Genomic DNA, 72,089 nt, shown 5'->3' with positions numbered 1-72,089 from the left:
GTGGTGTCCTGCTTGCAAAGAAACCGGTTGGCTTGTCGGATTAACGATACTAACGATGCCTCTACCATTTTGTATTGATGTCAGGGTGCGTGCGATGCCTAGGGACACCGCATGGGGATACTGAGGCTCTAAAATACCCACATATGAATCTGTAAAGGGGTTCACAACAGCATTGTCTCTAATAAAAACTGAGATTGCCATTTCTGACATAGGTGGCACCATTACCTGTGCGATAGTGATCGCGGCGCTCTGTACTGGAATGAATGACCGTGGTGGTGAGAGAAATACAGCAGTGTCATACAATCGTAGTTGTGCATGTGGTATGTCGACCGTAACTGCGTGTTCAACCATAAAATGTCAGCAATACCTCCTTGGCTTTTCCCTATGCCACTAGTGGACATACAGTTGTATGAAGATAAGCATAACAAGGAAAGAAATGTGTTGGAAGGTTTAACAGTACAACAATATATTGATCGAAAATATTATAACGCAGTGCAAATTTATACAGATGGATCAAAGGATCCACATTCTGGATTTACAGCAGCAGCTTACATACCTCTTTTTAATGTTACAATTTCAAAGAGAATCTCTGATCATATATGTATTTACTTCAGAATTAATAGGAATATTCCTAGCACTTCAATGGCTAGAAGAAATATAACCTACAAGGTCAGTGATATGCACAGATTCACTTTCAGCTATCAATAGCTTGTCAAGTGGAATATCGGTAGCAAGACAAGATTTGATATATGAAGTCATGTAGAGTCTATTTATAATAAGACAATCTGGACTTATTGTAAACTTTTTGTGGGTACCATCACATGTGGGTGTAAAAGGAAATGAGGAGGCAGACCATCTGGCTAAACAGGCTTTGAAACATTCACAAATTGACATAAAATTGTCAGTAAAACAGAAGTTAAAGGATTTATAGCGAGTGAAATCAGAAAGAGTGGGTCAGTGGAATTAAAGGTAGACACTTGCATCACATTCAAGAAATAGTTGGTCTAGAAAGAATAAAATTTGGAAACAGGAAAGAGGATGTTTTATTTTCTAGAATGCGTATTGGACATTGTGCGTTAAATAAGTGTTTGTACAGAATAGGGAAACATGAGAATGGTAAATGTGATAAATGTGGTCTAGAAGAATCAGTAGAACATGTAATTATAAAATGTGATGCATATGAAAGAGCAAAAACTCGAGCTTTAAGATCTCTGGGAGTAAATGATGTGTCACTTCAGGTTTTGTTAGGAAATGGCCCAAACCAATCAAGAATTTATCAAGAATTATTTAATTTCTTAAAAGATACAAGATTGATCAATAGAATATAAGATAGCTTTTTTTCTCTCTCCAACTTTCCAACCATTTAGCACTCCACACTCCAATCCAATAGGTGGCGGGAATGCACCATTTAAGTTGGATTGCCAACCGCAATAAAACAACAGAAGAAGAAGAACGACTCGGTTACTAACGTAACCTCGGTTCCCTGAGAGGAGGGAACGAGTATTGCGTAAGTAGCTTACGCTATGGGAAAACTCAGTTTCTCGAGAAATATTGAAGTCTTTATATAAAACGCATTGCAGCTGCACAGCAGACAGCAATGAGCGAGGCAGCTCGGTCATTGGCTGTGCTGCAGCAACTTGCTCGAACCAATGACGGGGCGACTCTGAATGCACGACCAATGGGCGTGTGCTTCGCGCTTGCGCGCTCAGAGCCCGCCAAGATGGGCGTGGCTTAGGGCTATATATTAGGCGCCCCGTCATGAGAGTTCTTTAGGTTCAATCGACTGAAGCGAACTGACCAAGCACTAGCACGGCAGCTTACGCAATACTCTTTCCCTCCTCTCAGGGAACCGAGGTTACGTTAGTAACCGTTAGTAACCGTATCTTACGCTATGGGAACACCATGCAAAACGCCGTGCGTGCTGACTTCGCTCTATAAAGCCAGAGGCAGATGCCTGAGCCTTAAAGCAAAGTGATTATTCCACGAGCCGGCCAACGGCGAGCTACATAATGGGATAGTATAGAGCGCCTTCCAAGGTGGTCCATGGTGGGGTGCTCATAGTACAAACACAAGCACATATCTTATGTACTGATTTTTTTATGTACTGATATGCATAAAAAATCCTTTAAGTCAGTCAGAGACGGACCTATAAGGGAGGAGATAATGCTCAGCATATACATACTCCAGTCCATTCTATAGTCAGGCTGATAGAATGTTGGAATGCAGTGAGGGGACCTGTAGGTTATAAAACCTGATAAATGTCGAAGGTGAGGCCCAGCCTGCCGCCACACAAAAATCTTCAATGGGTATCCCACTCGACCACGCCCACGAGGAGGCCATGCTCCTCGTAGAGTGAGCTCTGACGCCTAAGGGGCATTGAAGGCCCTTGGCTTCATAAGCCAGCGCTATAGCATCCACTATCCAGCGCGATATTCTTTGCTTTGAAACTGCGAGACCTTTAGTGCGGCCGCCAAAGCATACGAATAATTGTTCCGTCTGTCTGAACAGGGCAGAACGTTCCAAATATACTCTGAGCGCCCTGACCGGGCAGAGTAAATTAGCGTCGCTTCGTCTGCTGGGGACGATAGCGCTGCCAGAGATATCACCTGTACTCTGAAGGGTGTGGAGAGCACTTTAGGAATATACCCGTGCTTTGGCCTAAGGACAACTCTGCAGTCGTTAGGTCCAAATTCCAGGCAAGCAGCTTGATGACAGCGCGTGCAGGTCGCCCACTCTCTTGACTGAGGCGAGTGCCAGCAAGAGCGCATTTTTGAGCGAGAGCTGTTTAAGGTGCACGGTTCGGAGAGGTTCGAACGGGCACTCTTGAGTGCGTCCAGGACCGTGGCCAGGTCCCAGATCGGCACCAAGGGGGCGAGGAGGGTTCATCCTCCTAGCCTCTTAGGAAACGAATGATTAGGTCGTTTTCCCTAATGAACGTCCCTTATCAGGATTGTGTGACACCGCTATGGCAGCCACATAGACTTTGAGCGTGGAGGGTGTGCGGCCCGCCTCCAGCTGCTCTTGCAAAAAAGGCGAGTACACTTGGTATCTCGCGACGATTTGGGGTTCAAGCTCTTGGTATCACACCAGTCACTGAACACTTTCCACTTTTGGGCATATAAGCGCTCATAGAGGGCGCCAGCCTCAGTGATGGTTCTCAAAACTCCACTGGGGAGGTTCTCGGAACCCATTGAGGGGCCATGCATGGAGGGCCCACAGATCGGGCGGGATGAAGAATCATCCCGCTGGCCTGCCTGAGGAGGTCTAGCCTCAACGGAATCGGCCATGGGGCAGATTGCATCATCTGCATCAGTTCTGGAAACCACGTCTGGTTTTTCCAGAGTGGGGCTACCAGGAGCACTGCACATTTCACTTCCCTGATCCGACTGATGACCTGAGGTAGCATCGCGATCGGGGGAAAAACATACAAGGGGCGGCTCGGCCAGACTAGGGCGAGCGCGTCCGTGCTCTTTGAGAAGAAAAGGGGGCAGTGCGCATTTTCCCTGGAGGCGAAAGGCCAAGGAAACGCCAAAGGTTTGCCATAACCACTGAACCGTCAGGGGGTGGAGAGACCATTCTCCTGGGAGAACCTTGTCTCTGGACAGCATGTCCGCTCCCTGGTTCAGGGCATCTGGCACATGCGCTGCTCTCAGCGAGCGCAGGTGGTGCTGTGACCATAAGATGAGCTCCCTGGCCATAGAGTGCAGGGAGCTCGACCTGAGTCCACCCTGGCGATTTATATACGAAACTACCGTCATGTTGTCCGCTCGGACCAGGACGTGTTCGCTTTTCAGGTACGGAAGCAGGGCTCTGTGAGCCAAGGCGACCGCTTCATTTCCAGACAGTTTATATGTAGGCTTTTCCGGTTTGACCAAAAGCCGGAGACAGGCCTGCCCTCGTAAAGGGCCCCCATCCTATTTTGGAGGCATCTGTCGTGATCATTTTTCTCCGCAGATTCACGCCCAGACTCACGCCGGTTTGATACCAGTTGACGGCTTTCCAGGGCGCCAGGGCTTTTATACAGCCGTGATTCACTCTGATCAAAAAGTGGCCCGAGCGCCACGCTGCGAGTGGGGACACGGCTGTTGAGCCAGCGCTGGAGAGGACGCATGTGCAACAATCCTAGCTGGAGTACAGCTGATGCCGAGGCCATGAGACCGAAAGCATTCTTTGAAATCGTTTGACGGGCGCTACGCCATTCTGAATGATGTTGCAAGGCGTCGAATAGAGAGCGCCGCTCTGATGAGAGGCGCTGTCATCTGCACTGAGTCTAGCACTATTCCCAGAAAAGAGATATTCTGGCTGGGGGATAGCACGGTCTTTGCAAAATTGATTCTCAGACCCAGGCATTCTAGATGGCTGATAATCCAAGATCTGTGCGTCGTTAACTGACCCTCTGATTAGCCAATCGTCGAGGTAATTCAGTATTCGCACTCCCCGCTGTCTCAGGGGGGAAAGTGCCGCGTCCATACATTTCATGAATGTACGGGGGCCAATGATAGGCTGAATGGTAGTACTGTGTACTGGTATGACTGTCCCTCAAAGCTTAATCTCAGAAAGGCCTGTGATGAGGCGCTATCGAATGTGAATGTAAGCGCCTTTCAAATCCACTGATAGAAACCAATCCCCGGGCTGAACTTGCGCGAGGATATGTTTGGTTGTTAACATTCTGAACGAGCGTAATCATTAAAGCTTTGTTCAGATGTCTGAGATGTAGGATGGGGCGGAGGCCACCGCCCTTTTCGACGAGAAAATAGCGGCTGTAAAAACCTGCCTAGCTCATAGAGGGAGGAACAGTTTCTATAGCGCCCTTCTCTATCAGTTTGAGCACCTCGGTGCGTAGAACATGTGACACATCTTTCCTCACTTTCGTCTCGACCACCGCTGAAAAGCGGGGTGGTCTGCGAGCGAATTGAAGTGAGTAACCGTGTTTTATTATGTTCAAAACCCATTTCGGCATGTCAGGGATTTTTTCCCAGGCTTTTGCTCGAACAGATATGGGCTGAATGCTGGCTGGGGGCGTGTCGCAGTGACGTATGGGCCCCACTGGCAAATTGCCTTGTGCTAACACTGAGTTTACAGCTCTCAGAGGCGCAGGTGCGCACTGAGCAGCCGTGTTGAGTGCCGAGTTCAGGGGTGCGTGTGAGAGTACAGGCACGCGCTATCTCCGAAATGCTTGCAGCATGAGTCGGAGAAATGCTTGAAACTGTATGGACAGAGTTTTCGGGTGGGGGTGCATACATCGTAATAGGCACGCGCGCCACATTCATAAAGTTTCCCGCTCTTAGCGGGGAGTCTCTTGGCTCGCGCATCACATCTGTGATGTTTGCGGCATGAGACAGAGAACTGTTTGAAACTGTATGGGCAGCCTTATGGGTGGGGGTGCATATACTGTAGTAGGCACGCTCGCCACTTTCATAAAGTCTTCCGCTCGCGGCGGGGGTTTTTTGGCTATGCATACAGTGTTTGTGTGTAGGGGTACATGCATGGCAGCAGGCACGTGCACTACTTTTATAATATTTCCCGCTTTTACTGGGGAATTGTTTATAACTGTGGGAACAGTGCTTGTGTGTAGTGGTGCATACATGACAATAGGCACACGATCCACATTTATGGAGCGTCCAGCTGAGCTGGGGAAGTATTCGGCACTGTTTGGACAGTATTGATATGTGGGAATGCGCACTTTAGTGTGGACACGTGACCACTTAGTGACACAGGCAGAAAATGTGATTTCTGTGTGTTGCCGTTAAAACGGCGTTTGATTGCAGGTGAGCGAGTTCTGTGACTGGCCCATTGACTGCTGTACAGACATTTCCAGCCGCCTGTAAGGGGACTGGGTAATGTTTTACACGTTTTGGAGACGGGAGGCGCCGCCCTGGCTCGCTGCTGCTGCTGAGGCGGTCTCTGGCGTCTCTGTGATGAGCTGGAGCGCTTGGGCAGGAAGTGACGCATAGCCTGCGAATCCTTCCGAGCTTCAGTGAAGCATTCAGTGAACTGTCTTACCGTTTTAGACAGGAGGCGGACGATCTCTGAGTCCATGCTGGTGCCCGTGCTCGTGTCCGCTAATGTCGACGGCGCGGGGTCGAAGGCCGAGCCCGGCCAGTCGTCGGATGCAGCGTCAATTTGGAAAGGCTGTCATCCTTTTCACCATCGTCCCCTGACGCGCCGAACGAGACAAGACCCACCGCTCTGTTGGAGGGGTGCTGGTCCGCCTGCGTTGAAATGGACTGGCGGCGGGGAGTTCTCGGGTAGTGGTGAAGCACGCGGGGACTGGCCCGGCATGACGTCACTGAAGTCCGCGTGCTCTGGCGGCCTCCGTGAGCGGCGCTTTTTCTTGCGCAGCTCGAACAGAGGGGACGGCAGCACGGTGGTAGCAGGCTCGTTCGCGGCGAAGGCGGAAAAGCGAGCGCGCAGCTCGGTGAGGTCCAGGGAGTCACATTCGGGGCGTCCGCCTCGAGTGAGAGCAGCTTCAGCGTGGTCAGGTCCCAGGCAGCGAGTGCAAATGATGTGACGATCCCCGTCAGGAAGAGGGCCTCTGCACGAGGCGCAGGCTGAAGGCATTTGCAACAACGCCTTGAAAAATTACTCTTTTACTCAATCAAAAAGCGTCGCAGAGGCGAGCACTTGCAGTAAAAGGATATAGCGATGCGCGCCGGATGGCGTAGCAGAAGGCTTCAAAGGCGGCTGAAGGCGCCGGCGTCCTCTTAGCGGTCCTGCTGTAGGCTTTTCGACGGCGGGCGAAAGACTCCAACAATCCGGAGGATCCAGCGAAGAGAAGGTCTTTACTGAAGGAGATTAAATCTAAAGAACTCTCATGACGGGCACCTAATATATAGCCCTAAGCCACGCCCATCTTGGCGGGCTCTGAGCGCGCGAGCGCGAAGCACGCACCCATTGGTCGCACGTTCAGAGTCGCCCCGTCATTGGTTCGAGCAAGTTGCTGCAGCACAGCCAATGACCGAGCTGCCTTGCTCATTGCTGGCTGCTGTGCAGCTGCAATGCGTTTTACATAAAGACTTCAATATTTCTCGAGAAACAGAGTTTTCCCATAGCGTAAGCTAATTACGCAATAGGAGAGACCTCTCGATAGGGAACTCAGTTTGGTTGGAAGAGGGAAGCATGGTATTATTCTAGCACCTCCAGCAAAACTCATTGGATTCCTGATTCAGTTCAATCATGTAAGTTTTGTTTTTCTTATGTAGTGTATTTGTTTTCACTTGATGTATATAGTTTATCTATGAACTCTCCAGCTGATGCTAGATTATTTTTTTTTTTTTAATGGACTTAAATGTTGCTTTATATTTTGTCATCTTGAAACTGTATATGTGTTGCAAAGGCTCTACTTATATGGATATCAAGCGGTTTCTCCCAAATGGATTGTTCTCATTGCCTTGTGGATTATCAAATATCTGAGTACAAGGATTTGACTCCTTTTTTTGGATTATTTGAAGAGCACTTGAAGGGTTATTTTCTATTTTTGTGGATTTTCTTCATCAAAGGGACATTATCCTAAACATTGTCTATTTCAACTTTCATTGTAGTGATTCCATACCCAAGGAATCACTCATCTACAACTTGAACTGATCAGATAAGCCTTTTTTATTTTTATTGTCATTGCCATTATTTTTCTTTTGGTTCATATTACTTTACAGACCATCTTTGGGTATATTGTTTTGATTGACTGTACTGGTTTCATTTCAATTCATTCTCTTTTCATGTACATGCATTGTTCTGTTTATTTCTTCTGGTTTACCCAAAACATTCAATTCATACAACGATATACAAGTTCTTTCTTGTCTTTATTGTTTGTGACAACACACTGGGAATATGTAAAATTTAAGTAAGATATGTTTTAGCAGCGTTAAGTTAATAGTTGGAGGGCCCCTCCTGTTATTAAGATATATATATATATATCTATATATATATATATATATATATATATGAGCTTCATGCCGCTATTGTGGCCGGTGGTTATAGCGTAACCCTGGTTCCCTGAGTGGCAACGAGACACGCCCTGAGTGTCATGTGGGCTTAAGACCTTATATAATCATGCCAATTTATTGGCTGATGGCACTTAAGTGATGCCACTAGGGAGCTACGTCATGGGCTCCATAAAGGTGCTCACTTCGTACCGTCGAGTCAGATTTTCTGCATGAAAGCTTGAGCCTATGCAACTGCTAGAGAGTAGTAACCCTTATTGGGGTTACCTATTGCTGTAAGTGTTCCCTAGGTGTTCAGTCTTGGGTGGCACAGTCGGATTCAGATTTCTAGATACGCAGTTGATACCTTCGGATCCTCTTTGCCCATTCGCCACAGTAGAATGACCAACTCCGATAGCTGAATATCAAGGTTCTATGTCATTACACCTTTCTGAACAAAAAAGATGGTTTCCCAACAAATTATCTGATTTGGGGAAAAAAAAAATAATGATGTACTGGTAATATAAGTATTGGTACTATATATTGATTAAAATGCATTAAATATATAAATACCACAGACATGAAATGCACCCGCAATTACAGAATTACCAACTTACAGCACTTTTTAAATCTTATCAATGCACTCAAAGTTTTTCTCCATGAAACAAGTGGTGACAAATCCCTACTTATGTTGTATGCTGTGCCCATAAATCAGGAACCACTACTGTTGGTTTTTCATTTTACACTTTTGTGAGAGCACAGGTGTAGAGAGACAAACTAGCATCTGAAGCTTCGGTTTCTTTCTCTCTGTTGAATGGATAATCGAGTAGGTTTTCTCTCTTCATTCCTCTTCGCCTCCCACCATACCCAGGTGTGTATTCTCTTGGCACTCTTTGTGTGCTGTTAGTGGGCTACCTCCCCTGACTGTTGCTTTATTTAGCTAAAGTTAGAGCTCCTTACCGCTGTCAGACCCCTGTTCTCCTCCTTGGCCCTTGAAGCCTGCTAGAGCTCTTTTGTGCTCTCAAGTGTCTCTCATTTTGTCAACTGTAGCCTTGATATTCAAATGGGATACAATGCCTTGAAGAGGGTCAGAAAGAAAAAGGGCATTAATGATAAATACTCATTCAATGGAAGGCACACATGCTCTACTATAGTACACTAATCACAAAGGTGGGAGAGAAGAGGAACATGAGAGCAAGATGAAAGAGAAATAGAGATGGAGATAGAACATCACAGCACCAGTTACAGTGACACGAAGGCCATTAGTAGGGAATCATTATTGGCAGTACGATCACCATTCATGAGCACTTCACCATAATGAGAGGATATATAGTGTGAATATATACAGTATATCAATGGGTCTCCCTTGTGACAAAGTACACAATGCCTATTATTTTCAAACTGTTTTAAATATAATAGTTAAACGCAATATATATGCATATTAATTATTTCATAAATTGATGATGATAACAGACTCCCGCAGGGCTCTCCATGCACCGAGTGGACAAAGTGAAAGACCTGTTTTTTGATCAGCAAATCCTGGTGTTATCAGAGGAACGTACATTCTATCAGGTCTTACTGCTCTCCTGATCAGGACTTTCTCATGCTTCTGTGTCATACATTATTGCTACCGAGGGAATACAGAGCAGTCATTATCACAGCTTTCTCTCCCCACATACACACACACACACAAACCGACACAGATCGGGCAGTAGAGGAACTGTACAGGAGCATAAGTGAGCAGGAAACCCTGCAACCTGAAGTCGCGATCATTGTGACCGGGGACTTTAACAAAGCCGACTTCATGTCAATAGCACTGAAATACTGGGGGGTATTCTTATTGCATACAGTCTCCTTATTTTGTGTATATTGTATATTATTAGGTGTATATTGTATTGTGTAACAAGATGAGTAAACTATGTTGTGTTAATCAGATTTTTATTGTAATTGTCATACTGCTATGTTGCTTGGAATGCATTATTTTATGCTGCAGCTATATACTATAATGCTTTAAATTATTTTACTTTTAACATAAATCTACACTCCATACCCCATATTGAAAAAGCAAAAACCAGATTTTTGATAACTTTGCAAATTTATTAAAATAAAAACTGAAATATCACATTAACATAAGTTTAAGACCCTTAAGCAGTACTTAGTTGAAGCACATTTAGCAGTGATTACAGCCTCAAGTCTTTCTGGGAATGATGCGACCAAGTTTGCACAATTGTTGAATCATAGATTGTGGAAAAAAAATTATAATTTAAAGCATTTTAGCATAAGGCTGCAACATAACAGGTGACAAAAATCAAGTGGTCTGAATGCGTCAGGAATGCACTGTATATACTGTGTATATATATATATATATGATCTCAAAGAGCTGTTCAGACATAAACGGCTGAAGCGGCTTCACTTCATATCACTTAAATGGCTCATATTACACATAAAAATGATATACCATAGATATTAACAGATCTGCACTGCTCTTACACTTTAGTTTAGAATGGCACGAACACAAGCAGAGTGATACACACATGAGGGGAATCTACACAATATTAGGAAGGTGGTTTTAATGTTGTGTGTGTGTGTGTGTGTGTGTGTGTGTGTGTGTGTGTGGTGTGTGTATACACACACACTGGTGGCCAAAGGTTTGGAATACTGTACAGACTTTGCTCTCTTGGAAAGAAATTGGTACTTTTATTCACCAAAGTGGCATTCAACTGATCACAATATATTGTCAGGACATTAATAATGTGAAAAATTACTATTACAATTTGAAGAAAATATTCAGAATTTCTGAAATTACTTCAAAGAGTTCTCATCACAAAATCCTCCAAGTGCAGCAATGACAGCTTTGCAGATCCTTGGCATTGTAGCTGTCAGTTTGTCCAGAGAATCAGGTGACATTTCACCCCAATGGGGTTAAGATCCATAACACTCTTTTTCAATTATCTATTGTCCAATGGCTGTGTTTCTTTGCTCACTCTAACCTTATTGTTTTTCTGTTTCAAAAGTGGCTTTTTCTTTGCAATTCTTCGCATAAGGCCTGCACCACTGAGTCTTCTCTTTACTGTTGTAAATGAAAATGATGTTGAGCAGGTAGAATTTAATAAAGCTGTCAGCTGATGACATGCAAGCATCGTAGTGTACACCTTTTATATGAAATCTTGAAGGTTTTTTTTTTTTTTTTTTGTGGCAATTTCAAGCATTGTATAGCCCTCATTTCTCAAAACAATGATTGACCGACGAGTTTCAATAGAAAGCTGTTTCTTTTCTTTTTCTGACCTAATATTGACCTTAAGACACGTGAGTCTAAAGCATATTGTGGCAACTCAAAAACAAACACAATGACATTACATTTGTATTAATGAAACATATAGCTTTCATATGTGTTTGATTTAATGGCAAGTGATTTTCTAGTAACACATTGGCAATTTAGCATGATTACTCAAGGATAAAATGTTGGAGTGATGGCATGCTGGAAATGAGGCCTGTCTAGATTTGATCTTTTTTCAAATAGTGATGGTGTTGTTTTTTACATTAATAATGTCCTGACTATAACTTGTGATCAGTTGAATGCCACTTTGGTGAATTAAAGTACCAATTACCTTCTGAAACAGCAAAATATGTTCATTATTCCAAACTTTTGGCTGTGTGTGTGTGTGTGTGTGTGTGTGTGTGTGTGTGTGTGTGTGTGTGTGTGTGTGTGTGTGTGTGTGTGTGTGTGAGCGTGTATTTATCACTTTGTGGGGACCAAATATCCCCATAAGGATAGTAAAACCCGAAATTTTTGACCTTGTGGGGACATTTTGTCGGTCCCCATGAGGAAAACAGCTTATAAATCATACTAAATTATGTTTTTTGAAAATCTAAAAATGCAGAAAGTTTTCTGTGAGGGTTAGGTTTAGGGATAGGGTTAGGGTCATGGGATAGAATATATAGTTTGTACAGTATAAAAACCATTATGTCTATGGAAAGTCCCCATAAAACATGGAAACACAACATGTGTGTGTGTGTGTGTGTGTGTGTGTGTGTGTGTGTGTGTGTGTGTGTATGTTTTTTTTAAATAGTGATCCAAAATTATATAGATTGATAAGTGGTAATTAAGTGAAAAATTTGTTTAGCAGTAATTAACTTAATGGCACAAATGCTGTCATTTGAGCTTACTATTGAACCTGGAAGTTTCCTTTAATTATTATGTACAAATATTTAAAACATGGCAAACAGATTATTGCTTCAATCAATGTCTAGTGTTGTTTAGTGTCTACTAAACTAGTCATCTTGTCAAAGTTAACTGCAGCCCCTAAACTGTGTCTTTCTGTTAGTCTGAACATGACAGAGATGCTTGACAATCTTTCTCAAAAGACATAGCAAAATATCTTGGCCTGAAGAATTTTTTATTGAGTCCACTGCTTTATCATGATGTTTATTTTTGGAAAACTATGCATAGAGCCATGCTGATAAGGTTTTGACATGTAAAAAGGCTCCCTTCACTGTATTGACTTTTCATTTTTCCTAAAAATGCTCCCTCATCCCTCTTTCCCCAAAGAATGGAACAAAAAATGTATTATTAATGGCAAAGCATTTGATTTTGTATTAGCTCTGGTTTGTCAGACCAGGAAAACAGAACAGTCTTTCTTGTGTGCAGTGAAGCAGACAGTAACCTTCGTAATGGAATAAGTGCATATTGAGTACCTCTGCATTTCCTTGGGGCAAGTCAACCTTAATGCAAGCACCAAGGAAACATTGGGAAGACAACAAAGGAAGAGCGAAACAAATATAAGAGAGGAAAAGTAGTACAGATACCATCTTTAATGTCTTAAAGCAAGGAGTTATGCCCTCATTTTTTAGATGTGTCTCTGTGTTTTTATATTACAGCACATACTTATTTCAAACTGATTGATTTCACTGATTTTGCATCATGTTCACTTTGTACATTGTTATAACAAGTTCTGCCTAACAGTACTCTTCAGATTATTCCTCCCAAGGCAGGCGTCTGGGGCCAGTTTGTGCAATGTTATGGCCTACTTGAGTTAGTTTGAACTTGGACAAAATTTTCATCCGTTGTGGTTTGGTGGTCTCATCTCGTACTCTTCCCGCAATCTCTTCTCTCTTATTCTCATAGAAGGTGCTACTGCCTGCCCAGGTCTGATCTCTGTATGTGAGCTGGACCTACTTTACATGGAGCCCGTGTGGTCCCTGCCTCAGATTTCTCCAGAGCTAGTTTGTTTGTGCAACCTTTGTCCTGCCAAACTGCAAGCTGTGAAAAGTTGCTTATCGGTTGATGTGTTTGCATGCTCCTCCTTTTCCTCTCCTGGGTTTGAATGTGCAGCTTGCTCATATACTCTGCTGAAACTGTTTCTGGCAATCCCAGCAATGGTAAACCCAATGGTAACTATTTTAAGATTTTTTAGTGAGCTCAAAACAAGAACATCAAAACATTCTGGAATATCTTTTGATTTTCCTTCCCCATTTTGATATCTGTCTATCATTATAAATTGTAGTCTTGTAACAAGCTGGCTGAAATGGATTCTGTTCAAATGTTCTACACAGACAATCACTTTGGAAGTTGCAAACTTTCATTTTCTACAGCGGACGCCTTTTAAATGCCTTGTTACTTTCACCACGGGACTCCATAGTGGTGGTACAAAGCTCCAGCATCACTTCATACATGGCCTGAGGGTGAAAATGCTGGTCCACGATTCCCTGCTGTTCACTCCATCGGCCAGCTAAAGGCAGGGTACTGAGTTTAAGAAGATAGCCTTCCCTCTTTGACATTTTCGTGTGGAGACATTAAAGGTCTTGTTTCTCCTTGTTCCTCTCTTGCCTCCTCTCTTGATTAGACATCTCTGTTTGCCAGAGGGACAGTGGGATGTTGGCCATGTTTTCATTTTTGTTTCCTTGGAGGTGGAACAGAGAGGGCTGGAAAGCCTTCCCCTCTTTCTTTCTTTCTTTCTTTCTCTAGTTTCTTTCTTTTGCAACCCGCCTGGTAGTAGGGTACTGATCCATAAGGAGATGTCTAATGAGAGACACAGGAGCGTGGGAGAATAGCAAGCGCACTGGAGGGGTCTACACCAAAGGCTGAGACTACAGAGGAGCTGAGAGCGAGACACATCTGTGGTGGAAGCAGGATTAAAAAAGTCTTGGAGACCTGATCAGATGGACAGAGACCAAACCTTCTTTAGGGAGAAGAAAATGAAGAGACAAGAGCAAGAGGAAGATGGCAAATCTATAATAATCTATTCTGATTGAGATGAGTGTTGAGCTCTAAAACCCTGTAAGTGCAACCCAATTGAAAAATGTATTTTCTTAAACAATTTCCAAACATTACCTTGTGTTTTTCTTGTTGTAAATATAATGCTATTTAAAGGTGCAGTATGTAAGTTTCAGAAACCCTTGTTATTAATTAGGGGTCAAGCCCCGAAGGCGTGAAAGACCCCTATTATTTTTGTTGGTCATGGTCTTCTGCTGCTTCTTCTTCTTCTGCTTCGACTCGAGTCTATGGCAGCCCATAGAACTGCTTGCGGGAAAGTTATGAAATTTGGCACACAGATAGAGGACAGTCTGATGTGTCACCACAGCAAATTTGGCATCTCTACCTCAAACTCTCTAGCGCAACCAACTGCCCAAACTTTCACTCACGTTTATGTTAATAACTTTTGAACCGTGAGTCCTAGAAACTAAATTTCCCTTTCCTCTGATTCCATGACGAGACGATTCGTCCTAGGCCGTTTGTCCGATGTGCATGAAATTTGGCCTGCATCATCCAGAGGCAACTGATTCACAGAATTTTGATAAACCATACCGTTTTCGAATGGCGCTTCAACAAATTCGACAAAGCACGTGCAAAATTTAACTTGAGGCTGTATCTCCACAACACTTTGAGGGATTTGGACAAAACTTGATACTTGTTGTCATCATCATTAGGCCCTGAGGTTATCTGCTGCTTTTTGGTGCACTGCCCCCTACTGGTCAGGAGATGGCAAAATTGCTATTTTGGCTAAATAACTCTTGAACAGTCTTGCCCAAAATAAAGAAAATTGTCTCTTTAGATCAAGTGATGCATATTGAGTTGAACGATACCACATTTTCCTGTCGGCCATTTTGGATGTCGGCCAAAATGCTGTATTTTATGAACGACTTGACATATCGTTACGAAACTCGGTACGTGCCTTTGGCACTACGCTCTGAAGTGACTCAAAAGGTTTCGGGACAGTGCCACCTTGTGGTCAAATATTATAATGCTATTTCTTAAAATGCTAATAGCTATTGACTCTTTTTACCTACTTTCATGAGACTGGCCTTGATACATTCCGAGGTCATGCCGAGAACAAGGATACCAATTATGTCATGATCGAGCAAACGTCCTGTCTGCTATTTTCAAAAGTTTTGAAAACCTACTTTTTCGAACTCCTCCTAGACTGTTTGTCTGATTTGCACTACAATTGGCCTGCATGATCTAGAAGCATTCATGACAAAAATCTATTTGCAGAATTTTGAGTAACCATACCATTTTCGAATGGCGCTTAAACGAATTTGATGAGGAATGTGCAAAACTGAACTCTGAAAAAAGTAAATTTTTGCTTATAACTTCTGAACAGTTTGTCATAAAATCATCATTTAGTCTCATTAGATTCAGTGGGGTATATTGAGTACAACTATATTAAAAATTCCTATATTGGCAATTTTTATTTTCTGAAAACATACTTTTTCGAACATGTCCTAGGCCGTGTGTCCGATTTGCACGAAAATTGGCCTGCAAAATCTAGAGGCACTCAAAACAAAAATTTACCGTTTTCATATTGTGCTTCAATGAATTTTACAAGAATGCGTAAAATTTAACTTGAGGCAATATCTCTGCAAAGCTTTGAGTGATTGGGACTTAACTTGGTATGTGTCATCACCATTAGGCCCTGAAGTTACCTGCTGCGTTTTGGTGCACTGCCCCATGCTGGTCATGAATGCTTTCCTGCATGATAACCATAATGCCAGATACTACCTGAGAAGTTTCAGAACAGCGCCACATTCTGGACAAAACTTCTAAGAACAAACTATTTTTAGTTATTTTTAAAATAAATTGTTTTTTTATGATTTTAAACTGTAAATTTTCGAACATGATCAACCAGCATCATGCTGACAGATGAGGTAGCATAATTAAAATTACACAGTACAAACTTTGAGAATAAACTAAAACTACTTATCAGCTAACACAGCATACAGATACACGCATATAGCTACATACTACTGAAATATACCAAACAGTTTACTGCTGCACTGCACTTATGTTGAACTTTTGTAAGTTTTTTTTTATATGTCATATGTTGTACTACGAATAAGAAACCAGTGTATTTGCTTAAATGTGTCCTGTATACCTGCCTTTATTACAAAGAGAATATCGTTGAAATTATTTTAAAGTTACGAAGCAAGATAGCTTGCAATTTGTCAGTGTTAGCAGGCAAGATCAAGTTAGCTAAAATTACAAAGATCAATCCTTATGGCACTATATTTCACATGATTTGCGGTTATGCAAGCTTACCTGTCCAATAAGAAGAATGCCAATTCAGGGTCGGTTTTGATCCCCAAAACGAATGTCCCTCCAGGAATCAAATGCTCTGTTGATGTTCACTCTAGTTTTCGCTCGTCCACGATCACGTTCCTGCTTAGCCAGACGGGATTCAGTAGATATATATCTATTTTATTTTTTTGGCTTACTCTGAGTTTATGTTGGAGTCTGTGTTTGACGTTTGCTGGATTCCATCTCTAAGATAACGTTACCTAGTGTTGCAGTTTGTTGTCACTGTTAAATAGCAGAAGAGAAGCTTTTACTGTCTGAGGCAATGCTCTCGGAAAGCGCATAAACGTCACATACTTTGGATTTTCTCGGCAAAAGCAACCCGCTCCCTTTGCATAAAAATCAGTCTACAGGCTTTAATAGGAAACCTAGGAAGTCAAGGAAGGACACATTTTTTAAGTTGCGTTACAAGCCTTTCACACATTGGCAAAAACACAGGCGAATATTACACGGAAATTGTAGCATATTGCACATTTAAGTTAGCACAACATTTAAATGATCAAATATTAGCCAGCCAATCACCTGAAAATATTATTTACATTTACATATATGCATTTGGCAGACGCTTTTATCCAAAGCGACTTACAGTGCACTTATTACAGGAACAATCCCCCCGGAGCAACCTGGAGTTAAGTGCCTTGCTCAAGGACACAATGGTGGTGGCTGTGGGGCTCGAACCAGCGAACTTCTGATTACCAGTTTACCAGTTATGTGCATTAGACCACTACACCACCACCACTCCATTATGTGGTTCTTTGCATGAAATGGCAGTTACATATTACACTTGCGGCACTTCAGAGGTGAAATGGCGTCTGTGTGGCTCTGAAATGGAGTAAAGTTTTCACAACATCTAGTGGAGGGGTGCCCACACTTTTTTGTGTGATGATCTACTTTACTCATTAAGATCTACCAACTAAAAAAACACAGTTTCATTTAAAATAAGAAAATGCTTGTTGGGACTACTGTATGTATCCCTACATGGAATTCATCTAATTAATAAAAAATATATATAACAATGTTCAATGTTGATATCATTCAGTTTTAACACTAAACCCAAAACACCTACAGCACAAAAGATTACAATAGCCAGGGCATTTACCTTATTCTGATGACGAGTATGTCTGAATCCATTCAGTTTTGTCTAATTCGGGCAGTAGCATCGCAATTCCGTGCTCTGTTCTCAGAAGCCCTTGGAAGGCGCGTATGCGCAAACCTAGTTGTCATGGCAACTGAATAAACAAAACCTCGCCTGGTCAGTATTTACTCGTCAAGTGGAAGTCAGACAGAAACTAAAAGAAGGAAAGACATTATATTTATTTTTATAAAAATTTAACGATAGTACATTTAAATTTTGTGTGATCTACAAGCATTGCCTTTGCGATCGACTGGTAGATCACGATCGACGTATTGGGCACCCCTGATCTAGTGCATGCGTCAAGCACTAGGAAATGTGATCAAGCTTGAAATCACGATTGTCCCTACAGAGTGCTTTGGCAAAATGTACAATGAAAAAGCAGTTATATATTGGTTTGTTCTAACCCAAAACCAATTGGACCGTTCCAGGAGACATTAATTACAAATTGGGGTTGTATGGATTACTTTTATGCTGCCTATATGTGCTTTTTTGGAGCTTCAAATTTTGGTCACCATTCACATGCATTATATGGACCCTCAGAGCTGAGATATTCCTATAAAAAACATTTTTGCTATGCAGAAGAAAAAAGTGATACACATCTCGGATGGCATGAGGGGTGAGTAACTAATTACATAATTTTCATTTTGGGGTGAACTCTTCCTTTCAAAAAGGGAATAGAAGTAATTTTTGTCATTCTTTCAATGAAAGTAATTTAGCAAACATGAAGGTATAGTAACATGATTCTATTAATTTTTTAACTCTGATTTATTATTTTAGTTTTTAAATAAATGTTGTTTAAAGGACATATGAACAATGTTTTCTTCCAACAATGTGAAACCTTTTATTGAATACTAAAAATGGCATGGATGTTCCATTAATGATTAATGTAAACCTTGGTGTGTTCTTTTGGACTGCATGACAACAGATTTTCAACCTCAATGTACATTGTTGAGAGGATGCTACAGTATGAACCTTGTCATTCTTTTAGTTTACCTCTAGTTTTAAGTTATGCACTAAACTGCCTTGCGTGCATTTTTGTTGTTTCTATTGATTGTTCTCTCTTCCAATCCCAGAGCTGAGAGATTAAGCCACTGATCTGGGAGAAATGATCAATTAAGCTCTCACAGATTTACTATCTATAAACAGAATAGCTACTGGAAAAAATGTATTTTACTATTGTCAAAACGCCCTCCAAATCGTCTAGACCCTGTGGCAGTAGTAGAAAATCTAGTCCTGTGCTATTCTCAACCTCGTCTGCAATCGACTCCCAACATGGTCCAAGCCTTAGGAGTCGAGGAGAAGAATTTCTCCCAATCAATGGCAGGTTTATGGGATGAATATCAATGATTTCTCCCCTGCCAAATGTTTTGCAGGCCTGATATGTATTAGCGTACAGCTGTCTGAGCAACCGAGACAGACATTAAGCAGAGTCGGCAGCAGGACTGGTCGCTGAAGCATTGATTCAGGTGTCTAGGTGTGAGCTGATGGATGACCTTGATTTTGAACAGCAGAAAGATATTGAAAAAGTAGAGAGAACATGAGCTAAAGATGCATCTTAGACAGTATAACAACCGTAAAGCTGTTATATATTTGAATGCTTATATACAGTAATTATATTTACAGTATTTAGATTGAATGAGAAATGCTACTATCAGATTGTTTAAGATTGTTAGTTAAAAAATGTACCAACATGTACAAACTTTCACTGTATCTGCGTTTTCCATTAATGTAGTTTGTATTGATCATTAAGTTTTGTTCTTTACCTGCAGTAATTAAAGTTAAAGTTGAATTGTTACTCTGAACATTGATCACTGCCTACACTGCTGCAAATAACACAATAAATAAACTTTTATTCAACAACCTGGACTGAACTGGACCATAAAACATTATTAGAAACAAGACAGAATCAATCTGCCTCCATTTATTTCCTATAACTGGGGAGAAAAGTTTGAGGTTTGCTTGGTAAAGTCATTATGACTCACTTGCGATTGTATGAACTGTGTTTACAGTTTGCCATTCTATCTCAGATGTTGAAAACTGGCTGCCACTCTGTATTCTGTGCATGATCTGTGTGCCTGCACTACTATTGATAAAAGATATTCACTGATGGAACCCCGTCCATTTCTGCTGCGAGCACGAGAACAAAGATGATGTGCTCTCAGACAAACCGGCTGTCAGCATCCTCTCTCATCGGTTCATGCTGCAGGTTAATTGAGTGGTGTTGCAACGTTCTCACACCAGCGAACTTTTTCTAGATGCAGTTTTGTCCCCTCATCCGTTTCCCTCCGTTAGGTCATCCTGGGTGAGCCTCAGCTCCCCCACCTAGACAGGCAGAGGGAGAGAGATAGAGCAGAGGAGGACTATATCCATTTTGCTGTGGCAATTTGAAATGAGGGTAGGCCTGAGAGTGTGACAGAGGCCCTGGAATTCTCGGCATCATCACGCTGCGCGCGTATTAGAGTAAGTACCCTGATCGGCCATGTGAAAAGCCACTGGGGACAGCCCTCTGATACGCCACTTCCAGCTCCAGCCTCACATGGAACTCTATTTCACGGCCGGCTGGCCTGATTGAAAGTAATAGGGGAACTGAGGCTGTGATGAACTGACATGCCCAATAACTTTCATTACATGGCTGTAACCTTGTCCAACTCGCTAATTAATTTTTCTGCCAGCAATCATATGCCCGTGTGCTGTAGACTGGAGCACAACCCCTTTCTGATCTCCATGCATCTGCTGGGAACTGCAGTTATATATTCAGTGGCGTGTACTTTCATTAATATTGCTGTATCATCATTAGGAGGGTGTGGTCCAGTGGCGATTGCTTTAAGACTACACAGGAAGTACAGTTTCCCTGGAATTTCATAAGAAATATGGCAATGGTGTGTTTAAAATATGTACAAATAATCGATATAAATTAGCACTTGTTGTGAACTTCAATATTTTATCAAATAAAAGGGTCAAATAACACACATCACTACCATCTTGTTCATTCATAAATAAATCTGCTTCTTTCCACACAAGTTTCCATAAATATCTGTGGACGAATAACCCATAAACCCTTCAATGGGAGTCTATGGAAGACACCGGTACCATTCATATCAAGGTGCAAAAGATCAATGTTTATTGGACGAGAGGCTCTGAATGCATCATGTTGGGTTCCACCCAGATGCCGTGCTTATCTGGGAGTCTATAAAATGTAAAAGCACCGTTGTTACGTACACGCAGTTATTTCCAACCTCACGTAACACATTTATTTCAACTTTCATAATTGGATTTTTGGCCTAATCTGTAGAAAAAAATTATTTTTGTTAGGAAATTTCACCGTTTATGTAGCAGTTTGGGCAGCTTTTGGGAGCAACATTGAAAATTTGAGAAGTGACTATTGTTTCCTGTATCTGCAAAGGCATCAGTCACCACTGAATTGAATAGTGACTGAAACTGAACATTCAACTACTCCTTTTGTGTTCCATAGAAGAAAGAAATTAATATATGGTTTGGCTTGAGAGTAAATGACAGAATTTTAATTTATGGGTGAACTGTCCCTTTAAATAGACCATATGCACCACTTTCTTGCATCTCTTCAAATTATGCAAATAGGAGTATTGAAACAAGAGACAATCTGTTACCTTAAGATGCTCTAGTGGTCATTGGTGCACCAGGTCTAGTGTGACCACACATTAATCTGGGTCCTTTTATGATAGTGATATTGTGATAGTTATTACTTTGAATGGAGTTATTTATTAGAAGTTACATTTGAAACCTTCTGCATGCTCCTTGGCGAGATTTTAAGATCTGGGTACATCTGATAAATAGAGGCATGAACAGAATGCAGTGTTTACGATCACGGTGCGATGGCCATCTATAAGTATGAGAGAGTGGGAGGAAAGATGACAGAGTTGTCTGTTTCAGTGCATTTTATTTATTTTATTGTATCTGCAAGGCTTATGTGTAATACATCACTGTTCCTTTTGTTATTGTAATAGGATTTCTGAAACCAAATTTACATTCCTGACCATTAGTCTCTCTGCTGTTCCCATCTGTTCACCTTTGCACAGCAAATAGCTGGTGATCGTCCATCCAGTATTAGAGCTCCATCTGGTGGACACTAGCGTTCACATTTTAGTGGCTTTCCGCTGCAATTATTAATTTAATAGATCCTAATATAAACATTCTTGTTTTTATTTTATCTTTTTTGTGTTGTTGTATTTTTTTCCCCATTTTCGGCATGTTTTGCAGAACATTACTTTTTGTTGTACAGTTATATGATTTCATGTTGTTGTTTTTCTATTTCGATTGATCACATCTTTTGACTGACGTAAATTTTTTACTTGTTTCCAAGACAGATATGCAGCTTGGTGTAACTTTTGCACAGACAAAGGCCAGTGACTGACATTTCACACCTGCTATGATGAACTACATACATTCATTTTGTCCAGACAGGCTGTCACACAAAAAGCAAATCATATCTAAGGCTTCATCCTCTGGCTTTGTTCCTTTTTAATAATAATTTTAACTACTCATTGAATCGCTCATTAAGATGCATTCGTTCACTTGGATGTTTACAATTTTCATTGTGCTTCAACACAAATTAAATCACATCCCTCCCTTACATTTTTTCCAGCAATATCATAACGCTTCCTGTCACACTCCCCTTTCATGCCTGGAGAATTCCCTCCTTTGTAATATGGAGATATCTGTACCTTTGAGTATTCATTTAATGACACAGCCGCATTTGTATTACTGCTGTGTGCCTCTGTTTGTTGTTTGCTGATGCCCTATCTGATTGTTGTGTGTGGCTTTACCTACCAACAGTCCATTGGGTAATTTCTCTTTGTTGCCCCACAAATTCAGAATGAACACCCTCAAAACATGTTCAGTCATTGCCAGAAACCCAAACTGTTACATACATGTTGGGATTCACGCATGTGCGTCAGTGCATGTTCAAATTTGAATGTATTACACACTTGAAAAAGTGTCTATAGAGGGGACACTCTGATACACAATAAAGGCTTCTAGAGCTTTGCCTAGTTTCTTGGCTCAGAGACTCCTGAGAACTGAGATGAAAATAAAACAAAAAGTGTCCTAGATTTGAGCAGAATGGATAAAGGAGAGAGGATGAAAAGGGAGAGAGAAAGAGAGAGATTATAGATCATGCCGTGATTTGGCTGTAGTCATGCTGTTTTATTTTTCTGTATATTTTTCTCTTTTTCTTTATCTTGGTGGAAGCGTGACATTCATTGTAACATGGTCAGGATTAGAGACCCGCAGATTAGAAATGCAGTCCCACTGTGCATCCAATACATCCAAACTTGCAAAAAATAAACAAATAAATAAATATGAGAGAGAAAAACAACAATGAAAAGTTTTTTTTGTATTTCTTTTGTATTACCTTTTTATATCTACAGTATTTGACTAATCTGCTTGTCAATAAAGCAGCAGTAAAGACATTTTTAAATAGTTCTGCTCAAGGACAGCTCATAGTGACCAGATCTATCAAACCTAAAAAAAAAAAAAAACACTATACAGTTGCAGTCAGAAGTTTACATACCCTTGGGTTTAAAAAAAAAATTAAAACTCTCTTTTTTTTTTTTTTGCCACTCCACAGATTTAATAGTAGCAAACTATATTTTTGACATCTAGGTATAAAGTTTAGGACATCTGCTTTGTGCATAACAAGTATATTTTTTTCCAAAAAGTGTTTACAGGCTGATTTTTTCACTTTTAATTGACTATCACAATTCAAGTGGGTCAGAAGTTTACATGCACTAAGTTAACTGTGCATTTAAGCAGCTTGGAAATTTTCTGAAAATTATGTCAAGCCTTTAGAAAATTAGCTTCTAATAGGAGGTGTACTAAATTGGATTAGTACCTGTGGATGAATTTTAAGGCCTACCTTCAAACTCAGTGCCTCTTTGCTTGACATTATGGGAAAATCAAAAGAAATCAGCAAAGATCTCAGAAAAATATTGTGAACCTCCACAAGTCTGGTTCATCCTTAGGAGTATGCCAAATGCCCTAAGGTAGCATGTTCATCTGTACAAACAATAGTACACAAGTATAAACACCATGGGACCACGCAGCCATCATACCACTCAGAAAGGAGATGCATTCTGTCTCCTAGAGATGAACGTAGTTTGGTGCAAAAAATGCAAATCAATCCCAGAACAACAACAAAGGACCTTGTGTAGATGCTGGAGGAAACGGGTAGTGAAGTATCTATATCCACACTAAAACGAGTCCTATATCAACATAACCTGAAAGGCTGTTCAGCAAGGAAGAAGACACTGCTCCAAAACCTCCATAAGAAAGCCAGAATACAGTTTGCAAATGCATATGGGGACAAAGATCTTACTTTTTGAAAAATATCTTCTGGTCTAACGAAACTAAAATTTAACTGTTTGACCATAATGACCATTGTTATGTTTGGAGGAAAAATGGTGAGGCTTGCAAGCCGAAGAACACCATCCCAACCATGAAGCATGTGGTGGCAGCATCATGTTGTGGGGGTGCTTTGCTGCAGGAGGGACTGGAGTGCTTCACAAAATAGATGGCATCATGAGGAAGGAAAATTATGTGTATATATTGAAGCAACATCTCAAGACATCAGCCAGGAAGTTAAAGCTTGGTAGAAAATGGGTCTTCCAAATGGACAATGACCACAAGCATACATCAAATTGTGGCAAAATGGCTCAAGGACATCTAAGTCAAGGAACCTGAGTGGCCATCACAAAGCCCTGACCTCAATTCGATAGAAAATATGTTGGCAGAACTAAAGTGTGTGCAAGCAAGGAAGGCCTACTACCCTGACTCATTTACACCAGTTCTGTCTCGAGGAATGGGCCAATATTCCAGCCAATTTTTGTGGGAAGCTTGTGGAAAGCAACCCAAAATATTTGAAACAAGTTAAACAATTCAAAAGCAATGCTACCAAATACAAACAAAGTGTATGTAAACTTCTGATCCACTGGGAATGTGATTAAAGAAATAAAGCTGAAATAAATCATTCTTTCTATTATTCTGATATTTCACATTCTTAAAATAAAAGTGATCCTAACTGACCAAAGACAGGGAATGATTTATACGATGAAATGTCAGGAATTGTGAAAAACAGAGTTTAAATGTATTTGGCTAAAGTGTATGTAAACTTCTGACTTCAACTGTAAATGCACAATAAAAGTTGTCCATATGACTTGTGTGCTGTATTCCAAGTCTTCTGACTCAATACGATAGCTTTGGAATAGACTGGAATTTATCGTTATTCACTTATAATATTCCCCTTGTCTGCCAAGCTCCTTTTGTTTCTGAGTTCATCGAAAAAATGGGGCACTGAGCCAGGTTTAACATAATTGATGCCAATTGTCATTACTTTTTTTTTTTTTTTTTTTTTGCATGTGCTGTAACTGAACATAGTGTGTATGTTGACCAGTTTGCTATAAACAGAAAATCAACATAGGCATTATTTTTCTGAGAGAAGCACAATCATTAAAACCTACTAAAATCCAATTCCGAAAAACTTGGGACAGCATGAAAAATGCTAATAAAAACTAAAAGTGATTTGTAAATTTATATTCACCATTTACCTTGTGAATATTTTTTTTTTTCTTTGATGTAGTCATTTCAAATAAGATGATTCCAACACACTCCAAAAAAGTTGAGACAGGGGCAATTTAAGACTAATAACAATGTAATGAGTTAAAATAACAAAGCAATGTGAAACAGTAGATGTTAAACAGAAAAAAAAGACAAATTGGAAGGATTTTGGGCATTTCACCCTCTACAGTGCACAATACATTTAAAATATACAAGGAGTATGGTTAAATGGGAATATGGTGCGTAAAGGGCAAGATGAAAACCACTTCTGAATGCGCATGATCTCTGATCCCTCAGACATCACTGTCTTAAAAAACATAATTCATCTGTAATGCATATCATGAACATGCTTGAAATTACTTTAATAAACCTTTGTTAGTCAACACCATTTATCGCTACATCCACCGATGCAATGCAAAGCAGAAGCCCTACATCAACGGTATCCAGAAGCACTGCCAACTTCTCTGGGCCCAGACTCATCTTAGATGGAAAGTAGAACAGTGGAGTCATGTTATTTGGTCTGATGAGTCCACATTACAAATCGCTTTGAAAAACATAGCCATCGTGTCCTCCGGGTAAAAGAGGAAAAGGACCATCCAAGCTGTTATCAGCATCAGGTCTGAAAGCTAGTGTCTGTAAGTGCCAGTGGTGTGTCAATGCCCATGGCATGGGTAACTCGCACATCTGTGAGGGCCATTAATGCAGACAGATGAGTAAAACTTTTGGAACAGCATATACAGCCATCCAGCACTGTCTTTTCCAGGGACATCCCGGTATTTTAAGCGGGACAAAATCAAACCACTTACTGGCCGAATAAGCAGAGAGTGCGGGTGCTAGATTGGCCTGCCAGTAGTCCTGACCATATCCAATTGAGAATGTGTGGTGCATAATGATTCACACAATATGGCAACGAAGACCCCGTACAATTGTGCAGCTAAAGACCTACATAATGGATGAATGGGGTAAAATTCCACTTTTTAAACTTAACAAACTTGTGTCTTCAGTGCCTAAATTCTTAAGTGTTATTTTAGAACAAATGGTGATGTTTCACAGTAGTAAACACTCAACTCTCCCAACTTTTTTGGAGTGTTTTGCAATCATCTGGTTTGAAATTACTGAAATTCATAAGGTAAAACACCATATAATGTTACATTGAAGTGCTTTCAGTAACCAAAGGGTGAATATAATTTACAAATCACTCCTTTTTATTTTTATTTATTTATTATTTTTGGAATTGGGGTTGTAGTAGCTAATACACGATTCTCTGGAACATTGTATTCTGATTGGTCAGTTATGGCACTCTGTGGTCAAAAATATTTTTTATAATGGCTGCTAAATGGTACTGTAACTGGAAGCTGTCCCAAGCCACCGATTTCTGACATTCAGTAGCTGTGCCAGTTTTACATCTTTTATATCACTCCTTGGTCTCGTTCTTCTCACATAATAAGATTGCTTCAACTCAAATCAATATTGAATATCCATGCATTTATTTATATGGCAATTAGCCATGTAACAAGTGGGATAATGTACAGTCAGCCAGTAAATATAGCAAACTAAACACATGTGGGTGATACTGCATCACTGTTGATGTTTATTTTGTGAAAATGACAAGATTATTTTGTCTCCAATTATTTGTTCACAGATGCTTTTGTTAGGTACAAAACTGCATCTGAGTTTGAGAAAAAATATATCCCTCTTTCACTCTCCCCTCAGTCTGCCTGCAGCATTCCATCAACACTTTCACAAGCATGTCAGTGAGTGGAAAGATGCAGAAGGTCAGAGCCAGTGGGGATTGTATTGTGGCAGGTCTTTGTCCCTGCTTTGTGCCACTGTTTGGGAGGCTGAATCTACTGACTACTACATCACAGAGCCCTTCCTCATGTCTTACAAATGCAATCATCTGTGTCATATCATATAACAGTCGGAGACTTTGAAGAATGGCTGACAGACAGAAATAGTGGATTTCATGAGAGCAAGACATACATGGTTCATCTGGCACAAACTAAAATTGGATTTATTTCTCTTATACGTATTGTTAGTTGGAAATGACATATATCATACAGTATGTATATAATATGCATAGATTTCTTTTTTTTAATCAACATTTCACCAGTGTTCTTATAGTTAGTACCCTTCCATAGACAATTTGCACATAGCCAATTTAATTTATGTATTTCATACATAAAATTCTGCAGATGACTATTGTTAAAAGTCCCATCTGAATTTGATTTATAAATGAATAAGCCATTGTGAAGTCCATCATTCTCATAATCAAGATCCTGGCTACACTGACATTTTTGATGATGCTACTTCAATCAATCAAAAGAAATCAGGCAAAGCTAACTTGACATGTCCAATTAGATAACTGTTCAAATTTTGCAGTGTTAAATTACACTCACCTAAAGGATTATTAGGAACACCTGTTCAATTTCTCATGAATGCAATTATCTAATCAACCAATCACATAGCAGTTGCTTCAATGCATTTAGGGGTGTGGTCCTGGTCAAGACAATCTCCTGAACTCCAAACTGAATGTCAGAATGGGAAAGAAAGGTGATTTAAGCAATTTTGAGCGTGGCATGGTTGTTGGTGCCAGACGGGCCGGTCTGAGTATTTCACAATCTGCCTAGTTACTGGGATTTTCACGCACAACCATTTCTAGGGTTTACAAAGAATGGTGTGAAAAGGGAAAAACATCCAGTATGCAGCAGTCCTGTGGGCAAAAATGCCTTGTTGATGCTAGAGGTCAGAGGAGAATGGGCCGACTGATTCAAGCTGATAGAAAAACAACTTTGCCTGAAATAACCACTCATTACAACCGAGGTATGCAGCAAAGCATTTGTGAAGCCACAACACGCATAACCTTGAGGCGGATGGGCTACAACAGCAGAAGACCCCACCGGGTACCACTCATCTCCACTACAAATAGGAAAAAGAGGCTACAATTTGCAAGAGCTCAACAAAATTGGACAGTTGAAGACTGGAAAAATGTTGCCTGGTCTGATGAGTCTCGATTTCTGTTGAGACATTCAGATGGTAGAGTCAGAATTTGGTGTAAACAGAATGAGAACATGGATCCATCATGCCTTGTTACCACTGTGCAGGCTGGTGGTGGTGGTGTAATGGTGTGGGGGATGTTTTCTTGGCACACTTTAGGACCCTTAGTGCCAACTGGGCATGGTTTAAATGCCACGGCCTACCTGAGCATTGTTTTGACCATGTCCATCCCTTTATGGCCACCATGTACCCATCCTCTGATGGCTACTTCCAGCAGGATAATGCACCATGTCACAAAGCTCGAATCATTTCAAATTGGTTTCTCGAACATGACAATGAGTTCACTGTACTAAAATGGCCCCCACAGTCACCAGATCTCAACCCAATAGAGCATCTTTGGGATGTGGTGGAACGGGCGCTTTGTGCCCTGGATGTGCATCCCACAAATCTCCATCAACTGCAAGATGCTATCCTATCAATATGGGCCAACATTTCTAAAGAATGCTTTCAGCACCTTGTTGAATCAATGCCACGTAGAATTAAGGCAACAAATATTTATAGGTGTGTGGATTTTCGATATAGTTTTTAAGTTACATTTACTTAAAAGACTTGACTGTTGAATTTGCAACTGCAATTGTTGAATGATGCAATTTGGTTTAAACAGCAGGAATCACATATCTACAGTGTACTATGCTAATTGACAGTAATTTTAAATTACTGTCTTAAAAATTACTTTTAAAGTTTGTTTATTAAAGAGTTTATTAATGTAATGCTAAGTGACTGTACACAGCGTGTTTGTGTGAGGTTTTCCATCATGCTTGCTGTATGTGGATTGTATATGCATTCGCACCAGGTACACAGGCAGAGGAGAGGAGAGTTGCAACCTGTTCTGCATGAAATAAATGTGGGAGAAGATCTTTTCAAACGTATTCTTGTCTCCAATTCTTGCTTTATTATTTACACGTGTTTAGGTGAACCCCATTTGAAGCCTCCAATTGTGCTACGTCTCCGCGGTAATGTGCTCAGCATGCCACGTGATAAGATGTGTGGATTGATGATCTAAGACACAGAGGCAACTGAGATTCATCCTCCGCCACCAATTTTAATAATTGGTAATATACATTTTTGCACATTCCACTTAAGTATGAAGTTTATTAAATGCATGTGTCTTTGCTGCTGTCATTTTGTTATTTAAAATGTTTGTGTTGTTGCTGAAACATTGTTAACAAGGTACTATTTTCAAAACTTTATTTAGTGTTTAACATTAATACCAAATTGAACTGTAGTTCCTAGTGAAATAATAGGTACTATTCCTGTCTTGTACATATTTTGATACAAAACCTGTTCCTTTGCACGCTCATTTGTGTTTTAGTCTATATAAGTAGGTGTGTTTTTGTATTTTTAACAGCTTGTTGGTTACATTTACAAATGTATTGATGTTGATGTTGTTTAATGAATTTGTAATATTGTAATATGAATAAATAGTTCGAATTTCTAGTGAAACACTTTTTAACTAAACTTCTTTATAATAAATAGGCTATGTTAGGAACCTTGGAATATAAATTAAATGCATTTGAAAATCAAGTGTAGCTAACTTAAAAATCTGGACAACTAACTTTTTTGAATAAAAAAATCAATTTGTTTGAGTAAAACCTGCACAGTATTTTTATAGCACAGAAGAAACTAAGTCATACAATTTGGGATTTCTGGTGAGTAAATGATGAAATAATATTTGTATTTCTGTACACTTTTCCTTTAACTATTGCACAGATTCCCAATAGTGGAGGGTCCCGAGCCATATCTTTTGTGGGTAGACTCTTTCAACTGTGTCAGTAAGCAAACAACCAGATCAAGCTAGCAAACCATCCAAGAACCCCCTTGCAAGACATCAACACCATAGCAACCCTCCACAACACTATAGTGGAATGCAAGGGCAAGCAAAAATCTAACCTATGATATTATTCTGCATAAATTCAGACTTGGAGAAATGCATATATGTATAAGGTGGATACTTTACTGTATAATGTAAATATAGTAAAAAGAGAAATATTGAGGCCTTGGGGCTCACAATATACAGTATGTTCTAAATCATGCAGTTCTAGACAGCAACATATACCTCTGAATGACTAAACATGCATGCAAGTGACAAACAAGAAAACAATCAATCAACAAACCAGCAAACAATATGGCCCATAAAATGTATGAAACATAGTTCTCCAAGACCTTAGTTATACCACATATCATTATGAGCTGTTATTAATACTGTGTGTGTGTGTGTTGAGAGAGGGTGGGGTTTTGGAGAAATTTCACAGTTCACAGTTTTGGCCTGAAGATCCAAGCATAATTTGGCCTTCAATGTTAAAACACAAGCACCTACTCCCTGTCTTGCAACTTCCTTAGTGTCCTTGTTTTTCTGTAACCCTCAGGCTATGTGTGTATATATATGTGTGTGTGTGTGTGTGTGTGTGTGTGTGTGTGTGTGTGTGTGTGTGTGTGTATGTGTGTGTGTGTGTGTGTGTAGATGTTGAGTCCTGAATCCTAATGCTTATATTCTCCTTTCTCCAAAGGTAGAGATATCCCACACTGCAATACAGAAGCGATCATCTAATTGGAAAGGATTTAGGAATAAAGGCAGCATATGAGATCAGTCACACTGAAATCCTTTCTGTACACCGGAAAGGTATGCAGCCACACAACCAGGGTGAACCAATCAGATTTTGCATCAGAGCACAGCTGGAGTTGCATCCACCTTAAGTAAATAGTTCGTTTTCACTGCCCAAGATCTGTCTAACAGACCAATTACTCAGAAGAAGTGCTCTCTTTCCAGTCTCCATTTTTCCTCATACCTTCTTTCATCTACACAAAGTATATTCTAGGATTGGCCCGATGCTTAGAACTCAGTTGAGCCAAGATTTTCTTTTCTTCAAAGTGGGAATGAAATTTGCATGCCAGGACATGGCAGTTCTTTAGATGCTCTTCAATTTAACACTATCCCTGTGTTTTTGTCTGTGAGGAGAAAACTGAATTATTTAACTGTTTTAACCTATTGGTTAAAAAAGATTGCCTCTCTCATGTCTGGCCCTCCGTGCAAGTTACTGGAGGATTAAACGTAGCACAAGGGGGCGTGTTGTGTCCCACCATTAAACAGAAGTCAGGCGTATGGCTCAAAAAGAAGAGGGTGGACAGATGGCTGTTAAGAGATGTCTCATGCATACGCAGGGCACCTTTTTTTCTATGTTTTCTAAGCACATGCTGTCTTGGAGTTCTGAAAGCTTCTTAGTTGTCCAACGCGATGTCTCCATCCATTTGACCTTTTCACTCAACAGTGCCGACGGCAGTTCCAGCCACAGAGGGCTTTATTGTGCTTATCAGATCAGAGATGACTTCCATATCTCTCTAGCACACTCTGTCTCTTTCTACATCTTATAGCTATCTGTTGCCTGGGTGCATCAGAGTATGTTTGAACCATCAGGCCAAAGATTGAATGATTATTGTTGAGATTGTGACTTTGTAACTAAAACTTAAAAATAATTATGAGAAGATTTGATTGGAAACTAGATTAGCATTTCCTGAAGGGAATACCATTTCCGAATAATCTGGTTCATACCAAAAAAGGCTGGGCTTAGAAATACATCTCTTCTTCCACTTCAAACTCTTCAGAGATGTTTTATAAGTTCACGGTTCACTGGTTTGTGCCCAGCTGTGATGTGTTGTATGATAATATGTATTTCTGTGATGGTCCGGTTGTTGCAAAATAAGCAATTTCTCATTGAACATCACTTATCGTGAGTTGGGTGAACAATCCTTTTAAGCTGAAATTCCACTATTAAACAAATCGGGGTTTTTTTAAAGTTGAAATAATGCTGATGTATTATTGTTGATGACTTCAACAAATGCATATTTCATCGATTTACAACCTCTGAGCTCACAGTAGTTCGGTATTTTTAAGTTTTCAAATTTACAAAAGGCTAAAACGATCTACAAAATAAAGTTTAAATGGAGTCTGTACATTTAAGCAGTTTAGGCTGAATCAACTGCAAAAATGTTACTCTTAGCCCTTATCAGAATGTTTAAGAAATACACAAATATATCATCAAATGTCATCAGCACTGCTGTGATTCGGCTACCGGCACGAGGCTGCAGGCCAATTGCACAATTGCGAGTGTGATATTGCTAATATACAACAGATCAATGAATAAGAAAATAAAAATAAATGGGAAAAACTGAGTACAGTCCTAAAAACGCATTTGTGCAAGCAACTACTTTCTTTTTTGCTGGTTCAAAACAAATGATGTTTCAAAGCCTTCAACAGTAATTCAAAAATGTCACTTCAGAAATAGTATCACGACTTGTGCTATTTCAAACAAGTTATTGGATATACATGGATGGATGGATGGGGGTGTGTGTGTGTGTGTGTGTGTGTGTGTGTGTGTGTGTGTGTGTGTGTGTGTGTGTGTGTGTGTGTGTGTGAGAGAGACACGGCGTGTGTGCAATCACTTGTTGCCACACCCAAGCAGAGATGCTGTCAGCTTTCTGAAGGTCAGCTTTCTCAGTGGTAAAACGGCTGTCCAAGCAGGGTATTCCTCTCTATTTCACAGTAGCAGGTGCACAAGTGTCATTCCCTATAGAAACCGCAATGCCCTCCGCCATTTTAAACAGTATGTATCAAACTTGGGCACCTTGAGTTCTTTAATAAATCATTCTGTTGTGTTTCTCAGCTGTGATGAACTTCAATGCTGAAGTTTTTTTGGTTAAAGGTATTTCCTAGCTATAGAAATATAGTTGTAATACGAACGATCACAAAGCGCTGTTCTATGTAAACAATGACTTATGGATTCACTTAATGTCACCAACTGGTTCATATTACAGACAAAAGTGATCTTTTGCCACCACCTGCTGGCTAACATATGTAAAAAAAAAGAGTTGTAAAAAGAGACACAGCCCACATTAGCTCTTAACACATACGCACTTTTCCTACACTTTAGTTTAGGATGAGAAACACAAGTGGAGTGATACACACAGAGAAAAGTACAAGTGCTGATGGTGTCAAACCATCAGTGCTCATGAAACGTCTCTCGTGCAATCAGATCGGAACTAACTGTTGTATGTGTGTGTGTGTGTGTGTGTGTGTGTGTGTGTGTGTGTGTGTGTGTGTGTGTGTATATATATAATATATATTATTAATAGATCCAAAAGTACCACATTAAAATAGCTGTTCTCTGTCAAATGCAAGTACGTATATTCAATTGTATGGGTAAGGCTTTAAATCTATGCATATCAACTAATTAGGAATATTCCCCTGTGAGAGGGTGAAAGAGGTGAATTCACATTCTGTATTTTCAAAATTAAAGACTTTTTTTCAGTGAAGCGTTTCTATATTCAACAGCCCTATGAATAACAGCAGTGTTTTGTTAATAAATGCTTTTGGGGTTAGGGGTCGATCTTGACACTCACAGTCAGGCTCTCCTCCAAAACAAAATAACTCCTCCACCTTCTATTTTACTGTCTGCCATTCCAGCACAAGTGTGTAGAATTGATTCAGCGAGCCTTTTGAACACCTAGTCCTACTATTTACCATGTTGTGTCTCCCACAAACACCTTCATTAGGATTCAGGATGCACACACATCACCAGGAAACCCTCTAAGACCCTTAATAAATTGTACAAGTATAGAGGGGGTGAAAAAAACAAAGGTATAATAAGTTAATTAATGCTTTTTCCCTGAAGGCCTTGGCAGCATTACGTGCCTCCTCTTCATGGAGTTAATGTCACTGTGGCATCTAGGCTTACAGATGAGCCATAATCATGACATCAACAGCAACACTGTTAAAAGAGCAGCAATTCTGGTATTTGGGACTTTGACACAAAAGGTCCCACACACACTCTAGCTTTTGTAAAATCTTTGGCATGGTAATTATTAGGGCTGCCAAAGTTAATGTGTTAACCTATAAGGTTAACTAGGTCTTTACACTTTCTAAAGAAAATGTGAGTGGTGCTTGCCTCAAAACTCGCCTCCACAATGCTAGGGTGCTGTAGGGCACTTTTCCTCCCATTTCTATCATCTGCCATGCGAAAATCATATATCTGATTGCTTAGAAAAGTAATATCACAGATCTCATAAACAACCCACACAATTTGAGGTGTCATTCCTGTCCAAAGCACAAAAGGGTGGGATGAGTTTTGCATCAAAGATTGATGTTTGTCTAAATCCTGAAACTGAAAACAAAAGGGTCTTTTGTTCATTTAACCATAACACAGAATGGCAGATTTAGGTCCATTATCTTGGTATCTATATTAATTCAGATGGGAACAGTGGTATAAACACTTCACTATGTCCTAGGTTCAAAGGATGATTTTAGACAGCAATCCACACATATCTGATATAGAAAAAGGTTAAGTCTGTATTATTCAGTATTGTTTTCTTAATAATATGCAGAATAGAAGAAATATACAACACAATCAGGCCTGTATTTAGAAATTAAAATAAAACAACCCCACAACATTTCAAAGAGATCTTTTGAAAAAGAAAAATGGAGAAACATTTTCTCAGTCCTTTTATGTTCCAGTAAAAGGAAACCTTTTAAGATTTAAAGGTAGATTTATATTGGTGATCAATTGAAGGATCCAAAATGTTGTGTTTCTCTTAAAAATCTGCATCCAGGAATTGTTTATGCAATCAGGATGCAAGTCACACTTCACTGGGTGATGTGCTGTGATATCACATGATCTGTGGGCTTGCCATTCAGCCATCCATTGTCAACATCAGTCTAATGGAAGAAGATAAAAAAAAAACAGAACTCATTATCTCTCGTTAGAATCAGAATCAGCTTTAATGCCAGGCATGCTTACACATACAAGGAATTTGTCTTGGTGACAGGCGCTTCTTGTGCACAACAATAAGACAGCAACAAGACAGAGATAATAATACATAAAAATAGAATAAAAATGAAAATTTAATAGAAAATAAAGTATATATAGAATGCACAATAAGACATATACACTCACCTAAAGGATTATTAGGAACACCATACTAATACTGTGTTTGACCCCCTTTCGCCTTCAGAACTGCCTTAATTCTATGTGGCATTGATTCAACAAGGTGCTGAAAGCATTCTTTAGAAATGTTGGCCCATATTGATAGGATAGCATCTTGCAGTTGATGGAGATTTGTGGGATACACATCCAGGGCACGAAGCTCCTGTTCCACCACATCCCAAAGATGCTCTATTGGGTTGAGATCTGGTGACTGTGGGGGCCATTTTAGTACAGTGAACTCATTGTCATGTTCAAGAAACCAATTTGAAATGATTCGAGCTTTGTGACATGGTGCATTATCCTGCTGGAAGTAGCCATCAGAGGATGGGTACATGGTGGCCATAAAGGGATGGACATGGTCAGAAACAATGCTCAGGTAGGCCGTGGCATTTAAACGATGCCCACTAAGGGGCCTAAAGTGTGCCAAGAAAACATCCCCCACACCATTACACCACCACCACCAGCCTGCACAGTGGTAACAAGGCATGATGGATCCATGTTCTCATTCTGTTTACGCCAAATTCTGACTCTACCATCTGAATGTTTCAACAGAAATCGAGACTCATCAGACCAGGCAACATTTTTCCAGTCTTCAACTGTCCAATTTTGGTGAGCTCTTGCAAATTGTAGCCTCTTTTTTCCTATTTGTAGTGGAGATGAGTGGTACCGGTGGGGTCTTCTGCTGTTGTAGCCCATCCGCCTCAAGGTTGTGCGTGTTGTGGCTTCACAAATGCTTTGCTGCATACCTCGGTTGTAACGAGTGGTTATTTCAGGCAAAGTTGCTCTTCTATCAGCTTGAATCAGTCGGCCCATTCTCCTCTGACCTCTAGCATCAACAAGGCATTTTCGCCCACAGGACTGCCGCATACTGGATGTTTTTCCCTTTTCACACCATTCTTTGTAAACCCTAGAAATGGTTGTGCGTGAAAATCCCAGTAACTGAGCAGATTGTGAAATACTCAGACCGGCCCGTCTGGCACCAACAACCATGCCATGCTCAGAATCGCTTAAATCACCTTTCTTTCCCATTCTGACATTCAGTTTGGAGTTCAGGAGATTGTCTTGACCAGGACCACACCCCTAAATGCACTGAAGCAACTGCCATGTGATTGGTTGATTAGACAATTGCATTAATGAGAAATTGAACAGGTGTTCCTAATAATCCTTTAGGTGAGTGTATATATATAGGCTAGTATATAGTGTAAGGGAATGTAATGGCAGATAGGTAGGATGTGTTGAATAATATAAAAAGACTAAGCTGTGAATTGCACATAATTATTGTGCAATGGGGCAGTTTTAACTGTTCATGAGATGGATATCCTGATGCTCAGAGCTCTGTAGCATCAGCCAGAAGGCAACAGTTAAAAAAAGGTAGTGGGCTGGGTGAGTGGGGTCCAGAGTGATTTTTCCAGCCTTTTTCTTCACTCTGGAAGTGTACAGTTCTTGAAGGGATGACAGTGGGCAACCAATAATCTTTTCAGTAGTCCGAACTGTCCTTTGTACTCTTCTGATATCCAATTTCGTTGCTGCACCAAACCAGACAGTTACTGAAGTGCAGAGGACCGACTGCTGTGCAGAACTGTATCAGCAGCACCTGTGGCAGGTTGAACTTCTTCAACTGGCAAAGGAAGTACAAACTCTGCTTGGCCTTTTTCCACAATGGAGTCAATGCGGGTCTCCCACATCAGGTCCTACGAGATGGTAGTGCCCAGGAACCTGAATGACTCCATTGCTGCCACAATGTGGTTTAGAATGGTGAGGGGGTCAGTGTTAGGGTGTTCCTCCTAAAGTCCACAATTATCTCCCTGTACACAAATGGCTGCTCTGCCAAGGACCCCTCTGTCAAGCTCCTGAAGTTTGCAGATGACACTAATGTGGAACTAACTAAGGATGTGTTGGTGTTTGTGTGAAGAGAAGGTCAGAGCAGGTATGGTGTGAGATTTGTCCTTTCAAATCTGCAGTTGGTCACATTCAAGTCATCAGCCAGTTGTTGGTTCCCCACAGTGTTTGGGGCAGGAGTCATGTAGTTTGTAAGTTGTTTTAGGCCACTCCACACTGATGCAGGGTCGTTAGCTGAAAATGTGTTTTTCAGCTTATCAAAATAGTTTCTTTTAGTCACTCTGATTTCCTTATTCAGTGTGTTCCTGGCCTGATTGTTCAAGACCATATACCCACCTCTGTAAGCACCCTCTTTGGCCTGACAAAGCTGCCTGTGTTCTCCTGTAAACCACGGTTTGTCGTTGCACATATCTTCACAGAAACTGATATTTGATGTAACCGTATCTGTGAGCTCACCCAGATTGGTGTTTGCAGCCTCAACCAACACTCTTATTATCACGTATTATCTTATTTTCATATGTGCTAATGCTCATATTATCAGTCTTATTCAAAATATCTGATCCGATCTGAACAGGTAAAAGAATATATGGTTTCACATTTGTCCAGAATTTCAATTGATGTCAGTGACATGGACATTAAAGGAATCGCAGGTGAGTTAAGTTTACTTGTATCTAGATAACGTTACTTTTTTTTAAAAATGGTTCCCTATCTGTCACTCACTTGATGTTGTGTCGATGTAGTGACACTAGTGGTCACTCTTGGGAGCCCCAAACACCTCTGATCTAGTAGAAAAGGCCAATGGGATTTGCAAGTGGAAGTCACATGCCAATCTGTCTGGACATACGGGTATAAAAGCTGCCTCGCAACCACTCATTCAGATTTTCCTGCCAAGCGGTTGTGTTTCAGTGAGCGGAATTCCTCCGCCGATCCATTCACCTCTACAAAGCTGTTGGATTTACAGCGCATTACAGCAGCTTCTCCCCCTCGTGTACCGGTGGAGTGCAGAGAATGCACCTGGGCAATTCAGCAGTTTATGAGGTACGAACAGGTAAGTGTGAGGGACAACTTTCCGGGTGTACCACTTGCGTATAGCGTCTTCCCCCTCCTGGAGGTGGAGACGTGTGCTTTTGTCCCGCAGCCATGTTCACGAAGTCATGGACCCTTGATGTCCTTCCTCCTTAGCTCTATGGCTGGCGAGTTGGCGGAGAAGCTCGATGCCGGCCAAGTTAGTGTGATAAAAAGGCCTTGTACTGGGGTAGGTGCTCCACCTGCGCTGGTTACCTGTATGTAACCCTGTGTGAAGTATCTTCCACAAGACGGTTTCCCTGTTGGTAAATCCGCATCTTTCTTGGGCAGAGTTCCCTCTGCCAATGGTCACCGTGTTTGTAGAGCTCCTCTGCTCTGGGTAGGACCTACCATGTGCGACACTGCCGACAAAACTCGGTAAGACCATGTGACGTATTTCCACACAATTACCTCCTCTTCAGGTAGGGTGTGGTCTCCGTGGTGCCTTCCCCTTTGGAAGGGACACCTCCCCAATTCAGACACTTGTTGATTTTTATATCTGTCTTACTGTTACATGGAGGGAGGTAACAGTCGCAGGATCTAAATGCAGTTTAAAAAGTATTTAATAATATAAACAAAGTACAGAATAATGGGGTAAACAGAATACAGGGGCAGTGGTGGCTCAGTGGTTGAGGCTCAGGGTTACTGACCAGAAGGTTGGGGGGTTCAAGCCCCAGCACCACCAAGATGCCACTGTTGGGCCCTTGAGCAAGGCACTTAACTCCAGGTTGCTCCGGGGGGATTGTCCCTGTAATAAGTGCACTGTAAGTCGCTTTGGATAAAAGCGTCTGCCAAATGCATAAATGTAAATGTAAACACAGGAACAAAGGAAACATATACGATGGGAACTGGATTACACAGGAGGTCAAAACACATAACAACAGACAAGGAATGCGCAAACAGGTCAAATACAAAAAGACTAATGAGTAAATGAAACACAGGTGAGGACAATGGAAGGCAGTGATGAGGGCATGGAATTATGGGAAGTGTAATCCATGGGGAACAGATGACAGAGGCAAAAAACAGTGCAGACAACAGTGAATTGTGACACAGTATACATAGTTCAATGTTTTTTCATATGAATCAGCAGTTATAGATCAAATTTGTAATTATAAATTGTTAATTAGGCATATTACATGCTTCAATGATGAACTCAATAAAAAAACAGAAACTCTGTCTGAAACAAAATACCCAAAGGTATGGTTCCTTCCTCACAACTCCTGTCAAAGTAAACACTCTTTTAACATTCTAATGCTTAAATTAATTAATCTGCAGTTTACAACGTAGCTCTTCACTCCAAACAAAACATTAGAGCCGAGACAACTGTAAAATTTAGAAGAAATTTCCAAGGCAGAAACCGAGTGTTTACTCATTTTAAACTTTAGCGCATCAGCAAAAAGTTGGGTTGAGATAAATTTGAAGTTACTTACAACTTGCTTAGTTTCTTCTCCCACCCTGTTTTACTGTCCAGGCTTCATTTGATATAATACAAAAAACAAATCAAATTGTGTATTCTGTGTGTTTAGAATTTGTGTTTGTCAGCAAGAAACTCAGCAGAGACTTTGGCTAAATTATTTTCAAGGATGTCCATTTACTTTTTTGCAGGGTTGTGTTTAAAAAAATTTGATGCCCCGAATAAATGTACATTTCTGTCAATATTCACACACACCATGGTGCAAACACTTTCAGAACAGACATCCAACCCCCACTGAAGATTAATTATAGAGCATCCAGATTGATTAGTCAGCATGTCAATTAAACATAGGAAGGAAAGTGTGTAAGCTGTGTGATAATTGGCCATGAATAAATATTCAAGTGTGTTCTGCAATTGTGGCTCTCTTCAGGGCTAAAGTGGCTCCGCAGTTGAAACTCAAATCTCTTTGCACCCTTCACATCTGGAGAGGGCATGTTGCCCGTCTCTTGATATGAATTAGCTCAGGCCAGACTTTGCTTTTTGGAAGATCTTAAACAGTCTGATTTGATAACCTCCTTCTAACCCACTCAAGTGTAACAAGCTCGCATTGGTAACACTGAACCCCACAGGTGGCATACAATAATATTATGATATTTTAGGACAGATCCAGTTCTTGTAAAGTTCTTTGTTCAAGCTGTCAGTCAAAATCCGATTGTTGTTCATTTCCGATAGGATTCCAATCATATTAAGCAAGTCTGAACAGCAAAAAAGCACATGAAATATGATTTTTAGAAATCTGTTTTTAAGCTACATTCATTTGTGGCTTGAAACCCCCTTCAAATAAGTCCACTTCAGTTTGACCACTCTGATCAAATCTCAAGTGGCTTTTTGCTGTGTGTCACTTTTTCGTACCATGTAAAGACACGTTATACATCACACATTGTTGCAGGAAACATGAAGAATAAATATGTTTTTTCTAAACAAAGCAAACTATCACATGTTTCTAAGCAAATGGTTTGCTATGTGCAGTTACAAGACAAAGGAGACTGGCCAACAGCCTCAAAAGGACTGGTCTAGGAAGGACACAGCCTAAATAGGCAGCAGCCTTCTGTTTGAGAAGCACTCGAAGTCAAGCTGAGAATATTGAGAATACTGTGGGTATCCAGAAGTTCGGCAGCCTAGTTTCCATCCACATTTTGTGCTATTTTGTTATCGACAAAGTGAAAATGCGGGGAAAAAAATTGCGACACTTCTGCTCGTTTCCATTCAAATTTGTATCGATAAAAATGGTGTGCGTGATGACATCATGCCTAAAAAAACATTGCATAGGTTTTGGTTTAGCGCAAAAGAATCTGCCCTGAAGTCGTTTCCATTCAGAAATGTGTGTATCGTTAATTCACCTTCCAGATGTTCATATATATATATATATATATATATATATATATATATATATATATATATATATATGACTGCCAATGTGTTGTCCATGGCGTTTACCCACTATTAGGATTAGCATAATCTTTAGAATCTCCTAAATAATTATATTTGTGTGTTCAGTCTTGTAAATTTGGTTGATTTGTTTTATATTGTCATTCATAATATATGTAAGTATGCAAACCTGTACGATCAATTTATTCATTTCGTTAACCATTTATGTAGTGTGTTTACGTCAGCACAGAGTGGCATATCGGATTTTGGCCAAGTCTAAAGGCTGCATATTAATGAGATGAAAAAAGACACTTGGAAAGAGATTAAGACACTTTGGGCTGCAGGTGTCTTGAGGAATATGTTTGAATAAGTAACGGCTTTCTGACGTCTGACCTGCGTAAATGTGAGTCTTTGAACGGCTACAGTTTCTCCTTACAAGCACTGAAACAGACCCTTTGACTTGCCATGATGTTTACATAAGATAAGTGAATGTCTGAATGTTTGAATTAAAGGACAATGACATGAAAACACAGGATGTTATTAAAAATTGATTTTGTGTTCAATGTAGTCCATTTAAAGTCAATTTAGGGAAGAGAAGAAACTGAACATGTTTACACAATCACTTGTCTTTCAGTTGCTTCTCGTGCTCAAACTGAGAGCATTTCTAAGAACATTCAAGCATTTGTCACAGAAAGTAACATAATTCAAGCTGCTTTTATAGAATGGTTGCTTTGATTTATATAAATAACTAACACAGCGATACAGTTGAAAAATAATATCTGATGGTTCTGCCCAACAAAGTGGGCTTAATTCTGAAATGTACAGACGCAACCATCCCTTTTAATTCTCAAATTGGATTAAGCCACATTTGTGTGATTCAGGGACTCAAATATGTAGGACACATTATAATCAGGAAGAAAATTGCAATATTCATGATTTAATGAAGTCCGCCGCCCACCTACAATGGCATTATTTCAGTATCCCGATGTGGATTACGTTCTGAGACAGATTCTTTTAGCTTGCAGCCTATGGAAACTTCACAGAGAACATCTTTGAAGAATGCCCTTTCACTTATCATAGAGACAAATCACCTCAGCATATCAATACAGATAGCAACCAGAACCCAGAACATGATGGCCTTAATCTCTATGGGACAAAAATGCTTTTAAGAGACAATATTAATAAAAAGCATGCAATATATTAGGATTTAACAGAACATAACTCCATATGAGAGATTCAAGACAAAAACAGACACCAAAGTATAATGCGTTGGAGTAGATGTTATGTGCCGGGGTCCCCTGACAGAGTATTATAGAAGCCAGTTCTGGGAAGTAACAGTTTCTAAGTAGCCTCCCCAACACTGAAGAAAAAAATAAATAAACAAATTAGTGCCATTATTAGTTGTACTCATCCCTTAATCTGTATTTTCATATCCTAAAGGGTATCTGTCACATCTCAGGTTAAAGGCCTGCATATGAAAGAGTCAGAAGAGAAGGGCATATCCCTTCTTACACTCAACCAGGTGAGTTTTATGAATCTATGCATCTCTAACCATATTCACAGCATGCTACTACAGTATATAAAGACAGTGGGTGCGTCTGATGAAGGCAAGTAGCCCTAGAAAAAACAATTAGCAAAATGAACAGAGTCAAAGGTATATTTGCTCTTTGCAAGGAAATCAAACTATGGCTATGGCTTTAGCTACAATGCTATTTTACAATGCTATTGTAAAATAGCATTGTAAAGAATATAGTGGTTGCTATTAGATGGCAGATCAAAAATTTTTATGTGAGACATCTATAGAAAAAAAAAACATTGCCTAGGTCTTTCAAATTTATTGATTTTTTTTAAATTTTATTATTATTATCATTTATTTATTTTTAACCAAATTAAATGTTTTGAAGTACTCTGTGTCTGACTAATATTGTCTCACGTGTGTGTTTATGATCAGTTTGGCAGGCCTGGGTGTGTACTGTGTCACTGTGGCTTTGCTGGGGTTCTCACGCTGTTCCACTGGACTGCAAAGACGAGACTGGATCACTCACCCGCTGTACATCCATCTCTCAAGAGAAACTTCTAGATCGCATCATCCAACATGCAGAACTCATCTATAGCGTCTCTGAAGAGGCCTTTACTCTTTTTGTGAGTACTCCATCTCTGTCACTCAAACACTTTGCCACTCAAAATCTACTGATCTCTAACATGATACAGAATTGATTTATTTTTAACATTCCTATTGAAAGTATTCAGTACATATTCACTGCACTACAACATCCTGTATGAAATAATTAATTTCAGCTTAAAACGTTTGTGCATGTATATGTAGTCTTGATATACATACAGTATATCGTGTGGGTGAAATGTGGTTAAATATCTACATAATGTATGCAATTATTTACTTTGTTTTTAATATAAACACAATCCATTTCATGAATCAGATAAGCAGTTTCATTTCATCTCATCAAATGAGATTTAATTAGCCAGACTTCTTTCAGAGTTTTCTTTAATTTAATGTCATTATTCTAGTCTGATTTAATCAACCTAACCTCATTATTACCGGCTGTGCACATGACTTTGAATTAATGAGACTATAATCTTAATTAATAATCAGACTCATTATAAACACAGTGAGACCTGTTTGACTATTTAACTATGAGATTTCACTGTGAGATTCTTGAGATTCTTGTTTCTTCACACTGGGAGAGTCTTTCATGAAAGCTTTTCTACTCTCTGGAGTGAGATACATAATGTAGGTAATTTTGGGATATAATTGTAATTAATTAATTCATTATAATTCATTCATTACAGTTTTAAACCTCAAATCACCTGGGAGCTACTAGCTAGGGGCTAATGGCCACCTTCTGGGGGTGTTCTTCATCAATATTTTCAGAATTCAGCGACACATATCTTCCTCATACATTGCAGATTGCTCTGCATGTTACGTTTTCACAGACCCTAGAGCCACCCCTGTGAATAGCTACAACTGCTCAGTGTGTTCTCACATCTTGTTGACCAAAGTTTGTGACCTGTGTGTTTTAAAGGAGGATATGTTCGTCCCCTACTCTCTGCGTGCTTTGAGAAATCAGGGAGGAAACGTATGCCACAGCAAGCCCTTCCCGATACCAGGCTCTAAGAGTGAGATTCAGCAGATATCGGTGAGATGGGATGGTGTTATCTAAGTGTTTTCTGTTTATTATTATAAATGTATTATATTATTGCATTGCTGAGTTAGAGGCTCTTTAGAGACTTGAGAGATTTTAGCCTCACAGCAGATTTAACTTGTTTGCTAAGTGTCATGTCTATTTCTTTTTTTTTTATTGTATCTCTTTCAAATTAACTTGGTCACCTTTTTTGATCATTAGAAAGTTATGTGGATTGTGTGGCAGCAGTGCTTCATTTATAACTAACAGATAATTTGATTTAAAGTCATCCATGCATTTGAAGCATCTCAGTACAAGTTAGCTGTATACAGTATTACAGCTAAAAAATTAATTCTGCTCACCAGATATTGTGTGAAAGACTGCAATAACAGATTGCCTTGTTCGTCTTATGGACTGCTGTGTGAGAGCTCTTTCAATTGAGAGATTAACCTTTCTTTAGAGCAAATTGCCTCCACCAAAGGAGCAGTTTTCTTTTTTTAAGATATTTTTTCCCCACTTGCTGAAAGAGATTTTAACATTCACAATACAGTGCTTAATTTTCTCACTATAAGACTTGTCACACCACCATTGTATGCAGCCAAAATAGACACAACTTTCAATTTGATTTAGATAGTATATAGAGCCTGAAAATGTATTTAAAAGCATTCTGCAAAAGCATTGAAAATGGATTATCTTCTGTAATCCCACCTTCACCAGAGCTTTTGCTGATTTATAGAGGCTGTAGTCTTGACTCTACTGAATGTATTGAGTTTGAGTATAGATTTTGGGTCTGTGGATGGCATTATCAATATATGATCTATGATATACTGTACACACTGTATGCTGTATAATGTACATATATTATGTCAAATTAAAAAATATATATTTTACTTTCATGACCATTATAATGGACAGTGGGTCTTTAAAGGTGCACTTAGTAATTTTTGTCAAAGTGGCTTACATTTGGTTACACTGACACCTAGTGGCCTGGATGCTGCATCATTCAAACACAGTAGTTTTCAGTTACCAAAGCCATTGTAGAAAGTGACTATGCACAATAAACCAGGATTAATTTAATCCTTGAATGAAAGTGACCAATAACAGGGCAATTACTGAGAATAAGCATTATCTTAAAAGGCATTTTATATTTTCTAAAAACAGTTTAAAACAAATCCATATTTATAGGGTACAACAAGGCTAAAGGCACACTTTAAAGGGTTAGTTCACCCAAAAATAAAACTTCTCTGATCATTTACTCACACATGGGGTAAAAGGCCTCCTCACTTGGGGTAAAACACCCCTAGGGGGGTTATATTGATATAGTGTAGATACCGGGCAATAGTTTTAGGGCACAATTTGTCAACATATGCTAATACTGTTAAGACAGCAAGATTATTTTTTTGAGTAACAAATGAAGGAAAGCTCTTCAGGAAAAGTGTGCATCATTTCTTGTTTATTTCAATCACTTTTGGCATTTCATAACATCTTAAGTATTCTATTAGCAAATAGATCAGTCAATCAGTCAATGTGAGCACACTCTGAACATTCTTCATAACAAATCTTTTCCCTCATCCAATATATATATATATATATATATATATATATATATATATATATATATATATATATATATATATATATATGTGTATATATGTGTGATGTATATGATAGTATAGATAGATAGATAGATAGATAGATAGATAGATAGATAGATAGATAGATAGATATCCCTTTGACATCAGTGGTGTGTTTTTTGCAGGATAAGTGGCTCCTTCACTCCGTTCTGATACTGGTGCAGTCCTGGATAGAACCGCTGATCTATCTACAAACTAGTCTTGATCGTTATGATGACGCCCCCGGTGCGCTCCTAAACAAGACCAAGTGGGTGTCTGATAAACTGCTCAGCCTTGAGCAGGGAGTGGTGGTGCTCATCCGCAAGGTGAATCAATACTAATCCAGTATATCACACTACAACATTTGTGCCTTTTGAGATATACAGGCATACATGCTTATGTACATTATTTCAACCATTCCTTATCTCCTCAGATGCTGGATGAAGGGGTATTGACATCCTCCAACAAACATGATCAGGCCTTGAACCCATATGAAGGACAGATCCCAGAGGTGCTGGAGTCTGTTCTTAGGGACTACAACCTACTTACTTGCTTCAAAAAGGATGCTCACAAAATGGAGACCTTCCTAAAGCTCCTCAAATGCCGTCGGAGCGATAAGCTCAGTTGTCTTTTCCACTAAACAGTTACCCAAATGTGTAGATTCATATATGATTAAAATATAAATTCCATATACCTGTATAAATCAGAACATCTATAATTAATGTGGCTTTTTTTTTTTAAGCTCCTTTAGATGTTTGACCCTGGTGGAAAAACATTAAATAACACCCTGAGTAGGATGTGCAGTCAACTTGCTGCTTTGGCTTTCTGACTATTTATTGTAAATTGAAGGGGAATAGGATAATTCTGGCAGTGTTTCAAATTAATCAGGGTTGAGTGATGTATGCACACTGCTTTTTCACAGTCTACATTCTGCACAATTCATATCTTTCCTTTTCTTTCTAACTTGAGTTTGTATGCTATACATAGTAGTCTTTCAATGTCTCTTCAGGTCTCTGGTGTGTTTGCAGACATGTTTTTGTTCTTAAAGCAGAGATGGCTATACCTTTGAATTAGTTAAATGAAAAGTCTCTGGTACAGAAAATTGTTAATGCAGCCACAAAGCAGACATTTCTGAGGAATTTGCTTTAGTAGAATAAAGCTCTACTTTGAGAATGTACATAGTGAAAATTTACATGAGATATCCTGAAGCCTTTAAAAATATGACTATTGGCCTATAGAATGATATGAGTAACATACAGTTCAATAGTGGAATAATGTAAAGTGGGCCTGTAAATCACACCACAATGAGCCTGTGTATTTGCACATGTCTGACAGAGACAAGCAATGTTATCACACATATTTCTGTCTGTCTGCCTGCCTGCCTGCCTTATCTGGCTGTAATTTGCCTGCCTCCCTCCCTCCTTGCTGAACACGTTTTATTTATTTTTTTTAAACAGAATTATCTGGCTGTAATTTTCCATCTAGACGGGATGAGGACAATAATTGACTAAAGTTTGTGAATCACTGCTTAATAGTTTGGCTTCTTCCTTTGCTACATTTTGTCCTTTTTCAGAGTGTTAATAGATAGTTGTAAATACGACCAGAGGGTAGGAAAGACAAATGAACAGGCCTGTTAAAATGTTTATTAGTTATGGTACTCTCAAGTTCTGTCTGAAAACCATGGCCATCACGATGGCAACAGTAGTGTTATTAAAGAAAACAATCACAGGGGAGGGACATCTAGGAGCAAAAGCAAGACTCACATCATCATTATATCCTTATCTTGGGAATATACTGTTAGACATATTTGAATTTGCATAAAAACTAAAACTAAATCACTGAGTATACAAGTTTATGACTAGTTTTTGATGGCAATGAAACTTTATTTTGTCAAATAATTAATAAGAAAAGTCTTTTGAGGCAGGATCTAGAGAAGCAATTTCACAGTCAGTAGTCAGCATTATAGTCTCTGGCCTTGCATTTTTTGTAAATAGTCTAAAAGATCCATGCACGAATACATTTCTGCAAAAAAAAAAAAAAGAAATCTTGCTTTTAACACAATTGCAAGCAAGATAGGTGAGAGTCAAAAAGACAGAATGTGTCCTTGCATCTTTCAAAAAGTATTTAATTTTTAACAAATAGTCAAAAAGATATACGAGTACATTTCTGGAATTCTGGAATTATAATATAATAATATTATAATTTCAGTTTTGCAAAGATGCAGGCCATGACCCCTCATATGCAGACATAATTTGTGCACAAATCAAATTTCAAGCATTTAGGAAAAAGCCTATAAAAATATTTTTAAGATCATGAGAAACAAATTTCGTCATGTGTACCCATTTTCTTTCTTTCTTGCTATATACTGTAGAGGGAGATAAAGAGTAGCAGAGTAAGTGAACTAAAAGAAAGTGCATTTTACTAATTTATGGTAACATAACAAAGGTGCTTATAGAAATATCAACAAAAGAACAGACAGATTCATAGAGTCTACTAAACAGCAAATGTGTCAGTGTAAACCTATTTCAAGTTTAATAGCATGGCAAAAATTTGACCCAAAGCACTAGGTGGCAGTAAAGCTCTATGGTAGAACTAAATTCATTCAGAATAGTAGGGGGCAAAAAGAGAGACTTTAATCTGTAAAAAATACACACCCAAATTCTCTAAGGGCAGAAAGTATGTAAGTGTTAAATAAGAATGTTAAGTAGTAATGGAATGAGACGTGGGCCTTCTAATGTTCGTCAGCTATGTAACTTTGTAAGTGTTGAGCATCATAGGAAAGAAAGGACTAATGGTTTCATTATCATAAAGGAATATGTTTTTTCATGAAACATGTTGGCCCAAAACATACTCTACATACATATGTAAATGCAAATGCAATTTCATGCCTTGCTGCATTCCAAAATACTGTATGCAGGTTCATAATGCATAGTAGTCATTAGCATAAAGTCTTGTTCCATTTTATATTTCTCTTTCAGAATCAGAATGAGCTTTATTGACAAGTATGCTTACACACACAAGGAATTTGTCTTAGGGACAAAAGCTTCCAGTGCAAATGCAACCACAAATACATACATACATATAGTGACATAAATATATAACAGATGAAAAAAGAGAAATATACAACAGATCAATAATGTTGTTCAAATATTATATATATACAGATATACACTTATGTGAAGGTGATGTAATGTATTGAAGAAGAGGTAGGAAATGTTAAAGAATACTAATGAAATATGGATATAATTAGAGATGGGTGGATTGAATATTGCACATGGTTGTATTGACCAAAGGAAAGTATTTGGGGACAATTTTAACTCTTCATGAGGTGGATGGCCCGAGGAAAAAAAAAAGGTTCCTCTGCCTGTCTGTTCTGGTGCTCAGTGCTCTGTAGTGTCGGCCAGAAGGCAACAGTTCGAAAAGGAACTGTGCTGGGTGAATGGGGTCAAGAGTGATTTTACCAGCCCTTTTCATCACTCTGGATGTGTACAGTTCTAGTAGGGTGGGTAGGGGAGCGCCAATAATCCTCTTAGCAGTCCAAACTATCCCTTGAGGTATTCTGATGTATGACTTGGTAGCTGAACCAAACCAGGCAGTTATAGATGTGCCGGGGACTGACTCAACGACTGCTGAGAAGAACTGTAGCAGCAGTGCCTGTGGCAGATTGAACTTCCTCAGCATGCAAAGGAAGTACAACCTCTGCTTGGCCTTTTTCTAAATTGAGTCTATGTGGGCCTCCCACTTCAGGTCCTGTTGATGGAAGTACCCAGGAACCTGAATGACTCCACTGCTGCCACAGTGCTGTTCATAATGGTGAGCGGGGTTAATGTTGGAGTATTCCTACTAAAGTCCACTATCATCTCCACTGTTTTGTGTATGTTCAGCTCCAGGTTGTTTTGACTGCACCAGATGGAACAAACCAAATAATGTCATTGCAGCGCAACAATTTGAAGAGAACCTTGCTGAGCAAACTAGTTAAAGTCAACATATGTATAGATGGAATCATGAACACATCCAGTGTAATTGCACAGTCATTTGAAGTAAACTCTATCAACCCCTTGAATACTGAGGTTTGATACCACCACAATAATGCAAGAACGTACACTTAGTATTCATGTATAATAAAACCACATGCTTAAAATCTGTTCGACAGGCAATAACATCTCCATTTGTATACATGTGTAAAGTATGTTCCTTGTCTACAAGAGGAATTCTTGCAAGTTCCAAAATGTGTTTGTGAAGATCAGTGATGTCCCGCTAACCTGAGAGCAGCTACTGTGATTGATCGACATCTGGTCTAACCCACACATCAAGCCAAATATGTCAACCTTGTATAATTACTAGAATTAAGGCAGCTGAGCCTCAATATTATTCTTTAAAAAAAAAAATTTGCAATTCAGTTGCGGCATGTAGCATTAGGGGGCATTAGCCATTCTAGGGTTTAATATTCCACACCCACAGTCTCCATCCAAGTTCCTCTTATCAGAAGGTGTAAATCACCGGCTGGCTGTTATGATGCTCCGGCATAGCGAGGGTCTTGTGGGCAGGATGTGGCGGTGAGTCCTGGTGTCAGCAGTGTCAGGTTCAGCTTCCTGTGTCCTAATCATTTCATCATGGAGGCACAAGCCTAGGCTCTGGCTGCTAAACCGCCACCCTGGGCCTCACTCCACCAGTACTGCAATGAAAGCAGCAGTGTGGACCTCCACCCCTTCAGCCCCCTTCCGCTCCCTTGGCTGTACAACCATAAATATTAAAGATCTGCAACATGAGAGTGGCGCAAAGTTTTGGAGTTGGGGGGCGGGGGGGTGACTGGATGATTTCATAGTCTAAGTATTATAACCTCAGGTGAGGAAAGCTAGGCTGCTGGGGTTTTCAGGAGAAGGACTTCATGCACGTTGGGGTATAGTGGAAGAGGGAAAGCAATACAAGGGCAACCAAGATCATTGTAAAGTATTTAAATTTATGCATTTGGCAAATGCTTTGTGCAAAACTATTTAGGGGCCATTCACAACTAACAGGTACAGTATTTGCATCCATTGGTTTTCCATTGTTTTTCTATCTAAACATACACTAGACAGTTTAAGAGGAAGTAAATTTTTTTTAAATAGCATCTTGAGACATTTGCATTCTGTTATATTGGCTGCAATGTATCAAGCTTTTTTAGCGCAAGAACTCATTCAGTTTCTTCTTTGTATACTTTTTTTTTATTTATCAGTATATCACTACATGTGGCAAACCATGGCCTGTACCAGTTTTTTAGCTACAGGAACACAGTCACGCAATTGAAAGCTGGATATTTACAAGCATTCTTTTGCATGAACTTTGCAGAATCGTTGAGCAATTTCTGGCTCTCAAATGCACATGCTTCTCAGCTTAGAAAGACCAATATCTGATCCCCAAGCAGCTCGAGACAAGTGAGCAGCTAAATCCCAGTAAAAGTGCTCACTCTCTTATAATCCCTTAGTCACGAAACAGGATGCAGTATTTGATAGTGAAGTTCTCTGCTGCCTCTATCTGTCATACTCCAGCTATACAAAACTATTTGAGCCTGCTACAGAGCCCAAGTATCCTTCTGTTCCTCACTGTTGTTGGGGCCAATGTGCAATATGCTACCAAACAGTGTAGTAAGGTTGGAGTAGTTAGTGCAATCCCAATATTGAGCCCACTGAGTGGGGGGAATGGCATAGTCTATGCTCCTGCCCAATCCATGAGCTCCCTTGAGGCTGTCTAAGACAGGCTGTGAGTGTATGTGTGTGTGGGCATGTTTATGTGGTTTACGAGGAATATTTTTAGGTTACAAACTGGTAATTACAAGGGTATTATGCTATAAATGTGGTTTATGAGGAAATTTCTAGTGTCCCCATAATTTCAATAGCTTAAAAAAATATATTAAACAATGTTTTATTGAAAATGTGAAAATGCAGAAATACAAGTTTTTTGTGAGGGTTAGGTTTATGGGTTGTGTTAGGTTTAGGGGATAGAATCTATAGTTTGTACTGATAAAAATATTTATGTCTATGGAAAGTCCTCATAATGATAAGTAGACCAACATGTGTGTGTGTTTGTGTTTGTGTGTGTGTGCGTGCGTGTGTGTGCGTGCGTGCGTGCGTGTGTGTGTGTGTGTGTCAGTGAAGGAGAGGTCACAAGGTCATTGTGTTAGGCCTCCTCTAACTGTTCCAATATGTGCAAAGATGTCAAATGAAGTGGCTGAGGTTGTAACAGTCGGGTAGGGTTTCACTGTGCCTGAAAGAGGGAGAAAAAGAGAAAGAGAGAATGACAAGGGCCTACAGTACACCTCCATACGTCAGCAACAACAGACTGGAAAATATTAAAGTGAAAGCTCACCTAAACATGAAAATCTGATCTTAATTTTTCTTTTTTTTCATGTTGCCCCCAACTTGTATGATTTTTATATGATTCTCCACAATAGGAGATGTTAGGCTAAATTTTAGCCTCAGTAACCATTTCATTTGAATTTATGGGGGGAAAATTGTTATGAAAGTTAAAGGTAACTGAGGCTGTCATTTTGTCTATCATCCATGGACATATCATTTCCATGGATGAGTGAATGATGACAAAAAAAAAAATTCTGTGAACTCTTTCTTTCTGTGAAATGTTTTCATCATACAAGCAATTAAAATATATATTAAGCATCATAAAACTAATTTAACAAATGACAGCTTGGATCCTTGTGAACATAATTGGCATTGTACCTGACAGGGAATTGCAAAGAGCTGGATAACAGTGTTGGTTCAGAGCACCTACATAATTTCATGGCTTTTAATGACAAAGTTGTGACTTATTTAAAAAGGATTTATTTGGTTAGGAAATGGGGCCATCACCTAACAGAAATCAGGAACTGGGTGTTCGCTCGAGGCCAATTAGGGAAGACCTCATCAATCCAGTCTGTCAGTCTCACAACATTCCCATGCCACTGCCGGTAGAAAACAAACCCCTGAGCAATTACCCAAAATTATAATTTCACTAACAGAACCTAGACAATTGAGTATCTGTGCATGGAACAATTAACACAATGTTTGCAATCGTCTCCAGATATTAATGAGAAAATAATTATATTTGGGCTATAATATTCATATTTTGATTGGTGCATTTAGTTCTGTTGGGGTGTTTGTTTGAAAAATGCATTAGGTCTGGGTTATTTGTTTGTGACAGAACTGTGGTGATGATTTGCAAAACTGGAGTTTTTGCAAGAATTTGTATTTTTTACCCAGGGGTCATGGTCGTAGTTAAGCAGTATTTACAGCAAGATTATATTTCCCATCACTACAATTTCTTATACAGCACTTTTCAACCTTGAGTAAATGCACATCTAAGAACTTCTATACTTATACTTATACTTTAGAAACTGATACAAGGTGTCTAAACAATTTTCTGCTGATATGCCTCCACCTCTCAACCTCAAACTGTTTCGAATCATTTTGATGAGCAAAAATAAATAAATAAAAATCTGCTAACCAAGCTGTTGTTGACAATACCAAGATATGAAAGATTTCAAGTTTGTTCTTAAATGCTTGTTTGAAATCATTTGGATGGACTCCCATCTGTTTATCAGTTCAGGAGTCCAGGTCTTCTTATAGACAGTTTTAGTATGAGTATCTCTCATCTTTTCATATTTCAACTTCAAACAGATGGAGGGAAAAATACATAAATAAAATAAAACACCTTATGCTCAGCAATTAAACCATTACTGTTTGGTAAAAGACATGTTGATGTTAAAAGCATGCAGGGACAGAAGCCATCCAGGGCTTCGGTTTTAATCAGTGTAATTTCCTATTTTTATACTTTAGCCAGGAGCACCTTTTGAGATCTTCAACGCTACCAACAAACTTCAAACATAAGTTTGAAGTGATACTAAATGTTTTTGCCTGAGGAGGAGGGGAAGTATATTTGTCTGTCTGCCAGGAGGGTACCATTTGCCTTAGAATGGGACACAAGAATAACAATAATAATAATAATAATAATAATAAAAGACAGGAAGCATTTCCCATCCCCCAGGAGACAGTGCCATAGCTTTAAAATCTAATAATTTCCTTTTTGGAATAGAGTAATAATCCCACAGTATATGTCTAGTGTCTCTGAGGACAGCAGAAATAAAGAAGAAAAGCTTAAATGAATTGTTCAGGCTCTGCAGTTAATCTCATATGATTTAAGGATAGCATGGAAATTCAGGATAGTTTCAATTTGAAAATGCAAATATGCCTCAAACTATGCACCCACCACATAAGAATGGGCTTAGAATCTTTAAAATTGAACTTGCAAATTTAGCAAGAAATGAAACAATGCAATTCCATAGTTAAGCACTATTGAAATGCACTTATTGAAATGCAACCCTCGGACCTTTTTTATTTTTAAAACGTGTGACTATTTTGGAGAGCAATTGAAAAGGCTTGTTCTGCCTCTGAACAGCCTTCTCAGCTAATGTCACAAATCACTCTTACATCTCAACCCCTTCCCTCTAACACCTGTATTCTGTTCTGGTATGTAATGCACACTTTTCACAATCCAATCAATCTCTGATGGAATAAACAAAACCCCACCTTATCTTTGTCATACGTTCTGTCAAAAACTGGAACAGTAAGTGTAAAAGATTGCAATTCCATATTCACCCACCTTGGTCACTCTCATCACTTTATATAATGTAGCATCTATTCTTTGAGTAGTTTCTAGTTAAATAGATAGAGTGCAATTTCAAAGGCCATCCATTTGGTGGTATGTTAAGTAGATAATGAGTGATGGTCTGTTTACATGGTGTGGTTATCCAGCCAACCTCAAATTAGTGGCTCCCTTAATAGCCTCAATAGTGCTGACCAGGACCATTGTTGTGGTCTCTTCCCCTCTGGATTAGAGTCCACCACTGTGGAAAAACTGAATTTGGTTTTATATCATTGTAACAGAACCAAAGTAACTAAACAGTTTGTTGTACAAAAGTAAACAAAAATGACCTTCAAATCAAAAAGTGAAATGTATTTCTGCCTAGGCCAAACAGTATGTAAAATTATTGGGTGTTTGCTTTCTAAATGTCTAAATTCAATTTCATTGGTTTCATGCTCTCGGCAGCCAATAATTCAGTGCACAACACACGCTGAGAACTATATTCATCATTGTAAGTGGAACTGAATTTAATGTAGTCTGGGCTGTATTTTCTTTTAGCTTTAGCTTTGGGGGTCTAATGGTGCATTTGGGTGAATAGATTATCCAGTATTGTCTGTTTGAAAGACTAAGCTTAATTTCTGTGTTTTTAAGTAAGGGCATTGATTTTCAAGGATGATTTGGAAGGCACAGACAGTCTGTTTGATAGAAACATCTTTCCTCTTCTAGATACACAGAGACAGATTAAAAATTCAGACATTACCTCACTGACATGGGTAGCCAGATAGAGAGAGAGAGAGAGAGAGAGAGAGAGAGAGAGAGAGAGAGAGAGAGATGGAGGTGGAACGGTAAAGTCCCATAGGAATCAGAGCTGGCAAAATTAGAACTATATATAATAATGACAATTTTCATGCATGGTAAAAGCATATGGTGCATTTAGAGTATGTAAAAATAACACTAAAGAGGCACTGAGGCATGCGATCCTGTCTGACGTTCAGTAATTCAAGGTTATGATTAATGTGGAAAAGCACTAAAATTAAGTTGATGAGCTGCAGAGGGCAAAAATAAATCATCACAAAAACCAAACCTTTAATGTAAAAGTGTAGAATGCATATGATTATTTGCAATTACAGGCCTTTCACTCAGGACATGTTTTTATGCTTTATATATATATTTTTTTAAACTTTGGTCATGCAGTATTGGCTAGATAGATGGATGTCTTTGGCCAAAAAGCCATGTCGTGCCATGAGATATAAGTTTTTGTCTGTTACGTGATGTCATTTTCAAGTTTAAAGTTGTATGACTTTTGATGTGCACTGTTACCATGACAAGTTTAAACAATATTTCTAACAGATACAACTTGGGTTGAAATAAGCATGTTTACATCTTGACAAGCATATTGATTGTTTACATTAGCACGGTGTATGGAAGTTAATGTGCATATAAACGTGCCTTCTGCTCAATTACATTGCGCTCCATTTAGCTCTTTGTAACACAAGAATATGTTCTGTGTGAATAGAAAAAAAATATTTGTCTATTTTTATTTTTATTTTATTTTAAGTACTGTGCAGCCAAAAAAAACAATTAGGCTATTCTGCACAATATATGACAAAAGAAATGTGTTGCGTATGGTGTATGTTCATGATGTCATGAAAACATGCAGTAGTGATGCATTCTTTAGGCAAACCACCGAATATAGAGCATGCAGTGTTGCAGTACAGTCTCAGGGTGGGTGCGTGTGCTGCAGCTTGTGTGGGAGTAAGTGGAAGTTTGGCATGGTGTGCAGAGGAGGCCTAACTGCCTGTACGCGCGGTGGAGGCGAGGTGTACCGCAGGCCCCGGCATGCGGCCGTCTGATAAAAATCCAGACAGTAAATCAGAGAAGGAACGGAATGAAAGAGCCAAGCAGTGGCAGCACAGTCACTGCAGCTGTACAGCTCACACAGAGCCAGATGCTACTGAGGCTAACGGCCACACACACACATATACATGTTCCCTCTTTGTCTCCCAGAAGTGTTAACCGTCCAAGGCTTTAGTAGTTTCCTGATTTCTGATTGCATCCACAGGCATCTCCCTCCGAAACAGAGGAAATATGTTACTCCTATACAACTTCATTACAATATCGGCTATCAAGTGCTTCACATAATGACCACACATTATTTTCCCCTGAAAACCCTGTTCCCCAAAGACATGCAAGAATTCAGGGTTGAGAGGTTTTTAACTATGATTTGTTTTTGCAGCTTAATTTCTCTAAAGTGGGCGGCCTGAAGCAGAGGTTCTGTTGGGCAATAAGTCATGAGTTTTGAGTTCCTTCACATCATGTTTTGTTCCTATGCATTATTTTGGGTTCTCTCACAATTAATTAATCATGGTGTTACTACAGTAACTATAGTTGAACTATGGTATTTGAAGTAAAACCATAGAAACCACAAAATTTGCCATGGTTTTATTATAGTAACTCACTGATTCTTGAGATAAGAATCAGTGAGTTAACAAACATAAACAAAAACTACCTCCAGTGTACAAAACATGGTTAAGATGGAAACATATTTAATTTTGTCAACTCTTAATTTTCAGAATAGTATGAAAGCAGAAAATAAAAATAAAATATAGAATGTATTTTGTCACTTAACTCCTTAACACAATTATTAGATAAATAAAGGCTTTACAAAGGATCAAATTAAATAGCATGCTTTTAGTGTGTCTGATGGAGTAGACACAAACTACAGTAAGTTGTACAGTAAGTTATGAAGTGACATTATAAATGTCAGTTTTCATTAAAAAAGGTTTTTTATAAAACCTGTTCCCTTACATGGTTGGTTAGCTGACACTTTATCTAAAAATATATCCATTTCAAATTAATTTAATATTAAAAAATTAAAAACTGAGATTTTAAACATGTTTTGCCCCTTCTCTCAAGAAGCAATGACGTATAGTTCAATTATGGTATTTGTAGTAACACCATAGCTATAAAATGTACCATGGTTTTTCTACAGTAACCATATTTTAACCTTGATTATTTATAGTGAAATAATAGTATTAATAAAGAAAAACGGTGGTTGTAAAAATTATAATGTTGTGGTTACTACAAATACAATAGTTGAACTTTGGTTACTTTAGTAAAACCACAACCTTTCTGAAAATGAATCAGGCTTTTACTACTGTGGCCATGGTTGCTACCAAAAATCATGCTTACTCCACATAAATACTTAAGAAATATTTTGACAATTTCCTGTTCATTTCAAACACATTTAGCATTGTATTAAATCTCAAGTATTCTATAAACAAACTAATCTCTAGTATGATTGGATAGTTTTTGTTGCTATTTATTGTTTTGGGAGAAAATAAAATCAATGGAGCCTTTTAACCCATGGAGCCTTTAGCCCAATTGTACCCTACTTTTGATGTTTATGTACAATTTAGAAGTTGGGCCACCACTTGTAGGCCAGCGTAACAGCTAGAAGAATAAGGGCTTTCTTTCGCCAGTCATGAGAAATGGTTGTATTATTGATAAATGTTTGCTCTTAGTATCTGTCTCTTCTTGTCTCATTCTTTCCCGTCTTCTCCATATCATTATTTCCTCTTTCCATTGTGTCTCTTGTTGTCACGTAAGGAATTCTGTTTCCTGCATTTCCACTGACTCAGGCAAAGGCCATCGTTCCTCTCAGCCAAGACATCTTATCAGGGCCAGGCAGTAGGGAAACAGGAAAGGAGGGGATCCAGAGATGAGGGGGCTTCAGCATGGTGGTCTGCCCCATCTCAGCAAGTCTGGCCCCTCTTGGTGATGAATGAGAGAAAGCTGGGGGATGGCACTGGGTTTGGTTTGTTTGGTTGTTGAGTTCTCTCTGTACATTATGAGCCAGCCAAAAGAACTTCTGAAAAGCAGAGTGAAGTGGGGGGATATAACACGGTTTTCCAGTGACTCGGCTGTAATCTTGTTTTTACAGCTTTGATGGTCAGTTAAACTCAACTGAGTAATGATTCTTTGACATTTGTGAAAATACAATTCACAGGGAAAAAGGAGAAGAAATCTTTCTTAGAAATTATGTTACTTTGAGTTTAAATACTTTACTTGAGTTTCCCTTAGTCAAACTGTGCCTGATCTATGGCATTCAAAGTTCACGCATTAACGCATGTAATAACAGTAATTAAGTGTTACATGCTGATTTTTCTTTCTTTTGTTTTTAGGCTAACAAATTTGACATAGACCCTTTTGGAAAGACTCTCTTTAAAGGTTAACAGTTCAGACAATATGTTTAGACAAATAAATAAATAAATAATTCTAATGATATTCAATGTTAAGTTTTTAGCTGGCTCTTACTCATCCCATCTGTCCCAGTAGTGTACTTGTGTTTTTGGACTCTATACTGACACCCATCATCCTAGATACTGGAAATTTGTGTACTAATTGCTGCCACTTTACATCAAATATGTTTGTTTATCTTCTGTTTTGGTACTTTTAGTCTGTTTTTTTTCTGTCTCATACCTCACATACCTATTAAGGGCATTCTTGGATTTAATCCAAACTAATTTTCCCACGTGGCTGTGCGCTGGACTGTGACTGGGCAGCAACAACTTCTGAGCTCTCTGCTGGCTGAACACTGTCTTGTGCTCATACTTGGTGTTTGATTTTGTGCTGTTTATCTGTGATCCACGCCGTAAGAACTGTTGATATCATCACAACAGCAGATACCTCTTGTTTGGACATTTATCTTTCCATTTTCACTCATTCTGTTTGGACTGTCTGTTGGTTCACACTCCTACTGATTCATACAATCACTCTGGACTATACTGTTGACTTGGACTCCATTGTTGTTTGCTGTAAGAACATTGTCAGTATAGAATAATTTGCCAATTTATTGTTTAGTTTGCTTGTTTTGTTTACATGTGTTTACATTCTTCTTACAAATGACTTGCTCTTATCATCTGATTGTGGCTGCAATTCTATTCTAGTGCTCTTAGATATTAGTGCTGCCTTTGACACCATAGATCATGACATTCTCTTGGATAGGCTTGAGAATTATGTTGGCATTTATGGACAGGCTTAGCTTGGTTTAGGTCCTATTTCTCTGACCACTGCCACTTTGGCTGTGTAAATGAGGAACTGTCAGATCAAATTAAAGTTAAGTATGAGTGCCACAGGGATCACTTTTAGGGCCTCTGCTATTCTCCTTATATATGTTTCCCCTGGGAGACCATGGAAGTAGTTTGATATGTCGACAATACCCAACTTTATATTTCTTCAAAACCCAACAAAATTGCAAAATTTTACAAATGAACAAAGTGTATAAATAATATCAAAGAGTGGATGGCTAGAAATGTCCTTCTACTCAATTCCGATAAAACAAAACCCTCTAAAAATAAGCCGCTAAAATATAATCTGACTCTTGATGGATGTACTGTAACCTTTAAAAAAAAATACAAAATCCAGTGTTTGTAGAACAGCATTCTTCCACCTCAGAAATATTAAGTTACGACATGTGCTATCTGTTTCAGATGCCAAAAAATAAATTTGTGTGTTCATGACCTCGAGACTAGATTATTTTTAATGCATTACTAGGTGGATGTCCTGCAGATTTAATAAATTAACTTCAATTGCTTCAAAATTCAGCAGCTAGAGTACTAACTAGAACCAAGAAATATGATCATATCAGCCCCATTTTATCAGCGTTACATTGGCTACCATTTAAGTTTCATGTTCATTTTAAAATTCTGTTCATTTCTTACAAAAATTTAAACGGTTTAGTTCCATAGTACTTAAGTGACCTATCACACTATAATCTATCATGCTTATTATGATCGCAAAAACTCTGGACTGTTAACAATACAGAGAATATTGAAGTCCACAAAAGGAGGGAAATAATATTCACATTTAGCTCCAAAACTATGGAATAGTCTTCCTAGCAGTTTTCAGAACTTAGAAACACTCTGTCAGTTTAAGTCTAGACTAAAGACTTAACTTCAGCCAGGCATACATCTAATTTATCCCTCAATTCATAGTTATGCTGCTTTAGTTAGGTCTGCCAGAACTGAAAACTCTTCTCTTATTCTTCAACCCTGCTTTAACTTGAATGGCATCTATGCTAATTTTATTACATATATCCCAAGGTTACCAGAGCCTGACAGATCAATCCCCGGTCTTGCCTGATGTCCGACTCTCACTGCGACATGTCGTTGAGTGATGATGACCAACTGCATTATGTGCCAGCCAGACTTCCCTTCAGTCTACTCAGACAGACTTCACAGAGGATGAATTGATGCAAACTCAAAGACATGGGATTCTTCATGAGCCACTCTCTGAAGCATGGGCACAGTATGGAGTTCATCAAAATTACCTGCCAGAAGCTTTCAGCCGGACTGTAATGCTCCTCACTGAATGATACCAATAGCATCTTGGTCAAAGGATGGACAATACTACAATACTAACAAAAGCCTTCATCGGACAAAATCAAAGGACAATGCATTTATGCATATAGTTAATTTAGGATGACTTCAAGGACTTTAACACTAAAACTTATAGTTCAAACCAAATCATTTTGATTAACCATTGACCCACAACAATTACTTAGTTTACAAATTTTAACCATTAATAGTTATAAACATAAATAACTAATTTTGGCATTATATTAATTCATTTTCTTTTACAGCATAATTTCATTTACAGCTGCTTTGAAACAACACATGTTGTAAAAAGGGCTATGCAAATAAATTTGACTTGACATGTATTATGGTTGATCATTGGCTGTAAGTGCTAAATAAAGTACGTTATTTTTATTATGTTTTTGCATTTCCCTCGCATTGCATGTAAAATGTCAAATGAGATGAGTAAAAAGTGCTGTTTCATAAATTTTTGATATGGGTGTCATCCACACAAATTGCTATTCCTAATAATAATAATAATAATAATAATAATAATAAAGCCTATTTTTGACTATAGCCCTAATTTGATCACATTTTTATACATTAACATTGACTTGAAAACATTGTCTTTTCTTTTTAATTCTTGGGACAACAGGTTATTCTGGACACCTACAATGTACTTGACTCTTCATGAAAAAGTGGCACAGGGTTATAAAATAATGGTGTCAGAAGAAAATGTTTTCATTCAAGAAGTTTTACAGAGTTGTTCTGAGTTCTTCTCACCACTTTATCCATGGTGGATGGTTGTAAATGACTGGGAGATTTAACTCCTCAGCTTTAGAGAAGAGAGGGGCCGATGCAGGCTCTGAGACACTTGGCAGGAGTTGAATAAAGTTTGTGGAGACTCACGGTTCTGAGCCCTTGAGCTTAAAAGTGAATGACAAATGCCTGAAGAGCTGTGATTCAATGTGAGTAAGTGAACACACAATGGCTCTTGACAAACACATTGTACAAATTTATGCAGGAAGTTTTTTTTTTACTTTTAAACTTTCTATAGTTAATGTGTGCTTTTGCTATAAAAAGAAGGATAATTACCAAAAATAATGTCATGACACTATAGACAATTCAAAGGACTGAGAGTACCAGTCCTAAAACATGCAAAAAATAGTTACATTTGCATTGTTACATTTTCAAGTGGTTCTATATTATTCATAAATATATTAATTTGGTAGTGTTTGTGATAACCTATTTATGGTGAAGCAAGTAATTATAATGAGTTGAATTTGAGACATCACTACAGTATACTATTATTTTTTTGTGTGTATTTCTAAAAATAAATACATAAAAAATAATAATAATTGTGGTGTCCTAATGTGCAGCAGCTGTTGTGTGGGTGTTTTAAGAGTTTGCAGGCCTGGCCCACCTCCTCAAAGTGGTCACTACTAAAGCTTATCCATTACCTGCAATGTACTGCCATCCAGAAGTTCCAGAGGAAATTGCCTAATAACAATAAGAATCTGGGGGAAAATGGAGTTACGGAGGGTGTTCCAGAGAAGAGGACCAGATGAGCTCTTCAACTGTAGAAATTCGGTAGACACTTGAAACCAATTAAAAGCAACAAGGCTTGCCAGCTTTCTCTTCATTTTCTCTATTCGTTCAATTGGCTTTGTGTGCAGAAACGTTTCCTTCCACATGCTATTTTTGGATCGAAAAGATCTGGGAGCAGGCAAACTGGAGAGAGGTGTATTATCGCAGATGCAGATCAATGCTTTTAACTCATAAAAACCTCTCTAATCCAATGCAGATGTCCCCTTAGAGCATCTAAATGGATTTTGTTCTAAGAGAGAGAAGGGGGGGGGGGGGGGGATTACTATATGATTAATTATTCCATTTAATTTATTCTTCATTTACATTTATGCATTTGGTAGACGCTTTTATCCAAAGCGACTTACAGTGCACTTATTACAGGGACAATCCTCCCAGAGCAACCTGGAGTTAAGTGCCTTGCTAAAGGACACAATGGTGGTGGCCATGGGGTTAGAACCAGTGACGTTCTGATAAACAGCCCTGTGCTTTAGCAACTACGCCACCACCACTTCAAATTAAAGATAAATTAGAGGTAATCAGTTGTTGTTGTTTTTTTCTTTTTTTTTCTTCATTTGTTGTTTTTACCATTACTATTCAGTAGGATTAATTCTTCAGCAGAATAGTAAAGTGCTTTATGGTGCATCAGAGCTTTTTCCACCATCTAGATCTTGTATTTTCAGATCCTGTCCAGCAGATGGCATCCAAAGCCCTTGCAAGTCTCAAAGTTCCTTCCCGCCAGACTCAGCGTGGCACATGAGCACAAGTCTAAATAATCGTTAACAGAAATTAAGCTTTACTATAAACACAGTTCCATCAACGTCATTACTTCAAAAGTGCATGAATGTTCAGAAGATGGTCTCTGTGTTCCCTGTATGGATTTATGACATCTACAACAGGAAAAGTCTTCTGTGAATGTGCTGCAAATTATTCTACCAGATGAGCTTTAGCCTGAAGCACAAAGAGAGCTATCTGCTGAGAAGTCACACAGACAAATAAAAGACTGAAATCACATTTGTTTCTGACCACAAATTCCCATCTCGTGTGATCCGATAAGGCCTGTTTGTTTGATGACTTCTCATGGGGCTTTTAATCACATTACCAGGTCATACGCCATAAAAGGCACCTGCATTTCCCCTGATACCCCTGGTGAAAATATGGAATAGCCTTTTCAGAGTTTACCATTTATTCAACAGCTTGTCTGTCTTGAAATGAAATGCTGCTTAAATTAAAATGTGTCCTAATGGGACAAGGCTAAAACAATACAAACTATTGGCTACATAAAGAGGCATTTAAAAAGTAGCAAAAATAATTGGTGCAGGTATAATAAAAAGTTTCTAGCACAGTGTTAGTGAGGAAAAAAGTAGCAAATCTGTTAGTTTCATTAAATATCAGGCCCCTCTTTTTGTCTCTCTTCATCTCTTTGACTACCTCTCTCTCAAAATGTACTGCAGCGTGTGAAGATGGCAAAACACAGCACTCTTGATTAGGGCTGGGTGTGCACAGAGCCACTCCCAGGCTTAATTGTCCAAAAGTTCTTTCCAAATTGCAATAAAAGATAAACAGAGAGCTTGATGGAGAGCCATGATAATGTTGCTATCTGGCATCGGCCTAATTGTTGCAAACATGCTCTATTTGACAGACAAATTTTCTCTAGACCCACTCCCTCCCTCTTGGCCTGAATAGTGCATACTTCAGAGGCGATCTGTTTACTAACCTTCTTATTTAAGGCACTTTGATGTCCCTGCCAGCATCTTTATAAACAGTTATTCTAACAGTCTATATTTGTAGATATTGCAGAAAGAGTTGCATTGAGGTCAGATGACGCAGGCTTCATTTGAAATTGTTTGATGAAATGTCATTGGATATAGTAAGTGTTCTAGTAATGAACCGAGATAGAAAGCTACGCATAGATGATGTCATGTTTCTGATGACGAAAATGCTTAACCAAAGTGTATTAAAGGCAGAGGTACTAAAATGAATATTTCATCCCAAACTGAATATTCTGCCATATTTACTCACCCACATGTTGTTCCAAACCAATATGACTTTTGTTCTTATGTGGAACACAAAAGAATGAATATTGCTGACCATCTTTCCAATACAATGGCAATGGATAGTAGGGGTGTGCAGTGAAGCCATTATCTGTATCTGTATCTGTTCATATGACAAAATTATCTGTATCTGTATTAAGCTAGAACCTGGTGTGTACGAGGCTTAAGCTGGAAGTGCGTCAAAACTAAATGAAACGGCCATTTTTAAATGTGAATCTTAGATTTATAGTCTCTAATAATATAAAATGCCATTGTATCTTTTCATAATAATAGCCTAATAAAAAAAATAGTATTTTTTATTAATAATAATAATAATTTTATAATTTATTTGTTATTATTGTAATATTTTATGATTATTATTATTATTATTATTATTATTATTAAAAATAATAATTAAAGCAAATATTATTTTATTATTTTTTCTTACGACTTTGTAGTCTGCATTAACTATGGAATGTGCTGTGGTTTCTCCTGGTATTTCAGATATTATTATCTGCATGAAACTGAATATTTGTTTGTCTGTTCATGTATAACAACAATATTCTGGAGACAGGAGGTATCAAGCAAAATACGAAATGTCAAGCACACATTTTACAGTGAATAATATATATACAAATTCAAACATTAAAATATATTAAAATAAAATCAATATGGCCTACAAACAGGTGAAAGTCCTATATAAGTTTATCAGGAATTTTTATGATAGGGCACCATTATTTAGTTAAATAATAATAATAATAATAAATAATAATTATATAAAATGTATATAAAGCCTTTCCAGAGTTCAAGAACACATAACATTCTCAAATTTAGCACAGTTTATTTTTCTTCATTTTACATAAGATGGGCTATTCCAAATAGATAAATACTCTATGGAGCATTTAAACATTTATTGAGCATTTTAAGAATAAAATCTTAACCAAATAAAAGCATAATCGCTGATGTGGATATGAACGTGGTCAACTTTAAGAGACAGATCATGAGCTCCGATTGGAAATCATCACTATATGTCAGGAGTTTAACATCACACTCAGGTTCAGGCTATGAATGAATACATGAGAATCACGTGTGAATCGTTTGATACATTAACACAGACATTTTAAGAAGTGGAAAGTGTATATGATGCTGTATCTTAGTTAATGTTACACTGACAAGCTCCAGACGCACACAATTTACAGAGGCTGCAAACGGAGTCGAGTCTGCACCCATCCAATTTCTAATCACACCGTGAGCATTTTCATTCATTCATTTTACACATTAGAAATATTGGCTGCATATATTCATAAATATTAATTATTTTATTCAAAATGTACGCACACACACACACACACACACACACACACACACACACACACACACACACAATGTGATGTGATATGGACAAATAAATAATAATAATAATAATAATTTATATATTGCTGTTATTTATATATTACTAATAATTATATTATATACTGTCCGAGTTATTGGACAAAATGTATTTTGCTTTTATTTTATTTTATTTATTCTATATGATGCTTTGGCAACATTGTTTTTGAAACTTTCATGCCAATAAAGCCCATTGAATTGAGCTGAAATGAATTGAATTGAATTGAATTGAGAGAGCGAGAGAAAGAGAGGAAATTTGTGACATTTTTCCATTCTATTCTCTAACCTTACTGAGGGTTTTGATAAAACCAACAGACTCCCCTGCAAGGAGAGAAAAGGAAATGACTCAACGCAGACAGGAAGTGCTGTGAGGTGACCAGTAGCATGTTGAATGGGGAATGTCAGACAGGTCTGGGACACAGCCACTGCTGCTTCAGGAAACAGCTGGACAAAGAGAGAGAGAGAGAGAGAGAGAGAGAGAGAGAGAGAGAGAGAGAGAGAGAGAGAGAGAGAGAGAGAGAGAGAGAGAGAGAGAGAGAGAGAGAGAGTAATCAGGCCCTAAACAGAACATATAATCTGGCAGAATATCTCCACATTGTAAGACATCCAAAACATAGATGGATCCTCACCAAATACAGACTCAGTGATCACAGTCTGGCCATAGAAAAAGGCCGACACAGACAAACATGGCTTCCGAAGGAAGAACGAGTCTGTGCTCACTGTGACATGGGTGAGGTCGAGACAGAGACACACATTCTCCTTCACTGTGAGAAATTTACAGAGGTGAGAGAGAAATACCTCCACAAACTCTCAAACCTCATGCCACAGTTTTCCAGTTTGGCAGAAACAGATCAGATTACTGGGTTACTGGGGGAGGACCATCATGCATCAGTTGCAGCAAGAGAGAGAAAGAGAGAGAGAGAGAGGCTGCCATTATGACATGACAGTTAGGGATTTAAGGGCAATCTTCTATGTTGTTAAGAAAAATGTTGAACACACCAACACTTCTAAAAAATGTAAATTCTGTAATAATTTACCCTTATATTGTTCAAAACCAGTATGAATTTCTTATTTATGCAGAACACAATAGGAGATGTTTCTGACATCTCACATTGAAATCATAAACAGTTAAACGATTTCAGTCCAGAAATCAGTTCAGATTTCAGAACAGTTCTTTGGCTAAAATTGTTGTAAAGGTATTAATGGAAAGGAGGAGGTGAGAACCAGCTTGACGATATAAATAATATTTTAATATGAAACCTAAACAAAAGACAAACACACAAAGGTGTCGGACAGCTGTCCGTAAATCTCTCTCTCTCTCTGTTGCACTATCTTTGGTCAGCCCTTATCCTTCTCAAGGGCTGATTAGGCGCTGGGTGTGTAGCATCACGGCCCGGCCCCGTCCTCCACACTGCCACAATTGGTATGTCCATACTGAAATAAAAAACACTGCCCCAAGTGGCCAAAGCGGTAAGTGTTGGTGGGCGTATGGGCACATGTGAGATCATTTGTTGGGTTTAATGTAGCTGTACAGGCTGTAAAACAGTGTAAAACGCATACCCCAAGCCTAGACCTAACTATAAGTGGAGTAAAAATGTTATGTAAGAGTGAAAAATGCAACACTCAGATTTATGCTCCTCACTGACAGAAGAACTAATTTAGGCATGGGTGACATGGGCAGGAGCCTTGCCAGGAGCGGCACAGGGTGCAGGACCCACACAAAAAATTGGGGACCCTGAAGTTCACCAGCCATCTCATCTCCAACCACCCACAACCCACAGCCACCACCACCACCACAGGGGTCATGCCACATGGGTCATGTTGTTTTTATGAATATCGTGGTTTGTCTTTCAATATACTTGCAAGGGATTATACAGAATTTTAATGCTCAAAAAGGATCCATAGTATCATAAAAGCAGTCCATGTTATTCATTCTCTGAAGGCAGTTTCAGTTGGAAAAATTCTGAAATTCAAGTAATTTTTTCCTGGAAAATGTTGAAATTGTTTGTGCATTTATGAGCGCTATGAGAGAGGCACTGATACTGACCTTGTTGATATATAGAAATGTAATGGAGCTAAGCCACAAGTCTGATAATGTTCTATTTCAAATTTGAGGATGATAACTTTAAAACTCTTAGGTACATGAATCATTTTCCAAAATCATGTCTTGTGATAATGGCTGCGAATAGCATTAGCCTTATTCTGGCTAGCTCCTATTTACCAACATCTGCCTTCCAGCAGATTAGGTAAGTTTATTTGCAAATATCATACAGAATCACAAAATAAATAGTCATGATCCAAAATGGTAAGTTTTATAATGTGTGCCCCATCCCCCACTTTTCAGCTTGTTCCCCGACCTCTGTATACTTGTAAGAGCACATAATGCTGTCAGAGTTATCATGTCTGAGTCCTGCTGAAAAATGCATTTAGTCAAAGTCTAAAAGCTTCTACTCACACTGATATTCAATCTGTGTCTCCATTATGTGTATTATCTGAAATAGAAGCATCTCAACACTTTGGCTCCTAGTTGTGCAGACATAGTAAGGGTCAGCGTTCTAGATTTAGAAGGACAAACTAAACAATGGTCGAGTCTTTGGTTTTACATTGCATTGTGATGTAACCCAAAACTCATGACCTCAGTCTATGCTACCTTTATGGCTTAAAGAGCTTGTAGAATCTTTACTGCTTATGTAGTGCATGAGCTTGCGGGTGTGTGTGTGTGTGTGTGTTAAGTAGGGCCATACAAATACCTCCAATTGACAAGTTCACCAAAGAAAAACAAAATCTTCTCCCCATGGACCTTTTTAGTGAGAGCAACGAAGTACCTCTGTGTGTCAAACACACTAAATTTAAACATGTGTTTGCATCTGCCTCTCTCGGTCTCTCTCAGACTGTATGTATTGCCCCTAATGACTGGTCTGTCCCATGTAAAGGTTATTAATTGCCGACTGGTTGATAAGCAGGACATAATCTGTGGCACAGTTTAATAGTGGTCTGATATTTATATATATATAAAAAAACATCTGGTTCTAGTATTTATAGACTGATATGAAATTTCATTGTTTCTGTCAAGCAGCTGGCTCCTGAGAACTCCACTGGATGCTGTCCCGACCGGTCTTGGAAACAGTCTCTCTCTCTGTCTCTTTGATTATTTACTTATTTCTCTTGCAGGCTCTCTCACTCTTTTTCCTTATCAATCTCTATCTATCACTCACACTGTTTCTCAGCCCATTCTAAAATTGCACATGAACCTGGAAGGCTTCTTTTTTTCAATGAACATGGAAAATGACAAAGTTTTATGACTTGGCTTGCAAAACGAATGTCTGGGAATAATCTGGGCGCAACAATTGTTGTTGAAGACTTTCTTTTATTTTGGTTTTGAAAGTCATTACAGACAGGGGCTGTGGCCAAATAAAAAAATAACTACTGCCAGTAGTACATTCAGTGATGCTGAAAATAATCATTAAAAGAATAGTTCACAAAATCCTATCATTATTTACTCACCCTCATGATATCAGAGGTGTGTGTGACTTTCTGTCTTGACCTGAACAGATTTGAAGAAAATTAGAAAAATACTTTAGCTCAGTAAGTCCTTAAAATTTGAAGCTTCAAATAGCACTGACAATCAGCATATGTCATCCATACGCCTCTAGCTGTTACAACTCACTTGTGTGTTAGTTTTTGTGCAAATGATGATGTCTACATGCTTAAATCAGTAAAAAAATGCATGAACACTGTACTTCCTGAACAAGTGCGGACCCCAGTGCAGGTTGCTTTCTTACTCATGTAAACCACACAATAGTTCCATTCCAACCAACTCAGACCACGTCCTACAGGTAGGCCTGTGTTCGGTACCACTGCACAGTTTTTAATACTAACCGTGCTCTGTTTCAAACTAAACTTGCCAGTGTGAAAGCATTCTAAGAAAAGATTCTTCCTTTATGCATTTGAGAAAGAGATGTGTGTGCACGTGTGTTTTTGTGGTGTCATGGGAGATACGCATGTTAAACTGTGCTTGTGTGTGTGCATATGTGTTTGTTAGAGACACTAGGCGAGAAGGAGAGAACAAAGAATAGTTATAAGAGGAGAAAGACTGAAACTGAATACAGACAGATAGAGCGAGAGAGAGAGAGAGAGAGGGAGGGAGGGAGAGATTGAAGTGTGCCTGGGCAACATCAGACTGGATAGAGAGCAGCATGTTTGTGTTGGAGCTGTTAGCTGCATATTTGGACCACATGTGCTCTGAGTTTGGGAGTAATAGGCCAAATGAAAGGCACATTGTACCCAAAAACTGCAGCGTCTGCACTTGTACCCATGGAAAGGAACCAGCTCACGTCGAGAAAGAAAAAAAAAAGAAGAAAGAAAAAAAACTGGAGTGACAAAACAGCAGATAGAATTCAGTGTCATTAGTCAGGCAGACAAGGTGGTTCTGGTGCTGTGGCTGCTTGAATGTGCATAGCTGTGGTTGTAAACGGATTTACGTTTGTTTTATGTGAACTTGTGAGCGCAGAGACAGTAAAGTGTTATTCCTTCAGCGCTTATGGTGGCCATATATTTGGACCAGCGCTGAATGGTGAAATGCCTGAAGTTACCAATTAAGTCTGCATAAATGGTTTGAAAATGTACTGTTTGTCTTGTAAAACTGAATATAGTTTTTTAGCACTTTGTGTTCAGTGCATGTATACACTTTAACCGAGACACGTTCAGCCTGCAGTAACATGTTTGGTCATAAGGGGGCGACAATACCTCAAACGTCAACTAACTTCACACTTTCCTTTTGTGTCTGCCGTGTATCTATCGCCCTCTGATTCGGAGAACATGAGAACACTTCACAACAAAAAACCCAAACCACACGTTCACCCTCTGCACATTTCTGACTCTACCACGACTCGACAATAAAACGAGTTCTGTTCAAGATGTTCCTGACTTCAGTGTTAGAATTTTCTTTGTCATTGTTTAAAGCATAGAGCACACTCTATTGGGTTTCTGGGTAACACATCAATCTTGAGAATGTTGCCAAAAGCCGGGGGTGAATGAACTGCAGGGTAAGGCTGTGCCTTTTGATTGAAGATGTTGGGGGTAAAATGGATAAAGAATTTTGTAACATTGAAAACCTGCACACATTACATTTATTTCATTTTAGGTTGAATTAGATGCTGATCATTTGAAGGAATAGTCATTAAAAAAAATATTCTCTCTTTATGCCATCCCAGATGTGTAGGCCTATGACTTTCTTTCATCTGCTAAATTGACATTTTTAGAAGAATTTCTGGGTCCATACATTGCAAGTGAATGGGTGCCAAAATTTTGAAGCACCAAAAATTACATATGTCAGCCTAAAATAAATCCTGACTCCAGTGGTTAAATCAATGTCTTCATAAGCAATATGATAGGTGTGGGTGAGAAACAGATCAATATTGAAGTTATTTTTTACTATAAATTATCCTCACAGCTCAGACAATCTCCAATTTAATGCTGCGCTCCAGACAAATCTGAACTAAGATATTTTCCCACCTCTGAATTGAAAATAATAACTGGAATGGCGCATGAACTCGGCCATCCCACTTGAGAACTTGGGTAGATCGATGAACCCTGACTTCAGCGAGAAGAGTAAAGCGGAGCTGGGATTTGTGAAGCATAAAAGCAAATTTTATTAAGCATTAATATATTAATACAATATAGTATAAATACTTTTAATAAGTGTTTTCACTATATGAAATATCTGTATATGCAATATACAATAAATGTACAAGATTTGTGTATCAATTAATGCCTACATTTCCCCTTTTGTCACTCACTCGACATTGTGTCGATGTTGTGACACTAGGGGTTGGTCATGAGAGTCCCGAACAGTTCTCATTCTTTGAGAAAAGGCCAATGAGAATTGGCGAGTGGAATTTGCATGCCACTCCCCCAGACTATTGGGTATAAAAGGAGCTGGAATGCCACTCCATTCAGATTTTTACTTCGGAGCAGAGCGGTTGTACTATTAGTACATTTCCTCCTTCTGCACAATGAGTGCAGATTTAGCCCCTGGGTGTACGACAGTGCTAAAAGAGTGTATATTCCTGCTAAAGAGTATATTTTCTCTGTTAGAGCACACACATTGACGTTGAATGTCTTTTTAAAGACACGTCTTTATAAAGATGCCTTTCCGTCTTTGTGTGATTCCTGGATGCGGTCGATATCTCTCCACTTCCGATGGCCACTGGTGCTGCCTCACATGTCTGGGCAGCGATCACACTGAGGCAGATTTTATGGATGGTTCATGTTCTCATTGCGACAATATGACCATGGTAATGTTGCGCACGGGAATGAGCTCGTGCTGGATGCGTTTTGGTGAGTTCAATGGGCATGGTCTCACCGAG

The 72,089-nt window shown here is 39.0% G+C and overlaps 1 protein-coding gene across 1 annotated transcript; it reads left to right on the top strand.

Moving 5' to 3' along the window:
• Positions 1-42,631: 42,631 nt before the first annotated feature.
• smtla (somatolactin alpha) lies at positions 42,632-46,386 on the top strand. Its single transcript, XM_052097078.1, has 5 exons — positions 42,632-42,647; positions 42,945-43,135; positions 44,035-44,148; positions 45,893-46,072; positions 46,180-46,386. The coding sequence occupies exons 1-5, from the start codon at positions 42,632-42,634 to the stop codon at positions 46,384-46,386; spliced, it is 708 nt and encodes a 235-aa protein (XP_051953038.1).
• Positions 46,387-72,089: the final 25,703 nt, after the last annotated feature.

Source organism: Xyrauchen texanus, chromosome 29 (genome assembly GCF_025860055.1).
Source record: "Xyrauchen texanus isolate HMW12.3.18 chromosome 29, RBS_HiC_50CHRs, whole genome shotgun sequence".
Taxonomy (NCBI): Eukaryota; Metazoa; Chordata; class Actinopteri; order Cypriniformes; family Catostomidae; genus Xyrauchen; species Xyrauchen texanus.
This window is presented reverse-complemented; position numbering and strand designations above follow the sequence as displayed.

Coding starts and splice junctions, on each gene's coding strand:
- smtla (XM_052097078.1), top strand. Junction 43,136..44,034: donor AAGAGGCCTTTACTCTTTTT/GTGAGTACTCCA, acceptor TGTGTTTTAAAG/GAGGATATGTTCGTCCCCTA. Junction 44,149..45,892: donor GTGAGATTCAGCAGATATCG/GTGAGATGGGAT, acceptor TGTTTTTTGCAG/GATAAGTGGCTCCTTCACTC.